The sequence below is a fragment of the Conger conger genome, chromosome 10 (assembly GCF_963514075.1).
Source record: "Conger conger chromosome 10, fConCon1.1, whole genome shotgun sequence".
In the NCBI taxonomy this organism is placed as follows: Eukaryota; Metazoa; Chordata; class Actinopteri; order Anguilliformes; family Congridae; genus Conger; species Conger conger.
The window spans coordinates 11,535,006-11,585,701 of record NC_083769.1 but is presented as its reverse complement, the minus strand read 5'-3'; the positions used below and the strand labels follow the sequence as shown (position 1 = coordinate 11,585,701).

General features: G+C 41.7%; 1 protein-coding gene and 1 long non-coding RNA gene across 2 annotated transcripts; both read left to right on the top strand.

Moving 5' to 3' along the window:
- Positions 1 to 2,364: 2,364 nt before the first annotated feature.
- On the top strand, positions 2,365 to 50,463 carry LOC133138660 (Fc receptor-like protein 5). Its single transcript, XM_061257595.1, has 8 exons — positions 2,365 to 2,472; positions 2,959 to 2,994; positions 3,311 to 3,598; positions 3,725 to 4,018; positions 4,140 to 4,269; positions 17,276 to 17,292; positions 21,416 to 21,637; positions 50,402 to 50,463. Exons 1-8 carry the CDS (start codon positions 2,442 to 2,444, stop codon positions 50,461 to 50,463), a joined length of 1,080 nt encoding a protein of 359 aa, XP_061113579.1. The 5' UTR covers positions 2,365 to 2,441.
- LOC133139295 (uncharacterized) lies at positions 4,687 to 7,634 on the top strand. The gene is made up of 5 exons (XR_009709804.1): positions 4,687 to 4,959; positions 5,903 to 5,998; positions 6,733 to 6,938; positions 7,100 to 7,165; positions 7,364 to 7,634. It is a non-coding gene; the product is annotated as an uncharacterized LOC133139295 (long non-coding RNA).
- Positions 50,464 to 50,696: the final 233 nt, after the last annotated feature.

Genomic DNA, 50,696 nt, shown 5'->3' with positions numbered 1-50,696 from the left:
AGGGCAGCACTCTATTCGTATTTAGAGTGAATTTCCTCACAGAGCAACAATTCGGTAATTTGATATGGAAGATTATTAAATTGACTTGTAATAAAACGAAATGGACTACATTAAAAATAAAACTGTTCAATAAATCCCAAATGGTGTCTAACATGACCTATTGAATGTCATTCTCACTGCCTAGTATCTGGAATCTGCATATCTCCAGCCCAAGATCTCAAATTGCGCTAGAATCTCGCCGACTTCCGAGGTAGTTTTAAGCAAAAGTGTTTGCCAAATGAGGTATAAACTCCAGGGATGATAGCCAGGGGTGTTCTCTAAATTTCCTGAAAAGCACAAGTTGATAGGACACTCGTAGCCACTATGGCGAGTGTTTGTTTGACTGAAGTGACTAGCGAATTCTCAAAATGGCTTCTGTGTTGAATAGGAAAGGAAAGGATAGTTGATTCCAAATGAACCAGTAGCATGTGATTGGACGAACAAAATGTCAATCTTTCAGCCCTGGACACAATGCATGGTGAGGCCAGGCCTCCGTTGCCCACCCATTTTCAGTGATCTGGCCAATCACATATTGGCATGAAAAAAAATGCATTACATTGACTTCTATGAGAATCTCATTTCCTAGGGGAGGCCTGGCCTCCCTTAATACAAACTGATAGGGAAATCTGGCCTGTTGCTTTACAATTGCAATATTGGGTTTTAGCCATGGGAAAATTTAGATTTATGAACAAAACTAAAATAATATGAATATAAGAAATAAAAAATATGTTTTTTGTTAAAATAAATAATAAAATAAATATATTTAATATATTTAATATATTTAATCTCTCTCTTCTCTCAAATTATTGGGGAGGCCAGGCCTCCTCCACCTCTATGGAGGAGCCTCCACTGGTCTCAAGGTTATTTATTTTGCTTGCCTAGTGTTTTATACTAGGTTGTACTTTTATTTTGTCTAAAAGTACAAAGTTGTCTCCGGGTTATTTTCTGTTTCCTTTACCTCCCGGGATTTTGGGGCGAACACGTTCGCGTGTCCGCTTATAAGGGATTACCCTTAGTCGCTCCTGGCTCTCCGCCAGTCCCCGAATTTACAAAAGGGTGGTCACACCAAATATTGATTTGATTTAGATATTACTTCTGTTCACAATGTTTGTGAAATCAATTTTACGAGAAGTGCATTGCTCACAGATACATTGCTTTTTACTCAAGTTTTTTCATGCAGCATAGATTTTGTAGCCGGTGCCTTTTCTCAGCTGAAATGTCACCTCACCACAGTGATGGCTGTAGAAGTTAAATGCTGAAGTGAAACTACTGAAGTGGTCTGGCTTTCACAGGGCTCTTTCCGATGTAGCAATTCAAATATATTCCCATATATAGATTTTTTTTGGCAAATAGCATTAACTTCAAATCAATCAAAAGCCATGGACAATGTTCCCAACTGTTTCAGCTGATGAAATCACTCGCCACACACACAGTTGCCAGTTTGACCATTGACCTTGGTTATGCAGTCAGCCATCTAAGGGGAGTCTGCAACTTTCATATTTCAGTTATAGTCATTGTATTTTAACATACAGTATATGCCCTTATATGGTGTGATGAAGAAATCGTACCTGTATCACACAATCCTTTCTTTGCTTGTAAGAGAAACAACTTCTCTGTTAGTAGGAATTCAAGTCGCAGGTCAGTGGGTAACCTTGAAGATGACAGTGTTGTGAGATACGGTATAATTATAGCTGCCCCTGATAAACACATTACTGTCAGAACAGTTTGATAGGCAACTATAATCATTTGAATCTAACGGGGGCAGCCTGTCGCCTAGTAGCTAAGTTGCTTGACTGGGACCCAGGAGGTTGGTGGTTTCAAAACCGAGTCTATAATTACAGTAGAGGCTGCACACCCAAACTCAATATAATTCTTAATTAGTATATAATACTACTACTTCTACTACTACATGATCCACTATGGCTCGAAACAACTACAACATTTATCCACAATGGTTTTAAATGCCCTTAAGCAAGGTCCTTAACACTACATTGCCCCAGGGGGGATTGGCCCCTGCTTAAGCAAATCAACTGTAAGCTAAATAACTGAAATGTAATAGAATGTTCTATTAGATTTCACTCAATCCTTGACAAAGCACGCTTCATTCTACAGCTTGAGATCTTGTTGAGCTCCTAATTAGTATACAGTCAAGTGCCTAATTACAGGAAACGTAAAGGAAACCTACAGGATGGCGGATCTCCAGGAACAGGGTTGTTTTCCACCATCTTAGAAGATGACCCTAAAAGGGAAACTGTCTTGGTAGGGTGAATAATATAACTAGATGCAGGCATTTAATTTGTCTCATCTTTAGTCTCTGGCTTGCCTGCTGCATTTCCTCTTTGTGTGGAAACTGAGGTGAGCTAAATAGATCTTGTGGCTTCTGCTGAGGCAGAGTAATCAGAATGGAGCTGAACACAGTGTCCTTTCTGCTCTGTAAGTAGAAGAACTTTAATAATGCGATTTCAAACAATAATTATTTGTTGACATGTAAGAATGATGATTAAAAGGCATAATATGTAGTAGGTGGGACAAAAATGGCTATGTTGTGAAAACCTGAATACATTCATAATACAGTGTATAGTTGTGACTGCTTTCTTTTGAATTTAATTTCACTGAACAATATTGTGAAATTGTGTTTACAATTACATTTCTGAAAATGTGCAACATGTATTTTTAAACTTGACTGTCTCTTGTGTCTGAACAATCGACTCTAACATTAACTGGTGTGAGTTTGTCAATTTAAAATATTGCATGAAAAATGTAGGGAGTGAAACTATCGAGACCATTTAGCTACTCAAAAATGGACAGTGTATTGTTTCATTAAAATGTGTGTTTTCAATATGAAAATAATAAAATCATTTAATGTCAACTTTTATTCAACCTGGAACAGGCATGGAAATTGCTTTCTCTCTGTTTCAGATGCAACAGCATTGCTGTTTTTTGGTGAACAGACAGGTACAGATATTACATCTATGCGTTGGCAGGGACAGAACTACCATTCATTTGTTTTGTGGAAAACACACAGCAATTATAAACCAGAATTTAAAAATATCATGGGAACTTTACAAAACACATGTTTTCTGAGAGACAGGAAGGGTTACAATATAAGGAATGCAAGTAATGAGGAAAATGATACAGTTAAGAAAGTTTTGCATTTAGAAAATGCTATGTAGTTAAATTGAATTTAGAATCTGTATTTTCATTGATACTATGTATTAAAGCAAACTGTTCATTGTTAAACACTTGTTTCATTCTGTTATAACTTGTTCAGCTGCACAGTCCAGTCCGGGGGTTCTTCTGACTGCTAATCCTCCATGGTCAGCTGTGTTCCCAGGAGAGACGATTACTCTCACCTGTCAGGTTATTGGATCTGAGGGGTGGACATTTTACTGGATCAGACACAGACAGGGGGGCCTAGCACAACTTCCAGGCTCCAGTGGTGATGGCTCTGTGCTGGTTCTGCATGCTGTGAACGAGAGAGAGAGTGGAATGTATCAGTGTGTAGCTGCAAAAGGGAAAGACCAAGTTTCCAGTAACTTCCATAACATAACAGCATCTGGTAAGTTGTGTAATTGAAAACTAGTCCCCTCAACTAGAATTTCATGTTTTTATTTTTTGCTTCATAATACATTATGAAATGAAATTATGAAACAAAATCCATTCTGTATTCCCATGTGCATTTCAGCTACTCGTCCTCAGGCTGTCATAGTCACAGATCCCCCAGCCTCAGTGATGTTCAGAGGAGAAACCGTTACCTTGACTTGTGACATCAGGAAAGGGTCTGGCTGGAGATATTCATGGATGAGAAAAACCAAGAGAACATTGGAGAGTCTCAGTGCCCATAGTACCGAAAGCCAACAAAGGCACATCCTGCACTCTGTAAAAGAGTCAGACAGTGGAGAGTACTTCTGTCAGGGTGAACGAGGACAAAATCCTGTTATACAGTCTGTCTCTGGATCACTTGTGTTAAATGTGTCTGGTGAGTTTTCCTCCTAGATATTTTCTCCTGTCTTTAACCATATGATCTTGTATGTGATGAAGCCTATCTATATTTATAAATGCTAAGAAATTAAGACTAAGCACATGTTTACTTTCATCAGGGGGAAAGCCAAAGCCTGTTATTACCCAGACTTCCCCCAGCGGAGAGATGTACACAGGAGAGAATGTCACCCTGAACTGTGGGTTTAAGGGAGATCCTGCTGGCTGGGAGTATTTCTGGTACAAAGACAGGCGGAGAATATAGCTCTGCCCAACACTGAAAGCAGCAGGTCTGAAGGGTCCAGTTACACCATCAGCCCTGCTGCTCTGGCCCACAGTGGAGAGTACTGGTGTAGAGCTGCAAGAGGAAGAGACCCTTTTTACTCAGACTACAGTGATCCTCTGACTTTACAAATATCTGGTGAGAACTATTACATGAGAAGAATGTGGCTTTGATTGATGTGCTTTAATAATGAAAAAACAAATCTCACCAATGTGAAGAGGAATTCCATTATTTCAGTATCATGTGGGATTGAAACACAACAGTAACTTTCTGCTGTTAATCAGTAATGTAAGGCTTAGTGGATTACAGACTCAATTGATGATATTGGTTTTGACATATAACACATTGAGTTGGATGATAAGCATTATGTGATCTTGCAGCTCAGCCTCAGGCAGTAGTGACCCTGGATAATGGATGGCTGGGGATCTACATCACTGAAGGCAGTCTAACAATGAGGTGTGAGCTTCAGGGAACCTCAGCCAACTGGAACTACATATGGTACAGAGACGGAGCACAGATCTCACTAAACCAGACTGGGGAGAGGCACACAGTGGGATTTTGGAATGGCTCCTATGATGGTGAATACAAATGTCAAGGAAAAAGGACGGACAGAGCGTACTACTCTCTCATCAGTGCAGGCTTCATGACAACTAATATTCGTAAGTTGAATTAATAATTAAGACCACAGACAAGTAAAAAGTGAAATCCAGTGAAATAGCCATTGTACCCTAATGTATAACACAACTGGCTTCATGCAAGAACATTTTTTAAATCTTATCATACATTCCTATTTCTTTTTTCATACGAAGGACTCGTAAACAGTCCACGAACATATATATTTTTAAACATTTGTGGCAAGAAATTAGCAATGCAGTTGCTGAATGATTAATATTTGATCTGCAATGCATAGTTTTAAAGTTTGAGCCAAGGTTCTGCACTGCAAGCCTCTCCAGAGGAAATGAATGGAATGCGTATTTACATGATTCGTAGGACAGGTCGTGACCACTCGTAAATGTTGTTTCTACAGAACAAAAAATACAAATCTGTTTGTACGAGTGGTTCTTGCATGAGGCCCATTGTCACTATTAATGAGATGTGTTAGATTGCATTATTTTTGTTTTTAATCCCAATCCGTATCTGAATGACTGTATATTTTGACAATTAAGGCCCACAATAAAAGGGGAAACACAATCTCTTACAAAATCATTCATGTCCCTTCTTGATCATATAACTTTATACTGATGTATTTGCCCCAAAGAGATAGGTGTCAGGACTATTCAGTGCTCTGCGCATCCCCTCTTTGTAAAGATAACACTACTGCCCCTCTTATGTAGTGTTTCAGGAGATTGGTGATCATACAGTATGGGGAGGATCACTGACTAAAATCCTTCAGACCTTTTGCTCTGTGCTTGTTGCCTGCTCTTGCTGATCTTTATCAGGGCTATGAACAATTTTGGATGGCACTATACTGTACATGAATACACAAGGCTGATTTTGTAATCCTGTATTGGTACAGGATTGGAATCTAGTTTTAATGTTTTGAAAACATTAAAAAGATGATATTATGTCTCATTACATCTTCCTGTTCTACCTCCACTGCAGGGCTGTACTTTATTGTGGGTGTTTCTGGTTCAGTCATCATTTTCATAAGCCTGGTGGTGCTGGCAGTCAAATGCTTTAAGAAATACAGGAAATCAGGTGTGTAGTAGTACTCTTTTACCACAGCTATACATTAGGCTATGCACTTTAACAATGTATTAATGTATCAGCATTGCAAGTAAAACTGAACATTTTGTATAGAAATGTAAATATATGCACAATGAATTGAATAAGGTATGTTCCTTTTTTTTTTTTTTTACATTTTCAGATTACGGACCAACATTTTATTTAAAAAATCTATGGTGTCTAAGACTTTTGCGCAGTACTGTATTTCTGGAAATAATTGAATAAAAAAGAATGGAAATCTTTTATAAATTATTATATTAATGAATAGAAATAACTTCATGAATTAATTGTACGTACATATATATTTCTATATCACCAGATTTATTAATTCACATTTTTTAGATTATTTTATTTATTTCAGTATTACATTTATTATATCTATTAACACATTTATGTATTCTTATATATATATAAATATATATTGTTGGACTCTCTATGGCCCATCAGGGAGTCACACTTTTGTGTGTCATTGTTTATCATTGCTGGTGTGTCCTTGTTTATAATTGCTGGTGTGTCATTGTTTATCATTGCTGGTGTGTCATTGTTTATCATTGCAGGTGTGTCATTGTTTATTATTGCTGGTGTGTCATTGTTTATCATTGCTGGTGTGTCCTTGTTTATCATTGCTGGTGTGTCCTTGTTTATCATTGCTGGTGTGTCATTGTTTATCATTGCTGGTGTGTCATGATTTATCTTTGCAATTTCAGAAGTTCAAATCAAAAATCAGCTTGATGGGGAGAAGTTTTACTCCAGGTTAAATGGATGTTACATAAATGCAGGTGAGAATAGATTGTTCTGTTCCTGTTACACTGCGGGCCAAGTGTTTGTTGAATTATTTTTTTCCTCTCTTCTCCAGATCATGGATTACCAACTGCTGTGTATGAGGAAATACCCCTTACTACAGAAATTGAAGGTGAAAATTCAAATTCCACACCTGGGATTGACAAATTACCTTGGCACTGAACTAAAAACCATGATATTTTCACACATGTTGTCTTTATTTATACATTACTCTATTGAGATCATATGTTCTTCCAATGTTTTCCCTCAACCGCTCTGATTTATTGGCAATAGGTTCTGAAGCAGTCATCGGCCAGCATGGTTTCTACTCAGCTGTTCCGTTAACACCATTAAACCAAGGTAAGTTTAAAATGAACGGTGATTAATTCAGTGATTTTTCATAATCATTCTCTGTGATTGTATAGATTGATTTCTTATATTATTCTTGCATGAGAGTTGTTAATCTTATTAGTTAAAGTGCTGTGACTGATATTACGTTACTGATCAGGCATTTTTTTTTAAATATTGGCATAATCCTTGCATGCACTGTGATTGCAGGTCCTGTTCTATAAGTGGACACGGGAATCCATATTCACTCAGTCTTACCTTCATATGTGAGGGAATATACTATATCATACTATATGTATATCCCACTATGTCATACTATATTTTTAGATAGCTTATATAATTTAAGGTCACCATGTTGCCCATTAAATAATGATATGCTGTTGCATCACTCTATTCATTTCCTATTCTGAAGCAGTCTCCAGAACTGACTTGATGATAATGTATTAAATAATTAAAGGTACAAAAGGTCGCTCCCACTGTACGTGGCATGTTTCTAGAATTCTCTTCCCACTTCTTTGCTGTGCGTCAGCTGACAAGTGACCATCCAACAGCCCGGTGTGCTCAGTTCTGCTCTGACAGGCTCCCACACATTGGTTTCTCTGAGCTTAATTACCCCTGATGGTTTTTAGCTGTGTGAGCTCTATATTAAGGTCTCTGTTGCCTAGGCTCTGTGTAAGCAGCTCCGAGCCATTTGCTGCAGAGCAGCAGTGTTGGGGGTGTCCGAATCTGCAGAAGTTACCGTGTGGATCTGCGAGATTTGGCCACAGTTTTGTGGGTTCTCTTAGCAAGACATATTCTTAGCTCTGTGTTAGGTTTTTTTTTTGAGACAGTCTGTCTAAATCCACAGAAGAACTGTGGCTAGTTCTCCAAGATGTTTGGAACAACCTACCTGCCGAGTTCCTTCAAAAACTGCGCAAGTATAGCAAGAAGAATTGAGGCTGTTTTGAAGGCAAAGGGTGGTCACATCAAATATTGATTTGATTTAGATTTTTCTTCTGTTCATTCACTTATTCTGTTCATGCATTTTGTTAATTGATAAAAAATAAACTATTAACATTTCTATTTTTAAAAGCATTCTTATTTTCCAGCTTTTTTCTACACGTGCCTAAAACCTTTGCAGAGTACTATATATATGTATGTGTATGTGTATGTGTATGTGTATGTGTATGTGTATGTGTATGTGTATGTGTATGTGTATGTGTTCCCATTTCCAAAGCAGAACTAGATATATATTGGTTTGGCCTTGGACTCAATACTGAAAGCTCTCTTTTAGCTCCCTGCACTAAGGAAGCAATTGAACACACATGACTAATCAGAAACACGTGAAGTCATTTGTTCCAAACATTATGGTGTCCTGAAATGGGAGGGACTACATATGTAAAACAAGAGCTGTAATTCCTGGTGAAACTAAAATAAAAATACCTTTTTAAAGTAGCTGAGAATGTGAATTGAACCACAGGTGAATTGTTTGATGACAAATCTAAAATTGTGGGGTACAGAGCCAAATGTACATTACGGAGCTCACTGTATATTTTACAGTTTTTACAGCGTCTCAATATGATTTGGATAGTGTATGTGGATGTTATGTGGAAAATTAAACTAGTGGAATGTGTTTTGATGAATATACTATATATTCAATTCAAATTCAAAGATATGTTGAAAGCCATAGATGAAATCAGAAAGTTTGTAAACAAAGGTCGCTAAGATACCGTGCCGGGTGGCCACTCGCGAGTAATGTTATTTAAAAATCGACTGAACCAGAGCTGTGTAGAAACCGTTAGCTAGTTAACTATGTAAGTAAACGAAACCCGAACTTCTAATTGTATTGCTTATGTCCTTAACAAATGCTATTGGCAGCTAACGTTAGTTAATATAAACACCAGACGCTCATCGGCGGCTGTACATGACCTGTACAGACCTCGGTTATGACACAGAAAACACTGCCTGCTATTCACATTCCTCAACCTTATCTACCCGGAACTAAGTTTTAACAGACATATTTCCCCCACAAACTTTGCATATCAGAAAATAACCACAAAAAATTACCACAAATTATTATTTATAGGCAACAGGCAATGTCTTCTATAGAATTGGCATATAGGCTAAAGCGTAATCTCTGATTGTTGTACAAAGAAAGTGTAATAACCATGATCAAGATGAGTTTGCTTATTGAGTAAATTGCATTTCATCACTGAAAATGCTTTAATATGCAATCACTTTCCCCAATGGACTCAATCTCAATTTCCCAAGATGTAAAATCCAGCTATGCCAGTTTGACTAACTTGAAAATTGAGCTGGTCAAGCTGGTCATGAAGATGGTCTAGCTGCGCATTAACTTATAAACCAATTAGTGCTGGTAGCTTGTCAGCCGTTTCAAAACATAGCTTCAGCTGCTCAAACCATTTCAAGCTGGGAGCTGGTCTGAACTGGTCACCCAGCTAAACTGGTCTGAACTGGTCTGGTAAGTATCCATTGGACACTGTCTAAGTCTAAGGAGATGAAGGAGGAGTGGGGCGGGCAGATCTCAGTGCTTGGGGAGAGAGCCAAACTGCCCATTACTCGTCTGAACTGGTCAACCAGCTACCAGCTGTTTCAAAACTTAGCTTGACTTTTTAAAATGTAGACCCAGCTCTTTGTGAGAGGATGACAGACCTTCTCAGACCTCAGGCACCAGTGTGGCTGCACGTCCAATACCTTTACTGGTGTGGACTTTGCATTGTATGTCTTTCTTCAAGTAGTTTGTTTATATATTATGTTTATATATGAAGTCAAAAATCTTGAAGTGAAAGATTAATCTTTAATTGTTAATATTCATTTTCTTTTGAAGTTTCTTTTCATAGAATAGATGCATTTTGTAATCCCTTTTCAGAAGCCATTAAAGGCTGTTCGGAGAAAATAAGATTCAAGATTACTTGTATCACTGGCCTAAGTCATTTCTGGTTCTTAAACCTTTCTGTCTGAAAGCTTGTTTGTGGGTGGGGTGACATTGGCTCAGGCGGTAAGAGCGGTCATCTGGCAGTCAGAGGGTTGCTGCTTCAATCCTCTGCCGTGGGTGTGTTGCAGTGTCCCTGAGCAAGACTCCCGATGAGCTGATTGGTGCATTGCATGGCAGCCAATCGCCGTTGGTGTTCGAATGGATGAATGAGAGGCATCAATTGTAAAGTGCTCTTGAAAAAAGTGTGATATAAATGCAGTTCATTTACCATTTTAATGCCTCAGAATGCAGAACAGGAGGGCCAGAGCATCACTCTGCTTTTACAAACCAGGGGAAAGCCCTGCGGTGTTTCACATTAACTATCTGTTGTGTGCTGTCTGACCCTCATCAACAGCGGCTCTTTAATCACATATTATTTGGGTTGGAAGGCTAAGAACCCCTTCAGCGATTGTGAGCTAAAGCAGTATAATTCTGAAAGAAATAGGCCCTGAATGGGGAAGTGAGAGAAACAACAGGGAACAGTGCCGGGTGGGTAAAGGCTGCAGACACAGGAACGTCATTGTGTGAAGGCTTGTACCACTATAGCCCATAGCTTTGAGTGCAGTCCAACAGGAAACTGTGAGGTTCATTTTCTTAAGGGCTGAAACTTGTTTTGCCAGGGGTACAGTTCAGTTTTTGAAAATCGTAAATCATACAGTGTGAGCAATAATTATTTGATCCCTTGCTGATTTTGTAGGTTTGCCCACTTGGAACTGTGTAGAATTGTGTCACCCAGTGCAAGGAACCTCAGCGTGGTGATGGACAGCAGACTGTCCCTTTCCGAGAACATTGCGGCGGTGACCCGGTCTTGCCGGTTCTTCCTATACAACATACGGAGAATCCGCCCCTTTCTCACCCCCTATTCGACCCAGCTCCTGGTCCAAGCGATGGTCCTGTCCCGCCTGGACTACTGCAATTCCCTCTTGGCTGGCCTCCCAGCGTCCGCCATCAGACCCCTCCAACTCATCCAGAATGCAGCAGCTCGTCTGGTCTTCAACCTTCCCAAATACTCACACGTCACCCCCCTGCTTACTTCCCTCCACTGGCTGCCTGTCATGGCTCGCATCAAATTCAAAACATTGGTGCTAGCCTTCCAAGCAGTTAAAGGGTCTTCCCCAGCTTATCTACAAAAAATCATCAGACCCTACACCCCTGCCAGACCTCTTCGTTCAGCCTCCACAGGCCGCTTGGCACCTCCCCCTCTCCGAACCTCCACCTCACGCTCACGACTACTGTCTGTTCTGGCTCCACGGTGGTGGAACGAACTCCCCGTTGAGGTCAGAACTGTACAATCTCTCCCCACCTTCAAGCGCAAGCTGAAGACACACCTCTTCAAGCAGCACCTCTCCCCATCCCTCCCTACCTCCCTGTGAACCTTAATTGTTGTCTCTGTGACTCTGTATTTTTAGTTGGCTAGTGTTTGGATATTTAACTTTGGTCACTTTTGCTCCGTTTTTCTTTGTTCAAAAAAAATTAATTAATTGGCCCTCGTCCTTATCTTTGTTGTACAGGTAGCAGTTGAAATTGTACTTCCCTCTAGGGTCTTTCAGCGAACTTATCCCTGGTTATGGGTATGCACTTTGTTGTACGTCACTCTGGGTAAGAGCGTCTGCCAAATGCCAATAATGTAATGTAATGTAATGTCTGCTGTGCATTACCTGTTAACGGCCATCAGAAAAGACAAATCTTGTTTGAAATTAATTGAAAATCAGCGGTTTAACACCAGTAATGTATTTGAGGAACCTGTTGGCTACAATTGCTGTTTGAAGATTTGATGCCCAGATAGGATGCAGCTCTTTTACCCAAGAAAATGGTAAGAATATTGGCTTTATAAACAGCTTTTATATAAAGGTATGGGACTGGAAACAATCCAGATTGCCACCTTTAATGAGCAAGTGACTTCATGTGATGCAGAAATGTAATATTAATAAATGGTAATTTGGTAGAAAATAAGGAGTCAGATAATTGCACGCTTTTAATATTCACAGTTGCCTTCGCTCTTGTCTCTTGTCCCAATGTGTCTAGTCTGACAGACACATTTGAGCAGGAGCAGGAGGAGCTAAACCATAACAAAGAATGATGAGAGGACCAGGTTGGACCAGTGGTCTCCAACCCTGGTCCTGGAGAGCAACGGGGTCTGCTGGTTTTCATTGTTACTCTGCATAGAGACGGCCTGTAGCATTTCTCTTCCTCCAAACACAGCGAGTCGAATTGATGCCAAATATTTTGGTCTCATCTGACCACATCACCTTCTCCCAAGCCTCCTCTGGATCATCCAGGTGTTCTTTGGCAAACTTCAGACGGGGCTGTACATGTGCCTTCTTCAGCAGAGGAACCTTGGGCGCGCAGCAGGATTTTAATCCTTCATGGTGTAGTGTGTTACTGATGGTTCTCTTCGTGAATGTGGTCCCAACTGCCTTCAGGTCATTAACAAGCTCCTCCTGTGTAGTACTGGGCTGATCCCTGACCTTTCTCACGATCATTGGTATCCCACTAGGCAAGATCTTGCGTGGAGCCCCAGACTGAGGGAGATTGGCGGTGACTTTGTGTTTCTTCCATTTTCTAATAATTGCTCCAACAGTTGTTAACTTCTCACCAAGCTGCTTGCTTATTTTCTTGTAGCCCATCCCAGCCTTGTGCAGGTCTACAATTTTGTCCCTGATGTCCTTAGACAGCTCCTTTGTCTTGGCCATGGTGGAAACGTTGGAATCTGAATGATTGTGTGGACAGGTGTCTTTTATACAGCTACATAACGATGTAACAAGTTGACACAGGTGTTTTGGGTAATGAGTTGAGATTAGGAGTGCTTCTTAATGGAAAACTAACTGGTCTGTGGGAGCCAGAATTATTGCTGATTGGTAGGGGATCAAATACTTATTTCATGCAAAAATACGATAATACATTTATAAAATGTATATGATGTTGTTATTGTGGATTAGTTTGTGATATTCTGTCTCTCAATGTTAAAATGTACCTATGATTAAAATTCTACACAGTTCCATTCTTTGTAAATGGGCAAACCTACAAAATCAGCAAGGGATCAAATAATTATTGCTCCCACTGTATATGAGCGTCATTGATGGTTGCTTCAAAACGTAGCTGCCCACGGTCTGGTCAGTTTTTTTGAGTTTCTTCCTCTTTATTTGTTTAAACTGGAAGAAACAGCCTGAGGTCTATAAATACAGCAATGACAAAGGGAGGGGGGAATTGTATGTTTTGCCATCAGCAGTGACACCAGCTAGTCCAGTAATCTTGTTGCTGGTAATGTTTACAGAGGTAGCCTACAACACACATTAAAATCTAACTAAACATACAGTAGGCCTGCTTACCCTACTGTATGGTGGGAAATAACTTTGTAACAAAACTAATTTAGTGGAATTGAAGATAACAAGTCCCCCCAAATCTTTGAGTCAAACTCTTAAGTTGGAAATTGCATTGTTCAAACTTCCTGGGGGGAGGACCCTGAGAACCACATTGAGGTGATTCTTAAAGCAGTATGCAGTGAACTGCAGCAAGCTTCAAGCTGTTTTTCTTATCAATGTTTTTATGCCAGCAATATGCAAACTCATAACATTGATGGTTAACTCTCTCATGCTAATGTCAGGCTATGCATATGATTAGATTACCCACATATTCTTCATATAAAATTAATATACACATACGACCTCTAGAGACATGGATTTGCTGTACATGGAGAAACATGTATTTTATTGATTTAAAGCACAAATACCTGACTCTTTTTTCATTGATCAAAACAACATTGTTTATACACAGGACTCATTTGAGCTGGGTTTCAAAGTCCAATGTGTGTTTATCCAGTATGGAAGAAATGACATCAAAGGTATTTGCACGACAGCGACAGCATGCTAAATTTCTACATTCAATTGAAATACTCATCTGAGAAAAAAGATGAATAACATCTTTCATTATATCAAGGTACATAAACTTGTTTTGAAAATGAAAAAGTGGGAGCACATATAGTATGGCAAAAATATGAAACAATATGTAGTTAATATTGTTACACTGTCTACCCTCCAGTAACAGAAGTTTCCCAAGACCCGAGCTGGAAATTCATGCAAAAGCGAATTGAACGCTATGTTTTCAAATTACAATATTTAGAATCGAATGAATACAAGATATTACATTTAGCTCTCAAGCCCCTATGATGCACATAATTATATACGTTCTAGCAGATCTACTTTTAATAAGTGATACATATGTCTTGTAATATTTAGCAAAGCTAGAAAAAACCTCATACCACACTGTGTGGTCAGGCATCTGCAGTTTGTTCTGCCATTTCCTCTTCACTGTGCACCATGTCCTGGCCTGACTCTCTTCTCTGGAAGGTGAGACAGACTATGACTGACGGAAAGAGGAGGACTTCCACAGCCACACAGATGCGAACAACATTCTCCACAGCATGGTGAACTGAGGGACCAAAAAACAAAGAAGTCACGGCCTGAAAGATGTCAAGGGCTACCGTAATGCAAACTGGATGCATTTCACAACTTTTCAACAGATTTTAGTCTGCATGGACATGCATTTCATGTACAATATTGTAACACAGATTATTGTTGCTATTTTGTGACTCCGTTACTGTATATATCATCGGAGTCAACAAAATGATTATAGGTTGACCAGCTGCCAGTTACAACTGAGACCAGGTTTTTGAAAAAAATGAAACGAATGAATCTCAAATGGATACTCATATTGCAAATTCAGCCTCATGTCTTTGCATACAGTGCCATCTAAACTGGTTCACATCGCTCATAAAGCAGAGCAAAGGCTGTATAAATAAAACCAGTCCATACGTATTTGGGCAGTTCTCTTCTTTGGCCTCTACTTTGGCACACTGGATTTGAAATGAAACACTGAAGTTAAAGTTCAGACTGTCAGCTTTAATTTGAGGTTATGTTCATCCTGAAATTGAGTACAATTGATGAGTCCTTGTCCCAAACTTTATGGACATCAAGATGACGTTGCGTAGATCGTTTTTCTCGAGATTGGGTAAAATACAATTCCCATATGAGCTTAAAGTGAAACTAATAAAGAAATTCAGTCTAACATTTCTCATTTCTATCTTACATCTTTAAAAAAACAGGTCAACTAATAAGAATAAGTGAAACATGATTTAAATTGATTTAACCCTTCACTTGTCTATGGTCTTAATTATGAATTCAACATACTATTATTGGTTGGTATGAAGCCTGCACTGATAGAACAGTAGTACTCTCTATCCGTCCTGTTTCCTTGACACCTATATTCACCATCATAGGAGCCATTCCAAAATCCCACTGTGTGCCTCTCCCCAGTGTGGTTTAGTGAGATCTGTGCTCCGTCTCTGTACCATATGGAGTTCCAGTTGGCTGAGGTTCCCTGAAGCTCACACATCATTGTTAGACTGCCTTCAGTGATGTAGATCCCCAGCCATCCATTATCCAGGGTCACAACTGCCTGAGGCTGAGCTGCAAGATCCCATAATGCTTATCTAGCTCAACATGTTATATATGAAAACCAATATCCTTAATTGAGTCTGAAATCCACTAACCTTATGTGACAAGGCGAGCTAGACTCGCTGTTGTCCCTAATAGTGCAGTAATTGAGGTGGGGGGAGTGGCACCGGCAGGATCTCACCTGTTGAACCAATTTCTTTTTAATGTTTTTCCTTTCTCTCCCTTAGATCTCTCTGATCGATTTCCTGTTTCCTGTTTCGTCCTCTTCTCTCATGTCTGCCTGCCTTACCACGAGAGGTAAGAAAACATCTATTGTTTCCCCCCTGATAATATTGCCTGGGTTAAGAACACAGCAGACTAACGCAATGCTCTGGTTGCAGCTTGCTGTCCTTTGTCTGCTGGGTAATTTGTCGGGATTTAGCTGTGTCCCCTGATTTCGGTAGGTGGGCTATATTTTTATAGCTGTAATTACTTTGCATTCATCGACAGTAACGTTACATTCTCTTCTAATTCATTCATTAAGATGCGTCTGTTTGCGGAGTCTCCTCCGAAACACGGAAGTAACAACTCACGCAGCTTAGAATTCCACGGATTGTTTGGTAATGTACCGTTTCGCTGTATGTATGTTCCGATTGGATTTTAACTATAAAATACCAGATAAACAGTGACTCTTTCTTCACTTTGTAGGTGCAACAGTCACTGCTGTTTTGCCTGTTTGAAGTTTGTTTGGTTGCGCTTGTTAGGCAGGCAGAACCCTGTCGGGCACGTTCGCTAGTGTCCTGTGTTGCACGGCCATAAACTAGTTGTTGGCCGGACGACCTCAGGTGCCTGCGCGCGTAGCGGCTGGTGCGCGTGGTGTGTAGCTTATATTACACCTCCGTGCCTTGAGTCTTCTTGGCTCATATTTACCCCTCTCTCCTGTGTACATCTCTCCGCTGGGGGTATTCTGGGTAATAACAGGCTTTGACTTTCCCCCTGATGAAAGTAAAAGTAAATATGTGCTTAGTCTTAATCTCTTAGCAGTTATAAATATAGATAGGATTCATCCACATACAAGATCATATGGTTAAAGACAAGAAAATCTCCAGGAGAAAATCTCACCAGACACATTTAACACAAGTGATCCAGGGAAAGACTGGATAACAGGGTTTTGTCCTCGTTCACCCTGACAGAAGTACTCTCCACTGTCTGACTCTCTCAGTGAGTGCAGGATGTGCCTTTGTTTGCTTTCAGTGCTGTGGGCAGTGAGATGCTCTAATGTTCTCTTGGTTTTTCTCATCCATGAATATCTCCAGCCAGACCTTTTGCTGATGTCACAAGTCAAGGTAACGGTTTCTCCTGTGAACATCACTGAGGCTGGGGGATCTGTGACTACAACAGCCTGAGGACGAGTAGCTGAAATGCAGATGGGAATACAGAATTAATTTTGTTTCATTATTTAATTTCATATTTTTTTTATGAAGCCAAAAATAAAAACATGAAACACTAGTTGAGGGGACTAGTTTTCATTACACAATTTACCAGATGCTGTTATGTTATGGAAGTTACTGAAAGCTTGGTCTTTCCCTTTTGCAACTACACACTGATACATTCCACTCTCTCTCTCTTTCACAGCATCCAGGACCAACACAGAGCCTGGAAGTTGTGTTAGGCCCCCCTGTCTGTGTCTGATCCAGTGAAATGTCCACCCCTCAGATCCAATATCCTGACAGGTGAGAGTAATCGTCTCTCCTGGGAACACAGCTGACCATGGAGGATTAGCAGTCAGATGAACCCCCGGACTGGACTGTGCAGCTGAACAAAGTTATAACAGAATGAAACAAGTGTTTAACAATGACCAGTTTGCTTTAATACATAGTATCAATGAAAATACACATTCTAAATTCAATTTAACTACATAACATTTTCTAAATGCAAAACTTTCCTCAATGTATCATTTTCCTCATTACTTGCATTCCTTATATTGTAGCACTTCCAGTCAACCAGAAAGCATGTGTTTTGTAAAGCTCCCTTAATATTTTTAAATTCTGGATTATAATGACTGTGTGTGTTCCACAAAGCAAATGCATGGTAATTATGTCCTGACCAAAGCATGGATTGAAAGAGTGTAATATCTATACCTGTCTGTTCACCCAAAAACAGCAATGCTGCTGCATCTGAAACCGAGAGAAAGCAATTTCCATGTCTGTTCCAGTGTGAATAAAAGTTGACATGAAATTAGTTCATTATTTTCTTATTGAAAACACAAATACATTTTTATTGAGTGGATTTTCATGAAACAGAACATTTTCCATTTTTGAATAGCTAAGTGTTCTTGATAGTTTCACTCCCTATATTTTAAATTGATTAACTCCAAATGGTGGAGAATGATCCAAATGTTTGAGTATGATTGGTCAGACACAAGAGACAGTTATAAATTTGAAAATACATGTAAAAGAAAAAAAAAAAATATATATAAACAATGCAATTCTTTTACAATATTGTTTAGTGAAATTAAATAAAAATGAAAGCAGTCACGAATATACACTGTGTGACTCTTGTCCAAAGCAATATTATGAATGTATTCCGGTTTTCCATAACAAAGCTGTTTTTGTAATGTCCCACATACTACATATTAAGCCTTTTTATCATCATTCTCATTTCATCATAACAAATCATTATTGCTTGAATTCGCATTATTAAAGTTCTTCTGCTTACAAAGTAGAAAGGACACTGTGTGCAGCTCACTCTGCCTCAGCAGAGGCCAGGAGGTCTATTTAGATCACCTCAGTTTCCACACAAAGAGGAAATGCAGCAGGCAAGATGAGACAAATACAATGCCTGCATCCAATGATGGTTTTCTGAGGTCTGTCTGCAAGAAGGTGCAAGTATACTTAGAAGAATTCATGCTGGTTTGAAGGCAAAGGGTGGTCACACCAAATATTGATTTGATTTAGATATTCAGCATTTTGTTGCATTTTCTTTCACACCTGCCTAAAACCTTTGCACAGAACCGTATGTATAGTGGGCAGGCTGGCAATGCACAAAAAAGTAATTTGCAATAAATTTTGCAAGGGCACGGTTTGTCAGTGGCAATCTGAGGATCTCTCTCTCTCTCTCTCTCTCTCTCTCTCTCTCTCTCTCTCTCTCTCTCCCTCTCTCACCATTATTCTCAATAAATAAAATTAATGAACAATATACACTTGAGCACTGTTTGGGAAACATTTTTTCTTTATTACACCAATTTGCAATTATCTAATCAGCCAATTGTGTGGCAGCAATGTAATGTATACAATCACATAGCTATGGGTCAGGAGCTTCAGTTAATGTTCACATCAACCATCAGAATGGGGAAAAAATTTGACCGTGGAATGATTGTTGGTTGTAGATTGGTCTCAGAAACTGCTGATCTCCTGGGATTTTCATGCACACTAACTAGATTTTGCAAAAAACAAAAAACATCCAATGAACAGCAGTTATGTTACGTTCCCTGCTAGGGACAGGAAACTATAACAAATTACGAAATAAAGCAAGGGCAAGAAAACGGCAGACAACGGAGGATAACTTTAAAAAATCATCAATTTATTATAATTACAAAAAAACATAAGTATTCAAAACGAAAGATCAAAAAGAAGCCGGAAGGCCGCAACGAAGCCACCCAATTTTCCAGGCCTCGCTCCGAGCCTCTCACTCTGAGAATGGCAGGAGAGGCTGGGCGAGGGCGAGGGCGAGCCCGAAGCGTGGCGTGTCGTGTCGTGTCAGCTGCGACGAAGCCAAAAACCGGAAACGAAGTTCCCCCCCAAAGTGAGCCAACCACCTGGAGTGACGTTAGCCGGCACCTTTTATCGGGCCGGCCCCCCAATCAGGCTCAATCAGCAATTAAGCCTCCTGCTGGACTGGCTGAAAAAAAACACAAAGACAAAATGACAGCAGAGCAAGAAGACATAAATGCTTAGGGATGTAACAAGTTATGCAGACAAAAACGCATTGTTATTGAGAGACGTCAGAAGAGAATTAACAGGCTGGTCAAAGCTGACAGTAACAAAAAACAAAGTTACAACAGTGGTATGCAGAAGAGCATCTCTGAACACACAACACCATAACTCTGTGTGGATAGGCTACAGCAGTAGAAGTCTAAAAAAATAAGTCTAATGAGTGTAATTATTAAATAGACCTTGTGGCTTCTGCTGAGGCAGAGTAATCAGAATGGAGCTGCACACAGTGTCCTTTTCTGCTCTGTAAGTGGAAGAACTTTAATAATGCGACTTCAAAGAATAATTATTTGTTAACATGAAAGAATGATGATTAAAAGGTATAATATGTAGTATGTGGGACATTACAAAAATGGCTATGTTGTGGAAAACCTGAATACATTCATAATATTGCTTTGGACATAAGGCATACAGTGTATAGTTGTGACTGCTTTCATTTTAATTTAATTTCACTGAACAATATTCTGAAATAAAAACGCAGTGTTTACAATTAACTTTCTGAAAATGTGCAACATGTATTTTCAAACTTATCTGTCTCTTGTGTCTGAACAATCGACTCTAACATTAACTGGTGTGAGTTTATCTATTTAAATTTTTGCATGAAAAATGTAATCCTTTAGCTACTCAAAAATAGACAGTGTATTGTTTAATTAAAATGTGTGTTTTCAATATGAAAACAATAAAATAATTTAATGTCAACTTTTTTTCAACCTGGAGCAGACATGGCAATTGCTTTCTCTCTGTTTCAGATGCAACAGCATTGCTGTTTTTTGATGAACAGACAGGTACAGATATCTATGCTTTGGCAGGGACATAACTACCATTCATTTGTTTTGTGGAAAACACACAGCAATTATAAAGCAGAATTTAAAAATATCATGGGAACTTCACAAAACACATGCTTTCTGAGAGACAGGAAGGGTTACAATATAAGGAATGCAAGTAATGAGGAAAATTATACAATTAGGAAAGTTTTGCATTTAGAAAATGTTATGTAGTTAAATTGAATTTAGTATTAAAGTGTATTAAAGCAAACAGTTCATTGTTAAACACTTATTTCATTCTGTTATAACTTGTTCAGCTGCACAGTCCAGTCCGGTGGTTCATCTGACTGCTAATCCTCCATGGTCAGCTGTGTTCCCTGGAGACACGATTAATCTCACCTGTCAGTTTAATGGATCTGAGGGGTGGACATTTTACTGGATCAGACACAGACTGGGGGGCCTAACACAACTTCCAGGCTCCAGTGGTGATGGCTCTGTGTTGGTCCTGGATGCTGTGACAGAAAGAGAGAGTGGAATGTATCAGTGTGTAGTTGCAAATGGGACAGACCGAGCTTTCAGTAACTTTCATAACATAACAGCATCTGGTAAATTGTGTAATGAAAACTAGTCCCCTCAAATAGTGTTTCATGTTTTTAAAACATTATGAAATTAAATAATGAAACAAATTCCATTCTGTATTCCCATGTGCATTTCAGCTACTCGTCCTCAGGCTGTCGTAGTCACAGATCCCCCAGCCTCAGTGATGTTCACAGGAGAAACCGTTACCTTGACTTGTGACATCAGGAAAGGGTCTGGCTGGAGATATTCATGGATGAGAAAAACCAAGAGACCATTCGACCATTGGACCAGTGCCCACAGTACTGAAAGCCAACAAAGGCACATCCTGCACTCTGTGAGAGAGTCAGACAGTGGAGAGTTCTTCTGTCAGGGTGAACGAGGACAAAACCCTGTTATCCAGTCTTTCCCTGGATCACTTGTGTTGAATGTGTCTGGTGAGTTTTTCTCCTGTCTTTAAGCATATGATCTTGTATGTATAAATGCTAAGAAATTAAAACTAAGCACACGTTTACTTTTATCAGAGGGAAAGCCAAAGCCTGTTATTACCCAGAATGCCCCCAGCAGAGAGATGTACACAGGAGAGAGTGTCACCCTGAGCTGTGGGTTTGGGGGAGATCCTGCTGGCTGGGAGTATCTCTGGTACAAAGACACACAGAGAACAGCTCTGCCCAACACAAGCAAGTCTGAAGGGTCCAGTTACACCATCAGCCCTGCTGCTCTGGCCCACAGTGGAGAGTACCGGTGTAGAGCTGCAATTGGAAGCAACCGTTTTTACAGTGATCCTATGACTTTAGACATATCTGGTGAGAACTATTACATGAGAAGAATGTGGGTTTGATTGATGTGTTTTTATAATGAAAAAAACAAATCTCACCAATGTGAAGAGGAATGTCATTATTTCAGTATCATGTGGGAGAGAAACCTGACACTCCAGCTACAGTAACTTTCTGTTCTTAATCAGTAGTGTAAGGCTTTGTGATTACAGACTCAATTGATGATATTGGTTTTGACATATAACACGTTGAGTTGGATTATAAGCATTATGGGATCTTGCAGCTCAGCCTCAGGCAGCAGTGACCCTGGATAATGGATGGATGGAGATCTTCTTGATCATCACTGATGGCAGTCTAATAATGAGATGTGAGCTTCAGGGAACCTCAGCCAACTGGAGCTACATATGGTACAGAGACGGAGCACTGATCTCAGTAAAGCACACTGGGGAGAGGCACACAGTGGAATTTTGGAATGGCTCCTATGATGGTGAATACAAATGTCAAGGAAACAGGACGGACAGAACGTACTACTCTCTCATCAGTGCAGGCTTCAAAACAACTAATATTCGTAAGTTTAATTAATCATTAAGACCACGGACAAGTAAAAGCTTAAATCCAGTGAAATAGCCATTGTACCCAAATATATACAGTGGGAGCAATAATTATTTGATCCCTTGCTTGATTTTGTAGGTTTGCCCATTAACATTGAGAGACAGAATATCACAAAATATTCCACAGTAACAACATGATATACATTTTATAAATGTATTATCGTATTTTTGCATGAAATAAGTATTTGATCCCCTACCAATCAGCAATAATTCTGGCTCCCACAGACCAGTTAGTTTTCCATTAAGAAGCACTCCTAATCTCAACTCATTACCCAAAACACCTGTGTCAACTTGTTACATCGTTATGTAGCTGTATAAAAGACACCTGTCCACACAATCATTCAGATTCCAACGTTTCCACCATGGCCAAGACAAAGGAGCTGTCGAAGGGGCTGTCGAAGGACATCAGGGACAAAATTGTAGACCTGCACAAGGCTGGGATGGGCTACAAGAAAATAAGCAAGCAGCTTGGTGAGAAGTTAACAACTGTTGGAGCAATTATTAGAAAATTGAAGAAAGTCACCACCAATCTCCCTCGGTCTGGGGGTCCACGCAAGATCTAGCCTCGTGGGATATCCCTGGCCGCTGCACTTAGCGGATCCATTCAACCTTGGCCAGAGTGCTGGTGCAGGTGTGTCATGGGCAATTAGTAGAATATTAGATCGGCATAATCAAAGGGGAGGATGGTATGAACGGAGATTACTGTTGGCTCAACAAGATACGGCACGTCAGGTGATAATCTCCCAAGCAGCAGATGTACATCCCGCTCAATTGGGTCCAAATATAACTGCAATTTTGAGTCATGTGCCCTCTTATGGGCAACACCCTACTAGATCGAAGGCCCTGTTGTACAGTTACTATATGAGATTAATACGAGCCTCAGAGACAATTGGGGATGGGGGAATAGTAGCCACAACCTTAGCAGGGAGTGGGAACTTTGGTGGCAGTAGTAAAGATAGCTTAGAGGCGTTAATGGGGGTAGCTCAGGCTGTCAATGTCAATTCCATTGGTTCCCCCGTGTTCCTGATAATATGGAATCGCACCGAGGATGAAATGGGGAGGTTGTATCGAGGCTGTAAACCATATCGTATGCCTTCTCAATACGCAACGCAAGCTGAGCACTTTGAAAAAGGCACTGAACCGACAGATAAAGTAGAAAGAAAATTGTTAAATGAAATCTGGGATATGGCCTATCCAGGCCTAGGAGGGCCAGGCGATTCCAGAAGGGCCGGAGGCCGGAGGAGGGACTCCTTGATTTCTATGACAGGGCTCAGAGAAGACCTTGAAGACTGGGATGGAATAGCCCCTTCGGCGCCTCCTCCTGATCGTTCTGAACATCCCCCTGGTTGGGAGGGGATTCCATGGCATTCACTCATACAAGGAAAGAGGAGCCGCATAAATCCTACCAGCACGGTTGCAGGAGCACGAGGATCTGACCCCGTCGGAGATGAGTGGGATGAGGATCCTCAGCTAGGCCCCTGCAGATTGCAGCCTGGGGCCTTAGTAAGGCCAGGGACTCCATATCCATCACTGCCACCATCGTCGCTAGGGCCGGAAGGGCCTAAGCCTAGGGGCATACCCGTATTACCACTACCACCACCACCCCCTCCATTTAATCCTCCCCCTGCTGATCCAAACGACGGATTAACATGGCCACAACCTTTACCTGACACAGTGAACAGGCAATTAGAATCCCTACTACCCTCCACACCCCTAAATCCAAACTCAAGAGTCCCTGAATCCCTACAAAGACCAAACCCCCTAGGCCCAACCCCTAGAGGGGGTGATGAGGGGGCAAGGCCTGCACCTCCAACGGCACCACTTGCACTGATCAGTGTGGGAAGACCTCAGGTGAGCCCTCAGGTGAGGGGAGAGACTCTGGTGGGACACGAGGGCCTGCTGGGGGATCACCCGAACCACAAAGAAGGGGAGCAGATGGACCTTGGGGTCCTATACAGACGAACAGACCTCCTCCATACCCACATACAGATGAAGAGGAGGACTCCGAGCCAGAACTGGCTAACGTGTGGCAAACAATCCCTGTTCAGCGGATGAAGGGCCGAATTAGGTCCAGAAAATCATATGATTTAGGTGAAGCTAGTAGACCCTTTGCGGCTGAGCCTGAACCAGGACCAATTATAGCAGAAGGGGGAAGCTTTATGTACCCTCTCCGAACCCAGCGAAGATGTGGCTATCCCGAAGACCTCCCTATCAGGAGCGTAGGGCCACTTTCCCGGGTGACAGGGAAGATAGTAGTCCCTCAGACACAGGCCCTACAGCTTATGTCTTTACCTGAGCAGGAAGACATGCGACTGGCCGGCTACACTGATAGGGTAATAAGAACTGCAGTCAAAGGAGGATACAGCCACCTGAGAGGAGTAGTTAGAGATGCCATGGATAACCCAATCATAGAGGAAAGAGATCCAGATGGAAGATATAGCAGGCAACGCCTGCCTACCTTATGATATTCAAGAAATGGAGTATGACTATGATCCAAGACCCCCTGAACCTCCTAGCGAGAAAATATGGAAAAGACCTGAAACCAGATCAAGAACAAGAGAAAGAACGAGGGTGGGATTCCTAGATACAGTCGAAATACCTAGTAGGGAATTTTTAGGCCCAAACGAAAAGGAAAAAGAATACCGACACTCTACACCTCAGGGAATTCAGATGAGCAAGTTTGCCCCTTTTCAAACTGGTGAGTTGTTGAGTCAGATAGACAACTGCACCAATGTACTTAATGAAATCAAAGCCATTCCTGATCCACGTCCAGGGGAGGATATGGACGCTTATGTGCGGAGAACATGACAAAAACTGACCAAAGCAGGGGCCTCAGTAATGGCTCGAAAAATGTGGTGGGCCAGGACTGGAGCAGGAGTATATGATGCTGATGCAGAAGAGGAAGAGATGTTGGCAGAAGCTGGATATCATCTAAATCAGGGGCTAATCTCAGCATTAAGAGATGCAAAAGTAAGCCTAAAAGAAGGCAGCAGCCTTCTGTATGTTTTTAATGACCTGGCTGCTACTGTTCCCGCCTCTCAGTTGCAGGAGGCCCTAATCGAGGTTACACGAAACAGGCCTGGACATGAAAGGTTCCTGGCCCTCCCCGAAGGAAGCACTATGACAGAAATGAGAGAAGCAGTGAAATGCTCAGATCGAGTGTCAAAATACTACACTCAAAGGGCAGCTGATAAGAAGGAAAAAGAAAAAGGAAGAAAAGATAAGGCAGAAAAGGGAGGGACAGCAACCCCCTCTGCACCCAGAACTCTGTCAAACCCAATACCTGAACATCTCAGGAGAAGGGAAGGCTCCTCACCCGCTCAGGCTAGATCAGACCCAGGGTCAAAAAGAACGCAATATCAAAAATACTCTGACGAGGAGTGGGCTGCTCTTACAGTGGAGAAGAGAGCGGAAATCCGGGCCCAGAGACAAGCAGCTTTAGAAAAACGCCGGCAGACGGCCCCACAATAGGAAATTGACAAGGGCATGAGCCTCCCTGGGAAAGAGATCAAACATTACACAATAGTTGAGAAAGATAATCTACCCTATGTACAGATTGATGGAGTTGAGTACCTAATCGATACTGGCGCCCAACTAGATATGGTAACCGGAGGCTCAGACCTGGAGTCAACAGGAAATTAAGTGATAGTAATGGGAATAGGTGGAACTATGCAGTTGATGGAAAAAGTTAAAGGGCCATTTGGACCTGCAATAGGAGGAGACATAAACATAATAGGATTTCCAACAGCTAAACAACTAGGATTATTAAAACGGATAAATTGGTATAGATCGATATGCATAGCTGATGAAATTAACAAACAGATTGAGTTAACTAACTGCGACCCTAAAAAGCTGAAAGAAGTGTTAATGCAAGGCAAATATGCTATAGGTAAAAATCAATGTGGTTTGATCGATATGAAACCATACACAATAGAAGGAGGAATACATCAATACCAAAGACAATACCCTGTAAAAGCAGCAGCTATCCAGGAGCTGGTGGTAAATATTGCTGAATTAGAACCACAGGGGGTACTGAAGCGAGTAACTTCAACTATAACAAATAGCCCGTTACAAGCCGTGGGCAAACCAGATGGCACTTTTCGAGTAGTGATTAATTATAAGGCACTGAACCGCGTCACCACACCCGATAGGAGACAAATGATTCACCTGTCAGCCAGTTTGAAAATGATACAGGCACTAAAATACAAAACATGTCTAGATTTAGCTAATGGGTTCTGGAGTGTACCAATCGATGAAGCTAATCAAGCCAAAACAGCATTTACGTTTAAGAACACGGCATATGTGTGGACACGGCTCCCACAGGGTTTTTGTAATAGCCCAAATGTGTTTCAGGTGGAAATTATAAGAATCCTTGAAGGTATTGATTGTATGATATACATTGATGATATATTCTTCTCTCATGACACTGAAGAAGAGCATCTAGCAGCAATTTGCGAAAATTCTCAAACGATTGAAGGAACATGGGTTACTGATATCCCTAAAGAAAAGTCAAATAGGGCGAAACAAAGTAAACTATCTGGGATTTGAAATAGGGGAGGGACGAGCCCTAGCGGAAAGTTTCAAAAATAAGATTAGTCAAATTGCACAACCCAAAAGCAAGCGACAGCTGCAACAAATTTTAGGATTATGTAACTATGTGAGAGGGCATGTCCCTGACTATCAAGCACGAGCTCAACCCATTTACAAAGTGCTACAGCGAGATCCATTTGAATGGAAGGCAGAGGATCAGGAAAATTTAGAGAGACTGGTCAAAGGTATCAGCCAAGCCAAAATAACCGTGGCTAGAAATCCCACATTAAAACTCAGAGTAGAGCTGAGAGCAGGGATAAAAATAGGGTCTGTAATTCTAGCAAATGATGGAGGTGAGGTCATTTCGTATTACACCTCTGCCTTTTCACCGACAGAAATAAAATATACTGCAGAAGAGAAGATACTAACTCTTATGAGAAAATATCAGCTCGAGATGATGAACATAGCTCAAGGAGCTAAGACGGTAATTGTTACCTCGTTACCCGCAATAAAAGGAATCATGAAAAAGGACATTGAAACTGCCCGAGCCTATAACTCCAGATGGGATGCCTGGTCTGCCATGTTGTTAAACACAGATTGGGAATATGAGACAGAAGAATTACCCGAACTGTATGTAGAGGATCAAGAAACGATTCCCCAATATCCTCAATTAGAAGGAAAAAGGATAACTATATTTTCAGATGGAAGTAAGACTAAACAAATGGGTAATCAGGATATATAATTAAAAGCGATACAGAGGAACTCGACAGGAAAGCTTTTTCTGTGATAGGAACTGCACAGAAAGCTGAAGTAGCAGCAGCCGTTGCTGGAGTAAAAGCAGCTGTACAGATGGGGCATAGGAAGTTACACACGGCCTTTTATAAAATGTTCCAAAGGGAATATGAAACCAAAGAAACAGGGAGACCAGTAGTAAATACCGCTCCTCTGTGCCCCCTACAGGTAGGAGATCAAGTCAGAACTAAAAATCAAGGCCCACAACCAGGTGTCCCTGTAAAGGTGAGGTTCGGACCAATAGATGGGTAGAAAAAGTGTTAGATAAAAATACGGTAGAATTGGAAAAGGGAGGAATAACCTCAGTGGCACAGTGTAAGAAAATATAATGGAGGTAGGACCACATAAATATTTACTGCCTAAAAGCTTATTCCCTAAAGTCTGGGTCAAGGTGGTCAGACAGACAGATGGGACATTTAGAGTTTTAACAGCTAGAAAATGTTATGACCTGGCAGAAAATGGAGGCCAGAAATTAATAAAACCCTGTCCAGTGCTGGAAGATATTAAAGGACCAGGCTGTTGCATCCTGTGTTCATGTAATGAGTTAAGGCCAGGATATCAGGGACCTGGTGGGGCAAGAGTACCCCCAAAAATAGAGGGGTTACCAGGGGATGCCCTATGGGGAATGACAACCCAGACAGGGCATTCTCCAGTAGTGATGATGCACAGATTAGTGGTCTGTGGACAATGCAGAATTAGCATTGCGACAAATACCACTTTCCTCATGGCTAGATAGAGGGGCCTGAGAAGGGGGGGCAGCCTAGGAAAAAATGTTACTGCCTTGAAACAGCAGAAGGGGAACTTGTGACATGTAATGAGTGCAGAGAACTCACTTTCGAGGGATCAGCTGTAGCAGCAGGCCTCACTCATGAATTAATCCCCTATGATAAAAACGAGACCTCCAAAGGTCAGGAAAAGTCAACATACGCCCAGCCCATTATGGGTAGACAACGAGACGACCAACTAAGAAATGTTATTGAACAGACATACAACTACGGGCCCACCTGGCCTGCTGATGGTTAACCGAAGGGGGGAAACAGATACCAGACCTATGAGGTTTAGGTGAAAAGCCATAAATAGAGAAGGAAGAGTAGTATGGAGATTAACAGATTATAAAGAGGAAGTTAAAAATTGTCTGTACCCACCAGAAGATGCTGAAGTACTATACGTACCTTTTGGGGATCATACAACCATGGTACAGCATGGTACAGCAGTAATACAGACCTATTAATGAGAAAGTTCAAAGCTAGAGCACAAAAAGTAGGGCAAGTGGCTTACTTCAGGTTGCACGCTTTCCCTGTAGAAGGGATATTAAAAGGGGTGAGAAGACAATTAACTGTGTGCGCAGAAGGCCTAATTGATGATAAAGGGCAAGTGAGAGAAACAATTGTGGTTGAGGAATCTCGGCGGGGAGCCACAGGGCGGATAAACCCTCGCCACAACTATTCTGATGATAAAGATGAGGCCACAGGGCCTCTCTACACACTAACCATAACAGTTACCACCAGAGTTGTGGTTGGCGAAGGTGTATACTCTGTTTCAGCTAGGCACTCAGTTGAACCCCAGTCTGCAGACGAAGAGGGAGGAGAAGCAGACGCTACGGGAAAAGCAGCTGAACCTGTAGTTCCAGACACCGAGCCAGAGTACAAGGACGTCAGCGATTTTGCTACTCCAATACCACTGAGAGATAACCTGAGCAATGGAGGACCTAGTGATGCTTCTCAGCAACGACGCCCAAGGAGGCCGAGAATGTCGTGTTTCAGCGGGTGTTTCCGATCAGGAACTGCTGACAGAGTACATGAAAATCAGAAACCAAAAGAAAAATCAAAAAATCCTACGCAGTGAGTCTTTGAAGAAGGAACAAGATCGGGAAAGGAAAGGGTTAGCAATAATAGGGTTAATATTTCTTATAGCAGTCCTAAGATTAGGAAGTTATGTAATGAAATATAGAGTCCCTTACCAATACACATGCGTTACTAAGGAAATAAATGTGATCTGGTGTGAATACAACATGACATCACCAGGAAGTAAAAACAGTACTGAAAATTGCAGTCAGAAAATGAAAAACGAAACATGCTGTCACTATTTAACTTGCGGAGGTCAGAAATCCAGTATGATAGAATGTGATGTCAGCTGTATCAGCACAGATGGGAAACAGAAATGTTCAAGAGGCAGGCAAACTCAATATTGTCCAAGCTCATTGGGGCGTAAAGTAAAGCGGGAGGTCCCGACAAAAAATACTCAAAGGGCGAGGAGATGAGAGCTTAAATACCCCTTGATTATAAGGAAAGGGTTAGCGAGTCAAACTGGACTTCGATGGTCGCAATTAGAACAACGAGGAATAATATGGGGACCCACAACACCACTACTCACTAGTCTATATATAGGGGACCCGCAACAATATCCAAAAATAGATAAGTCAATAATGATGCAAAAGGAACTAGGGTGGACAAATACATATGTATATCAGAATAGAACTTTACTGTGTACATTAGCCTATTGGAGTCAAGGTAAATTTCGAAAGGGCATTTGGGCAGCCGATACAATCCAAGCACGGCCATCTTTGTTGATTAAGACAGTAATACCTTCTCGAGAATTAGTAGAGGAGATACTTCAGAAAGAAAAGGAGATGATAGAAGAAATGAGGCAGTATGCAATATCGGTAAATACGGAAGACGAAAAAGATATAAGGGAAAAATCAATCTCTAAAAACGACGTTAAAAAGGGTGTAATGACAATGGCATGCACATGGGAAGGCGATGAATACGTAACCTTCAGATATAGGCCCGTAGAAGAACAACTTAGAAATTGGATAAGTTGGTACTGGACTAAAGTTATGAAAGGAAAAAACAAATTACAGGGCAGAATGGATTCATTATACGTTAATGAGTGGTTGGTGGGAGGCCTATGCTGGAGATATAGGGAATAATGCACAAAACCAGGATTATTTCAAAAATGATATCCCTGACTACTTTACGCCACCACTCAGGACTAATTACACAGGGAAGCAAGAACATGGAGTTAAGCCTCAACTAATTAATTTTAATGATAAATACTAATCAGAGGAATACTATATGTCATTTTTGTATGCTTAAGGTGCAGGCGACATAGACAACAGTATGCATACCACAAGCTCGAGTCTCAAGAACAAGAGCATGAGCATCATCGTACTGAAATCTTGTCCAGACGACTCCGGCAGGAAATCACTGATTTTTAAGAAGGGAGGCCTACGATAGACATAATAATGGCAACTTGGAACAGTTCCTATGAGCCCCCATGAGCCCCATGAGCCAAACCGGGAATGTATCAGGGGAAGGAAATCTGGGAGTGCAGGAGAATGGTGAAGCAGTACCGTTAGCTCTATCCATGGTGAGATCCCTCCTCCGAGCTCTTGATTTGAATCTTGGTAACATAGTAACAGTAATTAAACTCATTAGGAGGAAAAATTGTTAATTGAGTTCTAAAACCAAAGCATGGTTTTATTTGGTTACTAGGAATGCGGAAGGGCAAGATTTCAGACAAAGATGACAGATATAATTTGAATGCTAAATATGACATTTGATTTTTTTTTGTCAATAACAGGCACCTTATGAATACAAATATGGAATTACAAATTTACTAAGTGGCTGGTATTAGTACAACATGCATTGACTGTGGGTTATCTAAATTCTAATTTTTCTAGTAGGCAAGTGTTAAGAATTAATATAAATTATATACCTGGTCATGCTCGTGTTTGATGGGTCACAAATAATAACAGTCCTCAGTTGTCCATGGAAAAGCGGATACTTGTGAATCAAAGTGTAGGGGCAGGAGCCCAGAGAATGATTTATATCTCTCGTGTACCTAGAAATCAAAACTGTCACCTGAAGCCTAGGGCCTCCAAACAAAGAAGGGGATTTAACAGAGTCCTCAAACTATCCAATCATAGTTCACAGGAGTCCTCACACTAAAGTTACAAATCCAAGACTAAACTCCAAAGAGAGGTGTCCCATGTAAGAACAGTTGCATGGCCTCCTTCACCAAACCAGCAAACTGTATACATAAATCCACGCATCCAACAGAGATGTAACTTGATCCGTTGGACGTTTAAGATTGATTGGAAAAATCCTGCTGGTTAATAAATAACCATTCTCAAAGTGAAAAGAGAAATCTCGTAGTGCGTGTCCATAAGAAAAATAATAATAATAATAATCCCCCAAATTGTCCACCGGGCCTAGTTGAAACAGTGTAAATTCATGAAAGAATTAAGTTCCCAGGGAGTGCGTGGATGCCTGGAATGCGTCTGCTTGAACATGAAGACAACGCTCAGGAATGAATTGAATTGAATACGAGGCTTCTGTAGAGGAGTGGCTTTTGGGACTATTGGTAGCATCATTGTTTTGTTCTTTTATTTTTGTTTTTATATTAGCACACTGCGGATGTGCAACTGTCTAAAATGAGGTGGGTAACGATGGAGTGAGGCACGAAACAGGCACATTACTGTTGGATAAGCTTGCTATGTGTGTGGCTTAGAAGCCGCAAAAGGGGGAAAATTATATAGAATATTTTCCATAGTTATTCCTAGTTATTCTATGATAATCTTATGAATCAGTATGATTATCTTATGTTATTCTATGTATCAGGATGAGCAAAGTAGACAAATTATTTTCTCTTTAAACATGTTATCGTTTATCTGATAAAAGGAGGGATTATGGAAGAAAAGAATAATATAACCTAGGATTTATATATCCAGATATGTATTCTCATGCATATAGTCAGAGGACTGCTTAAAAGAATAAATTGTGCTCATGACAGATAACCAGAAAAAATGTAAGGGAGGGGTGAGTGCTCTCCTCAGCTTACGTCATATAGGCATATGTGCAGGAGATAGGGCAGAACACTCTCCCATTGGTAGGTGCGCTCATGGGCTTGGTTGATGATAAAAAACAATGAGGAGGATGACAGATGGGAGCCCAGTTAGTACTTGGTACTCCCTACCGTTTGATACCTGGATATTAAAGCTGTATGGGTTAATTGAGAGGCACATACGGGCTAAGATTGGCTTAGTGCGAGGGGTTGAAGGGGGTGTCGAGGACCCGGCCCTAGGCCCACCTGATGAGAGATTGACGGGGGATGGGTTAGGAAGGAATGCATTGTTAACCCCTCGCACACGCCATTGAGGTGGTAGCAAGAACGCCCGTAAGAGGAAAAATATGCGGTTCAGAGATAATGAGCAGCCCTACTTGTCAGCGGAGGAGTCTGAAGTCGGGGGACTCTATATAGACTAGAATGAGTTCCAGCATGACCTTGGAGGAGATTCAACATGCTGAGCGAGCAGTCGGGGAATACCCCAACCCTACAGGGGAGGAGCACAATGCCTGGCTAAAGCAAAAAGATAAGGAAAACGGAAGGGATGTCAATACCGAAAGAATATTAAGAGACTTTAAGGGCCTTCCTGATTATAATCTGATAATGTATTGGATAGATTCAAAGGACTGACTGTAGAGGAGTTAGGGGATGATTTACACTCAGCTATTAGCTGGATGTCCTTTGTAGATCCCTTAAGGCGCCACAAAAAAGGGCACTTGAAGAGTGTATTGAGATGGTGGCAGGCACTAACTTCGGGCTTGCATGAGGTCAAAGTGTGGAGAAAGTCAAGGAGAGACTATGAAATTGAGACAGACACCAGTGATGAATAGGTTCCTTAAAAAATTACATAAGAGCTAGTGTTTTTCCACTTGTATATTGAGATGGTGGAAACTCCCAACTGGAGGGGCACATGAGATAAAGTATTGGGGAAACTTCCTTTGAGGTATGAGAAAATGACAATGAGACAAACAATAGTGATGAATATGTTCATTAAAAAAGTTGCATAAGAGACAAATGTCTTCCCACAGGGTATACTGGGGACATTTCTTATCAAAAAAAGGTACACTTTCATACGAGCTAAGGATATACAAGGAGTGAGCTTTTAGACGTTAAAAAAGCAGGAAAAAAGAAGGAGAAGAAAGAAAAAAAAGCATCTTAGAATTTTGCTTCAGAAGATATCTATGGGCTGTTGAAGAGAGAGCAGCGCAGGACTGCTGTAGTCAAGCTGGAGTGGCGCGCTCCCTCTGCGCGCCACTCCAGGATCTGGATATGGAGAACAGAGTGATGTACGCGGTGCAGACTTAGCCCAAGAGTTGTGGCAACAGGACTGATGTCGAAAGAGCAACGCAGAACAACTATAATCAAGCTTGAGTGGTAATTATAATCTATATTACTTGTAGAAGTAGGAAAAGTAATACATAGAAGTAATACATTATAAGTTTCCTTTTATTTTTATGTCTTATTTTTAATTAAGGTACTATATAAGGTAGAAAAATGTAGAGAAGTTTTTAGAGTTTAGATAAACATAATATTCTAGGAATAGTTTCTTTTAAACGTCCAGAAGGGGGAGCTATAGGATAAGGCTAAGGCCAAAGAGGATGGGTATTTGAGGGGTGTACCTTGAATTTAACATCTGGTGGAAAGGTAAATTAGAAAGAGCTAAAGGGGTATATGGAATTTCCATGTGATTAGCAAACTGAAAGATGATGTATAACCTGTCAGCTGTATAACTCTATTCTTTTGATTGATTATAATAAAGTATATCTTACTATAATCATATGTGATGAAGGTTCTTTTAGAGGAATACAGTGAATACAGGACATCGTATACCAGATTTGCATCACACCCTTCACTTCGAGACTGGGCTGGAAGTTCAGTAGAACTTACCAGGGCTCCAGGACGTTCGGAGTACTTAAAGGAAAAGAGAGTTCGTCCCCGAGACACCTCCTGGTGAGGTACTGTGAGGTCAGAGCTCGGCAAGGGGTTCATGGCTCACGACACAGTAAGGGGAGGATCACTGACTAAAATCCTTCAGACCTTTTGCTCTGTGCTTGTTGCCTGCTCTCTTGCTGAACTTTAGTTAATTTTATGGGGCCTTTGCTCATCTTCATCACGGGTATGAACAATTTTGGATGGCACTATACTGTACATGAATACACAAGGCTGATTTTCCAATCCTGTATTGGCACAGGTTTGGAATCTAGTTTTAATGTTTTGAAAACGATGATATTATGTCTCATTACATCTTCCTGTTCTACCTCCGCTGCAGGGCTGTTCTTTATTGTGGGTGTTGCTGGTTCAGTCATCATTTTCATAAGCCTGGTGGTGCTGGCAGTCAAATGCTTTAAGAAATGCAGGAAATGTGTAGTAGTACTCTTTTACCACAGCTATACATTAGGCTATCCACTTTAACAATGTATTAATGTATCAGCATTGCAAGCAAAGCTGAACATTTTGGATAGAAATGTAAATATATGCACAATTAATTGAATAAGATATTTCCTTCTTTTTTTTTACATTTTCAGATTACGGACCAAAATGTTATTTTAAAAATCTATGGTGTCTAAGACTTTTGCGCAATACTGTATATATGGAAATAATTGAATAAATAAGAATGGAAATAAATATTTAATAAATTATTATATTAATGAATAGAAATAACTTCATAAATTAATTGTACGTACATATATATTTCTATATCACCAGATTGATTTATTCACATTTTTTAGATAATTTTATTTATTTTAGTATTATATTTATTATATCTACTAACACATTTATGTATTCTTATATCCATCCATCCATCCATCCATCCTTTATCTTAACCCGCTTATCTTGAACAGGGTCGCAGGGGGGCTGGAGCCTATCCCAGGATACATTGGGCGAAAGGCAGGAATACACCCTGGACAGGTCGCCAGTCCATCGCAGGGCACACACCATTCACTCACACACTCATACCTATGGGCAATTTAGACTCTCCAATCAGCCTAACCTGCATGTCTTTGGACTGTGGGAGGAAACCGGAGTACCCGGAGGAAACCCACACAGACATGGGGAGAACATGCAAACTCCGCACAGAGAGGCCACGGCCGACGGGGATTCGAACCCAGGACCTCCTTGCTGTGAGGCAGCAGTGCTACCCACTGCACCATCCGTGCCGCCTATATATATATATATTGATTTGATTTAGATTTTTCTTCTGTTCATTCACTTATTCTGTTTATGCATTTTGTTAATTGATAAAAATAAACTCTTAACATTTCTATTTTTGAAAGCATTCTTATTTTCCAGCATTTTTTCACACCTACCTAATACCTTTGCAAAGTACTGTATATATAGGGGCTTGGCCTTGTCTCTGTTTTTTAATTTCTCATCCTCATAATGATTTCCTTGACTTTCATTGGCACAACTGTGGCAATAGCAGACTCCAAAGGCAATCAAAACCCTCGAATCAAGACTCAATAATAAAAGCTCTGTTATAGCTCCAAAGGAAGCGATTGAACACACATGACTAATCAGAGACACGTGAAGTCATTTGTCCTGAACATTATGGTGCCCTGAAATGGGAGGGAATACGTATGTAAAAAAAGAGCTGTAATTCCTACATGGTGAAACTAAAATAAAAATACCTTTTTAAAGTAGCTGAGAATGTGAATTGAACCACAGGTGAATTGTTTGATGACAAATCACAAATTGTGGGGTACAGAGCCAAATGTACATTATGGAGCTCACCGTATATTTTAATATTTATTTCTAGCATCTCAATATGATTTTGATAGTGTATGTGTATGCTATGTGGAAAATTAAACCAGTGGAATGTGTTTTGATGAATGTGAGGGCTTTATATTTTCTGCTTTTGGTGAGATGTTGCATGCAATAAAACACACAACTGTCATAATTGCTTCTGGTTCCTTCCTAAATCAATTCAGAAGTCAAAAAGTCTCTTGGAGGTGTACATTCTAAGCATTATGCATGTATTCTTTTACATTAATTGTGAGGATAATTAATAAGATTATGCTCTAACCTATTAAAACATTATATTTCAACCTTTAGGTATGTGACTGGGTTTTTCTTTACAGACAGGAAATGGAAACCTGAGAACTTTCACTTATCTAAATCTAGGTACTGCATTTTATTTATTTTTTTGCATGTTCTGACCATGTCCCCCAGATACTGTCTGTTACCTTGCATTCTCTTCTGCAAATAATCACATACTTTAAGATTACTACCTGCGCTAGGATGTCCCACTGAAACTGCCGGTAGCCTGCTGATGTTTCACGTCTGTTCTTGACTGGAAGCCATTTTGTGTCATCTCCCCACTTCTTTCAGAACAACTCAAATGCATCAAAATCAAAGATATGTTGAAAGCCATAGATGAAATCAGAATGTTTGTAAACAAAGGTCGCTAAAATACTTATGGGTGGCCACTCAGCCGCGGAATGGAGGAATGTTACTTAAAATTTGACTGAACCAGAGCTGTGTAGAAACCATTGGCTAGTTAATTATTTCTCGTTCAGTTTTTATTAATTCTTTTTATATTCCAACATTGACTTTACGTGTTCAGACCTTGGTTAAATGACACAGAAAACACTGCCTGCTATTAACATTCCTCAACCTTCTCCACCCAGAACTAAGTTATTTGCTGTTGTGACATCAAGGTGATTTGATCTATAGGCCTGCAATGAAATGCAATTGACTTCAGTTAACATGGCCAAAAATTTTAATTCCAAGTATTAACACATTCGTTTTTGCGAATTATGTTCTTTCTAGAGATCCAATTTGTGCAGGCCTTCATATTCATTACCTGTTAAACATGGGCTACAGTTTATTTGAAAAACATATTTGGTGTATTGTTCACTGATTATGTGGCAATTGCTTACATTTTTGAGTTTGCTTTTTGGGTGATTTGCAGATTGCACTTTATCACTGAATATGCTTTAATATGCAATCACTTTCCCCGATGGACGCAATCTCAATTTCCCAAGGTGTAAAATCCAGTCGTGCCAATTTGACTAACTAAAATTGAACTAGTCAAGCTGGTCATGAAGATGGTCTAGCTGCGCATTAACTGATAAACGAGTGACTGGTGGTAGCTTGTCAGCTGTTTCAAAACATAGCTTCAGCTGCTCAAACCATTTCAAGCTGGGAGTTGGTCTGAACTGGTCTGGTTAGTATCCATTGGACACTGTCTAAGTCTAAAGAGATGAAGGAGGAGTGGGGCGGGCAGATCTCAGTGCTTGGGGAGAGAGCCAAACTGCCCATTACTAGTCTGAACTGGTCAACCAGCTACCAGCTGTTTCAAAACCTAGCTTGACTTTTTTAAATGCAGACCCAGCTCTTTGTGAGAGGATGACAGACCCTCTCAGACCTCAGGCACCAGTGTTGCTGCACCTCCAATACCTTTACTGGTCTGGACTTTGCATTGTATGTCTTTCTTCAAGTAGTGTGTTTGTATATTATGCTTATAAATATTAAGTCTTTCACTGTTAATATTTATTTTCTTTTGGAGTTTTTTTTTTTTCATAGAATAGATAGATCTGCATTTTGTAATTCCATTTCAGAAGCCATTAAATGCTGTTCGGAGAAAATAAGATTCAAGATTACTTGCATCACTGGCCTAAGTCATTTCTGGTTCTTAAACCTTTTGTCTGAAAGCTTGTTTGTGGGTGGGGCGACATTAGCTCAGGCGGTAAGAGCGGTCATCTGGCAGTCAGAGGGTTGCTGCTTCAATCCCCTGCCGTGGGTGTGTTGCAGTGTCCCTGAGCAAGACTCCCGACGAGCTGATTGGTACCTTGCATGGCAGCCAATCGCCGTTGGTGTGTGAATGGATAAATGAGAGGCATCAACTGTAAAGTGCTCAATTGATTAAATGCAGTCCATTTACCATTTTAATGCCTCAGAATGCAGAACAGGAGGGCCAGAGCATCACTCTGCTTTAACAAACCAGGAGAAAACCCTGCAGTGTTTCACATGAACTATTTGCCGTGATCCTTATCAACAGCGGCTCTTTAATCACAAATTATTTGGATTGGAAGGCTAAGAACCCCTTCAGCGAATGTGAGCTAAAGCAGTATCATTCTGAAAGAAATAGGCCCTGAATGGGGAAGTGAGAGAAACAACAGGGAACAGTGTCAGGTGGGTAAAGGCTGCAGACACAGGAACGTCATTGTGTGAAGGCTTGTACCACGATAGCCCATAGCTTTGTGTACAGTCCAACAGGAAACTGTTAGGTTCATTTTCTTAAGGGCTGAAACTGGTTTTGTCAGGGGTACAGTTCAGTTTTTGAAAATCGTAAATCATATACATGAGCTTGAACATATGACTGTCTGTAATTTACTTTAGAAAATGTACAGTCCTAGTTTTATTTGGTTCCTGTATGGGTTGGTCCCTTCAACTATATAAAAGGTAGGCCTGTCTTTACTTTAGGCTTGCATCCAGGTCTGTTCTATTTCATCACTGGTGTTTTTAGAATATTCTGCTTTCTGTTGCTCTTGGCATATTCTTGGGATTACTTTTGGAGAGACAAGCTGTGGTTTGGCATCTTCTTTCATTCAGTTATTTTGTGATAACATATGTATATGTTGGTAACTGAGCACTGACAGGATAAGTACCTCACGCATTTGCATGAGTCGTGTCGGTGTACGAGGGCAGGAGACTGGGGCGGCCTGTAGCGTAGTGGTTAAGGTAAATGACTGAGACACGCAAGGTCAGTGGTTCTAATCCCGGTGTAGCCACAATAAGATCCGCACAGCCGTTGGGCCCTTGAGCAAGGCCCTTAACCCTGCATTGCTCCAGGGGAGGATTGTCTCCTGCTTAGTCTAATCAGCTGTACGTCGCTCTGGATAAGAGCATCTGCCAAATGCCAATAATGTAATGTAATGTAATGAGACTGAAGACCTGGAGTCACTGCTGCGAAAAAACATGAAAAGCAGCTCAATGCTGACCCCCAGTGGACACTGCTGGTAACACAAGACCCAAAGAAACATCTGGCTTTGCCTCTCTTCCTGCCTTGCCTCAAAAGGATGCGCTGATGTTTTCTTGCTCTAAGGAAAGATTGGGAGTTCATAACTTCTACTTATAGCTCCTAGAAGGAATATTTTATTGGTTGAATGTCCTTAAAGATGTCAGACCTTGGTCAATTTCTGGGTCAGGAGCAAGGAATGGATAGCTCAGTATACATTAGCACTTTCATCCACATACCCCTCCCCCCAATAAAAAGCTCAGGCAATGAGAACAACATCAGTCATGGCTCTCAGGGGAGGTTATCAATCCGGAGACTAGATTCCATAATTACCCTTTAAATTGAGCTATCATTAGCAAGGCCATTTAATCAATGCTGTAGATGGTCCAGGAAAACGCAAACTGAAAGTTTCCTATCTCATTTAGCGACATTCTCAAATGAAATATACTTTATCTGGCTTATACACCCCTCCGAGGAATCGCCACCTTAACGTGGTGGAGGGGTTTGTGTGTCCCGGTGATCCTGGGAGCTAGGATGTCGGGGGCACTGTCACACAAAGACCCAGTTACCTCGCCCGGAAAAGGGAAACCGGGGCCCCCTGCTGGAGCCAGACCCGGGAGGGGAGCTCGTCGGCGAGCGTCTGGTGGCCGGGCCTTATCCCATGGGGCCCGGCCGGGCATAGCCCGAACTGGTCACGTGGGGTCTCCGCCCTGTGGGCTCACCACCTGCAGGGGTCGGCATCGGAGTCGGGTGCTTTGCCCAACGGGCAGTAGGCAAAGGCGGGGATCCGGGCGTGCTGATCCTCGGCGTCGCAGACTGGTTCTGGGGACGTGGAATGTCACCTCTCTGGTGGGGAAGGAACCGGAGCTAGTGCGGGAGGCGGAGCGGTACCAACTAGATATAGTTGGGCTCACCTCCACGCACAGTACTGGTTCCGGAACCAAACTCCTGGAGAGGGGCTGGACTCTGTTCTTTTCTGGAGTTGCTCAAGGTGAGAGGCGCCGGGCGGGTGTGGGGATACTCACAAGCCACCGGCTGAGCGCCACTGTGTTGGAGTTCCACCCGGGGAACGAGAGGGTCGCCTCTCTGCGACTACGTGTCGCTGGGGGGAAGGCTCTGACTGTCATTTGTGCTTATGTACCAAATGGCAGTTCAGAGTATCCGGCCTTCTTGGAGTCACTGGGCGGCATCCTGGAAAGGGTGCCACCCGGAGACTCCATAGTTCTGCTGGGCGACTTCAACGCTCACGTGGGCAATGAGGGAGAAACCTAGAGGGGGGTGATTGGGAGGAACGGCCTGCCTGATCTGAACCCAAGCGGTATTTTGTTATTGGACTTCTGTGCTGGTCATGGATTGTCGATAACAAACACCGGGGTTCCCCTGAAGCAGCAGACAGGTACCGGGTGGCCAGAAGGGCTGCAGCTTCGGCAGTTGCTGAAGCAAAAACCCGGGTATGGGAGGAGTTCGGGGAGGCTATGGAGAAGGACTTTCGGTTGGCCTCGAGGAAGTTCTGGCAAACCATCCGACGACTCAGAAAGGGAAAGCAGGGCTTGTCTCAGGCTGTTTTCAGCAGGGGAGGAGAACTGCTGACCCGGACTGGGGATATTGTCGGGCGGTGGAAAGAGCACTTCGAGGAGCTCCTGAACCCGAACAACACGTCCTCTGTGGAAGAGGCAGAGCCTGAAGACTCTGAAGGAATCTGCACCTATAACCCTGGCGGAAGTTGCTGAGGTAGTCAAAAAGCTCCTCAGTGGCAAGTCGCCGGGTGTAGATGAGATTCGCCCTGAGATGCTGAAGGCTCTGGACATTGTTGGGCTGTCTTGGCTGACACGCCTCTTCAGTGTCGCGTGGAGATCGGGGACAGTACCTGTAGAGTGGCAGACCGGGGTGGTGGTCCCCATTTTCAAGAAGGGGGACCGGAGGGTGTGCTCCAATTACCGGGGTATCACACTCCTCAGCCTCCCTGGGAAAGCTTACTCTAGGGTACTGGAAAGGAGGCTCCGACCGACGATCGAACCTCGGATTCAGGAGGAGCAATGTGGCTTCCGTCCTGGCCGTGGAACAGTGGACCAGCTCTTTACCTTGGCAGGGTTGCTGGCGGGGTCATGGGAGTTTGCCCATCCAGTCCACATGTGCTTTGTGGACTTGGAGAAGGCTTTCGACCGTGTCCCCCGGGGAACCCTGTGGGGTGTACTGCAGGAGTATGGGGTACCGGGGCCGTTGTTACGAGCCATCAGGTCCCTGTATAACCAAAGTGAGAGCTGTGTCCGCATTCTCGGCACAAAGTCAAGCACGTTTCCGGTGGGTGTTGGACTCCGCCAAGGTCGCCCCTTGTCACCGGTCCTGTTTGTGGTATTCATGGACAGGATCTCAAGGCGCAGCCGAGGTGAGGAGAGTGTCCGGTTTGGTGACCTCAGAATCGCATCTCTGCTTTTTGCGGATGACGTGGTTCTGCTGGCTTCATCGGACCGTGACCTTCAGCACGCACTGGAGCGGTTTGCAGCCGAGTGTGAAGCGGCCGGGATGAGAGTCAGCACCTCCAAGTCCGAGGCCATGGTTCTCTGCCGGAAAACGGTGGATTGCTCCCTCCGGGTTGGGAACGAGTCTTTGCCCCAAGTGAAGGAGTTCAAGTATCTCGGGGTCTTGTTCACGAGTGAGGGTAGAAGGGAGCGTGAGATCGACAGGCGGATCGGTTCAGCGTCAGCAGTAATGCGGGCGTTGCACCGGACCGTTGTGGTGAAGAAGGAGCTGAGCCGGAAGGCGAAGCTCTCGATTTACTGGTCGATCTACGTCCCAACCCTCACCTATGGTCACGAGCTTTGGGTAGTGACCGAAAGAACGAGATCGCGTATACAAGCGGCCGAAATGAGCTTCCTCCGTAGGGTGGCCAGGCTCAGCCTTAGAGATAGGGTGAGGAGCTCGGACATCCGGAGGGAGCTCAGAGTAGAGCCGCTGCTCCTTCGCGTCGAAAGGAGCCAATTGAGGTGGTTCGGGCATCTGATCAGGATGCCTCCCGGGCGCCTCCCTTTGGAGGTTTTCCGGGCTCGTCCAACTGGGCGGAGACCCCGAGGGAGACCCAGAGCCCGCTGGAGAGATTATATATCTCTCCTAGCCAGGGAACGCCTCGGGATCCCCCAGGAGGAGCTAGAATGCGTTGCTGGGGAGAGGGACGCCTGGAATACCCGGCTTTGCCTACTGCCCCCGCCACCCGACTCCGGATAAGCGGGTGATGATGGATGGATGGATGGATGGCTTATACAGAATATGCATGTAGTTATTGAATATAATCATAGTGTGAAGTAGGTATGTGTTGAATGTGGTTCCATCCTGACAACACAATCTTTTTAAGGATCTCAATCTCCTTTCCTAACAGTGAAGGCCATTCTGAAGGGGCTTGCATGCTGGATATTGCAGTAGGTACAATGCTTTCGCATTCCAGCCCTCAGCCTCATCATTAGAAGAAGAGCCCCTTGATGAACACAAAAAGCATTTCAATGCTGACCCCTGGTGGACACTGCTGGTAACACAAGACCCAAAGAAAGGTCTCTGGATTGATACATGTACAGTCATGTGAAAAAATTTGGACACCCTATGGAAAATTGTGTTTTTTAAACATTTTTAGACATATGGATATTTAATATCAATTTTAACAAAACTGAGAGATTCTAGTAATATAACTAAACAAGTAAAACTGAAGAAAATACTTTTCTGTAAAATGCAATAAAATAAAAATGCAATTTCTGGTGAGGAATAAATTAGGACAAGCCCACATTTTTTCCCACCTAAAATGGCTGAAATCACACATGTCAGGTGCACATGATTAGAACATTGTTACTCAGCATTTTGAAGGAGGCTTGCCCTATTTAAACCTCAGACATTTAGTTTGGTGTGCTCCTGACTGTTGACATGAGAGTGAACACCATGGTGAGATCGAAAGACCTGTCTGAGGCCTTCAGAAAGAAGATTGTAGCAGCTTATGAGTCTGGTAAGGGATTTAAAAAGATCTCAAAAGATTTTGAAATCAGCCTTTGCACTGTCCGTAAAATAGTCTACAAGTGGAGGACATTCAAAACAACTGCCAACATGCCCAGGTCTGGCCATCCAAGCAAGTTCACCCCGAGAGCAGACCGCAAGATGCTAATAGAAGTCTCCAAAACCCCTAAAATGTCATTACGGGACCTACAGCAAGCTCTGGCAACTGTTCATGTGAAAGTGCATGCCTCTACAATCAGAAAGAGACTGCACAAGTTTAACTTTCATGGGAGGTGTGCAAGGAGGAAACCTTTACTCTCCAAGAGAAACATGAAGGCCAACTGTGAAGCATGGAGGTGGAAGTGTCATGGTTTGGGGATGCTTTGCTGCAGCAGGACCTGGCCAGCTCACCATCATAGAATCTATCATGAATTCTACAGTGTACCAGCGGGTGCTTGAGGAACATGTGAGACCATCTGTAAAAAAATTAAAGCTGAAGCGGAACTGGACCCTGCAACATGACAATGACCCAAAACATACCAGTAAATCCACCAAGGACTGGCTGAAAACTAAGAAGTGGAGAGTCCTGGAATTGCCCAGTCAAAGCCCAGATCTTAATCCCATTGAGATGCTGTGGGGTGACTTGAAACGGGCTGTACATGCAAGAAGCCCCTCAAACATATCACAGGTTAAAGAATTCTGCGTTGAGGAGTGGGGCCAACTTTCTTCAGACCGATGTCAGAGACTGGTAGATGGTTACAAGAAGCGTCTCACTGAAGTTATTTCAGCCAAAGGGGGTAACACTAGATATTAGGGGGTAGGGTGTCCTAACTTTTTCCTCAGGTAGAATATGCATTTATGTTGATGTCTTTTGTTTAATGAGTAAAACAAGGTTAATATTTGTTGTTTACCTGCAATTAGATCACTTTCTTTTCCAGAGATAAATAAAAACAAGATTAGACATCGATATGTGATCATTTCTTAATGAATAACTGAATATTTAACGGGGTGTCCTAATTTTTTCACATGACTGTATGCCGGTATGTATGCAGGATTATAGCAGGGAAGGACGACTCCAGTCCTCATCCCTGGTGTAAAATCCAGCGATGACCGGCTTGGAATACCAGCAACCAACTGTTTCAAAACCTAGCTTGAGCAGTTTTTTTCAGCAGGGGTGCGTCAGTGTTTTCACAGTATTGTTTTTGCTGTTTTGGGGATGCTCTAGTCATGAGTGACAAAAATGGAGTAGCTTCTATTTTTACAGTTTCCTGTGCTTAACCTAGCAACCACACCTGAGTTGCAAGCCCAGCTCCAAACCCTACTGTATAAAAGTGATGAACAGCTGTGTACAGTGATGTCCGCTGTGCATTACCTGTTAATGGCCATCAGAAAAGACAAATCTTTTATGTTTGATATTAATCGAAAATCAGCGGTTTAACACCAGTAATGTATTTGAGGAACCTGTTGGCTACAATTGCTGTTTGAAGATTTGACGCCCAGATAGGATGCAGCTATTGTACCCAAGACGATGGTAAGAATATTGGCTTCATAAACAGCTTTTATATAAAGGTATGGGACTGGAAACAATCCAGATTGCCACCTTTAATGAGCAAGTGACTTTATACTATGCAGAAATATAATATTAATAAATGGTAATTTGGTAGAAAATAAGTAATGTCAGAAAATTGCATTGTTTTAATATTCACAATTGCCTTCGCTCTTGTCTCTTGTCCCAATGTGTCTAATTTGAGCAGGAGCAGGAGGAGCTAAACCATAACAAAGAATGATGAGAGGACCAGGTTGGACCAGTGGTCTCCAACCCTGGTCCTGGAGAGCTGCTGGTTTTTGTTGTTACTCTGCACAGAGATGGCCTGTAGCGTAATGGTTAGGGTACATAACTGGGACCTGCAAGGTCAGCGGTTCGATTCTGGGTGTAGTCACAATAAGATCCACACAGCCTTTGGGCCCTTGAGCAAGGCCCTTAACCCTGTATTGCTCCAGGGGGGACTGTCTCACGCTTAGTCGAATTAACTGTAAGTCGCTCTGGATAAGAGCGTCTGCCAAATGCCAATCATGTAATGTAATGTTAATTAAGCAATTAGAGCTGTTAATTACATGGTTACCTCACATCACCTGGTTACCTGAGTCTCAACAGAGTGCTGATTATAACGAGAAAACAAAAACCAGCATAACCAGTAGCTCTCCAGGACAGGGTTGGAGACCACTGGGTTGGACTGCTCACACATACCTTCTGTTCCACCTGCTGGTGGAGGAAGGAATTAACAGGGATGCTCATATGTTGCTATATCAAAACCGATGTGCTGAATATGAATCTTAAAAGTGCATTTTGAAGTACAGCATACTGATTGACCTGCTTAACTTAATGTTCTTGTCTTTCTTCATTTCAGATGAAGGATCTTCCTGGACATTTATGGAGGTGGTTGAAAGAAGAACAAAAATGTGTAAATATAAAGAAAAAGAAAGTATGTTTATTGACTCCAGCAGTTGGTCTGTACTCTGTGAGTTCACATAGCCAGGTCCTTGACAGTATCCTTTCTGGTCAGAAAAATAAATATCCTCTAATAATACGGTCAAACTGTAAGTAAAGATGGAACCAGATATCTGGTGGGGTGGTATTCCTGGCTGTATAAGTTAAGTAGTTGTGCCAAGAAAATAACTGAATCAAATGAACATTGCATCAAAATGGACATTGTTTGAAAATGCATAGATATTATTAAAACTCTTTTAAAAAACTTTTCATTCTGTTCCGATTATAGAGGTAGCGTGTCTGCGTCTTCGTTACGGGTGTCTGTTTCTTCTCAACAAGCTATTTTAATGTAAGACTATAAATGTTTCTTCTGGGCAGTGTCATCATGCCCATTGACTTAGGGCAGGCACATGTTTGCCCAAACTTGGCCAATAAAAAAGAAAGTGATCGGAAAAAAAACACTGCCCACTGTCGGGACAGTTTTTTAAAGTTTCTTCCTCCTTATTTGTTTAAACTGGAAGAAACAGCCTGAGGGCTAGAAATACAGCAATGACAAAGGGAGGGGGGAATTGTATGTTTTGTCATCAGCAGTGACACCAGCTCATCCAGTAATCTTGTCGCTGGTAATGTTTACAGAGGTAGCCTACAACAGCACACATTAAAATCTAACTAAACATACAGAAGGCCTGCTTACCCTACTGTATGGTGGGAAATTACTTTGTAACAAAACTGATTTAGTGGAATTGAAGATAACAAGTCCTCCCAAATCTTTGAGTCAAACTCTTAAGTTGGAAATTGCATTGTTCAAACTTCCTGGGGGGAGGACCCCGAGAACCACATTGAGGTGGTTCTTAAAGCAGTATGCAGTGAACTGCAGCAAGCTTCATGCTGTTTTTATGCCAGCAATATGCAAACTCATAACATTGACAATTAACTCTCTAATGCTAATGTGAGGCTATGCATATGATTAGATTACCCACGTATGCTTCATATAAAATTAATGTACACATACAACCCCTAGAGACATGGATTTGCTGTACATGGAGAAACATGTATTTTATTGATTTAAAGCACAAATACCTATTTTTTTATTGATCAAAACAACATTGTTTATACACAGGGCTCATTTGAGCTGGGTTTCAAAGTCCAGTGTGTGTTTATCCAGTTTGGAAAAAATGACATCAAAGATATTTGCACGACAGTGACAGTATGCTAAATTTCTACATTCTATTAAAATACTCTGAGAAAAAAGATGAATAACATCTTTCATTATTTCAAGGAACATAAACTTGTTTTGAAAATGAAAAAGTGGGACTGCTACACTGTCTACCCTCCAGGAACAGAAGTTGCCCAAGACTTGAAACCCCCCGTGATACCCCTCCATGGAAATTCATGCAAAAGCTATAATTGAACGTGATGTTTTGCAAATTTAGTATCTAATGAATACAATGCCAGATATTACATTTAGCTCTTGTAAAACCCCACGCTAACCCAACAACGGAATTTAGCGAGGGCTGAAGGTATCAGCGTGCTCGTCCTTTTGGTGTTGCTGAAAGAATACTAATAGGGTTAAAAATTAGTGGCCCACTCTGCCTTCCGCTCTTTACTGGTCCGGGCTGACCAAGAATCTCCACAATAGGGCCAATATATTCACCTTCGTTTATCTGACTCCATTTTAGAATAATAATTTAGATTACTTGTTCACATTTAGTGGATGTCTTATTTATAATTTTGACTTGATCGCTATAGGAATCCTGTACTGAGAAGAACTCGCTGAACAATCCTCCGCTGGTACCACCGCATGTCACATTGCGGTTTATGTGCACGTCTCACAAACTGACAAGCTATCTGTAGTCATTACAGAGGTCGCAGGAATAGCTAGTCTCGGGTATATCTGTTTACAGCCTAGGGACCCAAGCAGACCAACATAGCTACGGCTGTACTCGACATGAATGAACTACCATGCAGAGGCGAGGGATTTACCAACATAGGTCTACGGGTGCTATACGCCGTGATACAGTAAGTGGAAATAATCATCCTCCCTAGACCAGTTCGGGGGGTAAACCATGCATTCCCTGTGTAACATTAAGTGTCAGTAAGGAAAACCAAACAGATCAAGTTTTAACAATTTATTTTACCAGGCAGGTTACATACACGTAATTACATACTAGTTCCAAATCAAAGAACATTACAACGGAAACCAAATTACGGAGTCTTAAAAGTCATACCTGGTAATAAAAGCTACATACGGGAGTCTGGCTACAGACACCCTGTACGTAGAAATTACGTGCACAGTGTGCACGAGAGAGACTGATTGCATTCTCTCAGATTGCTTAGTTTACTGTCCTTAAATCCAAAATCTGGCCTTTGATGTTAACCCTAAAAATGGGTCACCCATCTGTAATTTGGAGCCACGCCTCTCCAGGAAACGTAGGGGGGTTGAGGCACATGGCTTTCACTGGGGCAGAGCTCCACACAGTTTCTCCCTGGTTGGTTATGATGTCCAGGGTTTGCTGTTGCAGAAATAAAACCATTGCACCAGTCGCACTGAAACAATCAGAATAATACCAAACATGAATATTATCTAAACTGACTTTGTCATGAAGCATCCAGGGCTGTACACATCATTTAGTGACTGAGTAAAGAGGGAGAGAGCAATAAAGGGGGGTTCAGGAGAAGGTCAGGGCCTAACAGGTCGTGCCCTCTGAAACCTTCCCGTGCCATAAAGGATGTTGCCCCGTCGTAACAAGTTTTACGGCTGGAGGCTTGAGTCTTCCCCCACAGGCTCCTGCCCGTATGGGTGCGGAGATAGTGGGGGTTAATGGTGCAAGCTCCTGGGTTAAATTACTTTACAGCCACATTTTGCCACAATACCAGAGGAAGCCAGCAAGCTGACCAGCCCTGAGTGCTAATGCCAGATATAATAATAATATATAATAATATAATAATTTCCGTCTTACACTCTCAAGCCCCTACAATGCACATTGTTAAATACGTTCTAGCAGATCAACAAGTGATACAATATGTCTCGTAATATTTACCAAAGCAAGAAAAAACCTCATAGCACACAGTGTTGTCAGGCATCTGCAGTTTGTTCTGCCATTTCCTCTTCACTGTGCACCATGTCCTGGCCTGACACTCTTCTCCGGAAGGCGAGACGGACAATGACTGACAGAAAGAGGAGGACCGCCACAGCCACACAGATGCGAACAACATTCTCCACAGCACGGTGAACTGAGGGACCATAAAACAAAGAAGTCACGGCCTGAAAGACGTCAAGGGCTACCGTAATGCAAACTGGATGCATTTCACAACTTTTCAACAAATTTGAGTCTGCATGGACATGCAGTTCATGTACAATATTGTAACACAGATTATTGTTGCTACTTTGTGACTCGGTTACTGTATATATCATCAGAGTCAACAAAATGATTATAGGTTGACCAGCTGCCAGTTACAACTGAGACCAGGTTTTTGAAAAAAATGAAACGTATGAATCTCAAATGGATACTCATATTGCAAATTCAGCCTCACGTCTTTGCATACAGTGCCATCTAATATGGTTCACATCCCTCATGAAGCTGAGCAAAGGCTGTATAAATAAAACCATACAGATAATGATATACTGTGTGCTCCAAAATTGAAAAATTATTTAATTTTATAATAATACAATTGCTCTGAGAAAAACACTGGGAAAGTGGTACAAGTTCTCTTCTTTTGCCTCTACTTTGGCACACTGGATTTGAAATGAAACAATGAAGTTGAAGTTCAGACTGTCAGCTTTAATTTGAGGTTACATCCATATTGGGTGATCCATGTTGGAATTATCTCCGTTCTTATACCTTGTCCCCCCATTTTAGCGGACCAAAAGTAATTGGACAGATGGTCTTTCTGAGTAGTCAGGTGTATTCAGTTGTTTCATTAGTGCAGGTATAAGAAAGCTGAGAGTCTGAAATGTGGGGACTATTAATAAACACTGCTGTAATTTTTAGAGGGTGAAACCAAAGTGTATTCAAATTTATTAATATCTGACAATGTGGACTTTAACCACATGTGATTTTGTATTTATTACGTATCTCAAATTGTGTACAATTGATGCGTCCTTGTCCAAAACTTCACGGACATCAAGATGACGTTGCGTAGATCGTTTTTCTCGAGATTGGGTAAAATACAATTCCCATATGAAGCTAATAAAAGTGAAGCTAATAAAGAAATACAACATAAGTAATTCACAGTCTAATATTTCTCATTTCTATTTTACATCTTTAAAAAAACAGGTCAACTAATAAGAATAAGTGAAACATGATTTAAATTGATTTAACCCTTCACTTGACTATGGTCTTAATTATAAATTCTACTTACTATTTTTGGTTGGTATGAAGCCTGCACTGATAAGGGAGTAGTAGTCTCTATCCATCCTGTTTCCTTGACATCTATATTCACCATCATAGGAGCCATTCCAAAATCCCACTGTGTGCCTCTCCCCAGTGTGGTTTAGTGAGATCTGTGCTCCGTCTCTGTACCATATGTAGGTCCCCAGCCATCCATTTTCCAGGGTCACTACTGCCTGAGGCTGAGCTTCAAGATCCCATAATGCTTATCATCCAAGTCAACGTGTTATATATGAAAACCAATATCCTCAATTGAGTTTGTAATCCACTAAGCCTTACATTTCATGATTAAGAACAGAAAGTTACTGTAGCCGGAGTGACAGGTTTCACTCCCACATGATACCAAAATAATGGAATTCCTCTTCACATTGGTGAGATGTTATGTTTGGAATATGTCTAAATGAGTGTTAGTGTTCCTTTAAGAACTCATGTTAGA

Coding starts and splice junctions, on each gene's coding strand:
- LOC133138660 (XM_061257595.1), top strand. CDS start 2,442: ATGGAGCTGAACACAGTGTCCTTTCTGCTCT. Junction 2,473..2,958: donor CACAGTGTCCTTTCTGCTCT/GTAAGTAGAAGA, acceptor TCTCTGTTTCAG/ATGCAACAGCATTGCTGTTT. Junction 21,638..50,401: donor CCACAGTGGAGAGTACCGGT/GTAGAGCTGCAA, acceptor TACCATATGTAG/GTCCCCAGCCATCCATTTTC.